Raw genomic sequence first — 58,441 nt, forward strand, 5'->3', positions numbered from 1 at the left:
AACAATAAATGTGTTCTGAGTTTGTCAAACCACAGAAAAATGTGTTATTAACCACCCAACCAAATTTGAATTATTAAAAAAAAAAAATCGCCAAATATAAAAAAATTTGGTTGTAAAATGGTGAAACAAAGGCGGTTCCCTCTTTAAGACGATGGGGGCGTATTTGCTGAAGACGCTGAAAACTGGTCCACTCTCATGAGAGGTGCAGCCTCTCAAGTGTCAAATACCACTAATCCAATGCATACATATACAAATCAAAAATCACAAACCAATAACGGGCTGTTTTTCATTGTTTTGATTTTGTCCTGAAGTTAAAAATAGAACATGAGAAAATAGGATATTTGTTGCGGGGGCAGCGTTGTGGCTCCCCCAGCTCTGTGCGCTCCCAGGGAGCGGGGCTTGTTCGGACACGGAAACTCCACACTACAGCGCATCAGAGCTTTTTGTGTGCAGGATCAGACTCTCCGTAGGGATGAATGGACTTCTGGTTTGTTCTTGTCGTTTGTCGTTTTAGGTATGAATCAGGTTTATAGTATTTATTGTGTTTTCCAATTTTTGGGATGAGCAATGTATCTCTCTATCTATCTTCCAGCCTCTATTGAGGGTAATGGTCATATCTTATGTTTCCCTTTCCCCTTCATCCTCCTCACACCTTCTCTGCTTTTACCTTACTCGTCGCTCTTCCTTGTCTCGGCCCCACACCTGGCGGATCCAGGGCACGCCTTCAATGTCACCCGCTTCACGAAGGAATCTCTAAACCTCCCCCTCTTTCTCCCTGTGCCTCACGCCACCCTCATTTTTACTCCCGTCCGCTCTGCCGACGAACCCTCCTCCCTGGGCCCCTTCAACCCCAGGCCCCCTCCCGGCCCCGTGCAGCTGATCCGGGAGGGCCAGATAGTCGACCGTGACGTGCGTTACCGGGGCCTTGTCTCTCTCGGGCGCAACGGCTCCATCAACAGGGTGGTTATCGCAAGGCTCACCGCAAAGCACAATGGGCAGTATGACGTCGTAGACGGAGACGGCAACCTGGTGTCCTCTACCACCTTGCATGTGATTGGTGAGTGTGTGTATTTATTCTAAACGGTCTTCCTACTGCGTCCAGGTTTACACCCTTCTCTCTCTCCCTCCCAGATAAAGTCAGTAAGTGGCGTTCCATTCTCAAGTCCGTTAGCGTCCCGTCTGGCATGTTTGTGTCGCTGGCCGGTTTCATCCTGTTCATGAAGCGCTACCCCAACTGCAGCCTCTCGCAGATCATCTCCGGCCTCAGAGCCAACAGCACCCCTCCAGCCAACCCCCCGAGGATCAATATCCAGGTGAGGGTGTATGTGGGACCCCCCGCCCCTTTCCCTGGACTTGGAAGAACACCAGTATGGGATGTTAAAAAGTATAATTATTATTATTATTATTATTTTATTTATTTATTTGACTTCACTTTTTATTGTACTTTTTTTTATTTTTTCATTATCCATTTTTCGGACTGTTAAGCTTTTGCAGACCTGCCTACCTACAAGCATTTTGTGTACCAACCAAGCAATTCTTGGTGAAAATACGCAGGTACGAAATGCCAGCTGAAACTACGCAAAATAAATATTGTGTGTGTGTGTGTGTGTGTGTGTGTGTGTGTGTGTGTGTGTGTGTGTGTGTGTGTGTGTGTGTGTGTGTGTGTGTGTGTGTGTGTGTGTGTGTGCGTGCGTGCGTGCGTGCGTGCGTGCGTGCGTGCGTGCGTGCGTGCGTGCGTGTGTGCGTATTTATTTATTTAAAAACTGTTTTTTTGTAATTTAATTACTAAAAACAATCAATACAAAATAATACTGTACATTTATTTGGTATTTAAACTACATCCCTCGGATTGGACCAGATGCTACGACCTGGGGTTCTGTAACCCCTCTACTCCTTCTCCTCTCAATCAACATCTGCTAATACGCAGCACACTGAGCGGTGCTTTATTATCCAGCGAGGTTGGCAGGTCTGCTTTTGTATGTATACGTAAACGTACCCCATGTAATAAAAAGATTGTGATATGACTGCATTTGTTATTAAACCCCTTTTTTTCAGTTTTTTCACCTCCTTTAAGTCTGCGTTTATGAATCTGCAGTATATACTCTATTTAACATAAATCAAGCCATTCACATCTCCTTAATTTTGCATGTGGAGATACATCTTGGCAACAAGTATGGCAAGTTTGGGAGCTTTCTGATCTGAATCTACATGAGTTTATGTGTAAGCAGTTCCACACAGCTTTGTTTTTCACCTTTTTGTGTTGACGGTGTGTACCCAAGTGTGAATCAGTTATATATGGATGGATTTTCTGGTGTTCTTCCCATTTTTTCCTCTCCGATTCTGACCTCTGATTTCCTGTCTCTTCATCTGTGTCGTCGACAGGACTACAGCCCGCCGAGCCCGCAGCCCTCCGGCGTGTACGCTCACTCCCAGCAGCCCAGAACGCCGAGCAAGCGGAGCCCGAGAGCCAGTCCTACTCACGCGGTAGGTACCGGTGACCCATCTTTCAGTCCGGGACCAGGGACTCTTTTTTTGTGGTTTTTTTTTTGGTTATGCGTGGTTCTGTTTGCCTTTTCAGGGTTATGCTCCCGTTGTGGTCGCCGGCGCCGCTCAGTCCCCGTTTAACGTGTGGACTGAGAACCAGGAGGGAAACGGATTGATGGGAATTGGGAACGCTGCTATTGCCGCTTCCATCGTGGAGGTAGTATGAGCCAATGAAAGTGTGCTTCTGTACTTGTCTGTCCTCACCACGTAACACACTGAGTGTTCAATGCTCTCACTGTGCTTCAAGGCAGTCCAATGGGGAAAAATTTTAAGCCTTTGAAATTTGTACTGCTCCATAGCATAAGAGACTAGAAACAGGAAGTTGTGTCTTTTCTTATTGGTAACCTACCGGAGCCACCGTTGTAGTTTTATATGAAATCTGATATTACTATCACTATAACTGTTACTGACTATCAGAAATCAGAATCGGTTTATTCCTCCAGGTACATTAACATATACTAGGAATTTGTTCTGGTGAGGTTTGGTGCATTTCATGCAGACTATTAATGTTAAAAAAGCTTAACAGTCGGAAAAATGGAGAATAATCATAAAATAGAATATGATAAATAGTGAAGTTAAAAAAAAAAAGTTTTTTTAAATATATACAAATAGACAAAGAAAATGCAAAACCGAAATAAATAGAATTATAAATATTATATATAGTATTAATATAGTATGCACAGGATACATTTTCCTATTATGTGAGTTTTATGTTTTTGAAAAGCGAGATTTGACTTTTTTTTAAGGGATATGTTTGCCCCATTGCACTGCAATGAAGCTGCATAAGAGTGGAAAATATCAGCCTGTCCTGTAAAAATGAGTGTTAAAATAAAGATTATTGGATTTTATTTATGTGCTTTCTTTTCTTTTTTCTTTCTTTTTTTTTACTACCAGGAATCCTCCACCGACAGCGGGAGGAAGATTTCCTTCTCCATCCCGGGGACGTCGGACTGCCTCCGCTCGTCCGAGGACTGCGTCCAGTTCCAGATCGGAAAAGAGCAGGACAAAGAAAGGTGGAGCAAAGCCAAAGACTACTTTTCCACCCTCCCCCTGGACACGGACGCCTCTGAACCCAGCACCGTCTACTCTTCGGACAAATTCAATTTCTTATAAAAGGAAACCAGCGGAGAGGGCCAGGGTTAAAACGAGGCAAATATATAGACTTTTAAGGCACGCATAAACTGTATATTTATTTATTTAATTTTTTCTTCCGATGTTGTGAAAACCGTTTGAGTTGAAATGCTACATGTGCCTTTCGTGTCCTCCAAAATGTCAACGTGTCACTTTTGTCCATTGCACTTCATATGATGAAGCTCCAGCTGTCTACCTCGAGATCCTCAGGACCAACACCAAACTGTATTCAACCTTTTTTTTTTTTTTTTTTTTTTTTTCCCCCGCCCACGCCGAGATTTTCAACACGCTGGTGCAGAAGCTTCACCAACATCTGACCTAGCTGTACCAACATTTCAAAGACAGAATCAAAGTAGAAAATTGTTCTGATGAGGATTTTTTCTTTTTCTTTTCTGCAACCTACTATTACCAATGTGACTCCCACTTCACGTAGAGAAGACTGTGAATTTATTTTGTTTTTGTTCACTTTAATTACATTCAAATGATGTGAAAAAGCACAGTATACAGTATATCTTGTGCAATATTAACATTTCCATTTAATATTGTAATAACTTATTTATTTGTGGTTATTGACTGTGTCTGTGAACTCTTGTGTATCTCCTTAGTAGTTTAGAGGGGTGGCCGAGTGTAACTCCATAACAATTTTGTAATTCCATTAAATCAACGTCACGTCACAGTTTAGAATAAAACAATGTATAAAACATTGTGTCTGTATGTATAATCTATATTTTTGCTTTCATAGATCTGACTATCTATCCACCTACCCATCTATCTATCCACCTACCCATCTCTCTATCCACCTACCCATCTCTCTATCCACCTATCTCTCTATCCACCTATCTCTCTATCCACCTATCTATCTATCCACCTATCTATCTATCTATCTATCTATCTATCTATCCACCTATCTATCTATCCACCTATCTATCTATCCACCTATCTATCCACCTTTATATCTATCCACCTATCTATTTCTATCCACCTATCTATCTATCCACCTTTCTATCTATCCACCTATCTATCTATCCACCTATCTATCTATCCACCTTTCTATCTATCCACCTTTCTATCTATCCACCTTTCTATCTATCCACCTATCTATCTATACACCTATCTATCCACCTTTATATCTATCCACCTATCTATTTCTATCCACCTATCTATTTCTATACACCTATCTATCTATCCACCTTTCTATCTATCCACCTATCTCTCTATCCACCTATCTATACACCAATCTATCTCTATCCACCTATCTATCTATCCACCTATCTCTCTATCCACCTATCTATCTATACACCTATCTATCCACCTTTCTATCTATCCACCTATCTCTCTATCCACCTATCTATTTCTATCCACCTATCTATTTCTATACACCTATCTATCTATCCACCTTTCTATCTATCCACCTATCTTTCTATCCACCTATCTATCTATCCACCTATCTATTCATCTATCCACCTATCTATCTATACACCTATCTATCCGCCTATCTATCTATCCGCCTATCTATCTATCTATCCATCCATCTATCCATCCATCTATCCATCCATCTATCTATCTATCTATCTATCTATCTATCTATCTATCTATCTATCTATCTATCTATCTATCTATCTATCTATCTATCTATCTATCCATCTATATCCATCCATCCACCCACCCGTCTGTCTGTCTGTCCTTTCTTGTCCGAGGCGCTAGAGGGCAGCAAAGTGCCGACGAGGTTTTGAACAACGTACAGGACGACGTGAAGGTATCCCAGCATGCAACGCGGTTTGTAGCGGCAATGAAAGGACAGCGTGCCACTTGTAACTTCTGCGAGACATAAATAAAGTAGTCCGTAACCGTAGCGCCCAGCGGTATATCAACACCCAGTGACTTCGGGAGCGACGCGTAGGATCACGGCTGCAAGATGTCTTTGGTTTGCGCAAGTAAGTCGAAAGCGGCGGCGTGATGAAGACCCTATGTAGGCTGAGCAACGCGCTGTGCGCTAGCTGCTAGCTCCTAAGCTAATTTGGCTAACGATGCCGCAGCCGGACTCGTTTCTCTGCACAATTCATATTGATTCGAACCGTTCTGGGTTTTTTTTTTCCCCCCCAGTTTCCAACGAAGTCCCGGAGCATCCGTGCGTCTCCCCGGTGTCAAACCAGGTGTTCGAGCGAAGGCTGATAGAGAAGTACATCGCTGAGAATGGGAGCGACCCGATGAATGGCCAGCCCCTCTCCGAGGAGCAGCTCATAGATATCAAAGGTACGATGTATACACAGTGTGCGCCTTATTAGGAACACCTGTACAATCCAATGTTATCCAATACACCAACTCTGCCATGGATCCTACTTTTATGAATTTATTAATGCTCAATTTTTGTTGACAGAAATGTGTAAATTTTATGATATTCAATTATGGTTTTTTTTTATATTACATGTGGTGCCGTACGGAACTACATTCTATGAAGAGGTGTTGCAAATGTTTTGTCCCCCCTATTGACATACAGGTGGGGGACAGAATATTAGAAGCAGCTCAGTACAACACCACCAACATCTATGACCTTGATGCTAAAACATATCATTGAGGGAACACCTCTTCTATTACAGCGTTAAAAAGACAAAAACATTATAGGCAACACAAAGCAAACTTTCCGACTGAGCTGGTCTATCCGATTACATTGGATTGTACATGGGTACCTAATCAAGTTCACACTGAGTGTACATATTACACCATATGATATTTGGTTCAACTTGAAAATGTCCCAAAAACCTTTGAATAATGCAATCCTCCATAATCTCCATTGTTATCCACACCCAAATTATTACATTTATATTTATTCATCCTGTACTGGAATATCTTATTCATATCCATGCCCACAACCAATGCTAGCCCCCAGTTAGCTAGACTATTCATTTATCTTGTGCATAGAACACATTTAGTATATGCTGTAGATTTCTAATTTATTTCTTAACTGTTTAGCATTTTTTCATGCCAATAGTCTGTAAAATAATTCAGACACTTACAGAGACAAATTCCTTGTATTCGAAAATGTACTTGGCCTAATAAACAGAGGAGGATCTCTTTCCCCTTTCGTCCGATTTACTTTCCTTAAAAAAATGCTTGAGTTATTCTAAGATGCTTTGAACAAATTGCTTTGGCATCTGCTGCATGATGTAATGTAAAATACGCAATGTAAACAGGATGCTGATTTTGACTTAATTCTATGCCTTCTTAAATCTTTATTTTTATACAATGCCTATTATGTAATTGGTGAAGCGCTCTTCTGTATGAAATGTGTGTTACAAGTAAACTTGCCCTTCATCTTTCATTGCTTTTCCTCATCCCAGTGTCTCACCCCATCCGACCAAAGGCACCCTCAGCGACAAGTATCCCTGCCATTCTCAAATCCCTTCAAGATGAGTGGGTAAGTAAAAAAAAAAAAAACCCAGCTTAAATCAAGTCTAGTCTCCTCATTTCTCATTCTCTTGAAACTGATTCACTCCTTTCTATGCCAGGATGCTGTGATGCTGCACAGTTTCACCCTGAGGCAGCAGCTCCAAACCACTAGGCAGGAGCTCTCCCACGCGCTGTACCAGCATGATGCCGCCTGCAGAGTCATCGCTCGACTCACAAAAGAGGTCACCGCCGCCAGAGAGGGTAGGCCCACATTAGATGTAGGACGCTGTTGTGCAAAGTTCCATTTTTTATTTGTTCGCTGTTTAGAAATGGTAAAAGGTGAAACATGCTTTTCTTATTGGACCCTTTTTTTCCGTTTTTAAAGCTCTGGCCACACTCAAACCACAAGCTGGGTTGGTGGCACCGCAGGCCATTCCTGCCTCTCAGCCTACTGCTGTGGTGAGTCACTGCCCCCCTTTGCCGCAGTTAAAAGGCCGATCAGGATGCACGTGTCATCATCTTTCCAGTCCTATGTTTCTATCATTATTTTACTTTATATTCCCTGGCCCTTCCTCTCGTTTCTCAGGGTGCTGGTGGAGAGCCTATGGAGATTAGTGAACAGGTCGGAATGACCCCGGAGATCATCCAGAAGGTGAGTGAATTTCGAGCAACACTTTGGTTGATTGTATGTAATGCTTGTTTGTTTTCCCCAAAAATGTGTCCTTTCATCATCTTGCTGTTTTACTGACTGCTTTTTCCTTTCTTATTTTTGGCAGCTCCAAGACAAAGCAAGTGTCCTCACTGCAGAGAGAAAGAAGGTAACATTGTTTGGCCCTTTAAGTTCGCTATGGTAATTCAGTTGGCAGGATTTGTGCGGTGTTGTAACATGCCAACTTGTACTGACTTCATCCTCAGAGAGGAAAGACTGTACCAGAGGAGCTGGTTAGAGCAGAGGATCTGAGCAAATACCGCCAGGTGGCGTCCCATGCTGTAAGTACAGTTTACCGTCCGTTCATCCAGAGTGCATTGTCTATATAATTTGGATGTTGAAGGTGCGTATCGATTGATTTAACAGTTTCTTCTTGTTACCATACTCAGGGCCTCCACAGTGCCAGCGTACCTGGCATCCTGGCTCTGGATCTGTGTCCCTCAGACACCAGCAAAGTGCTCACTGGTAAGCTGAACACTTCTGTCTATTTTTCTGTATGTGTTTTATCTAACATCAAGAAAATTGAGATTTCCTCTTATTATTGTTTTTTCTCTCTCCTAGGTGGAGCTGATAAGAATGTTGTGGTGTTTGACAAGAACGAGGAGCAGATTGTTGCCACCCTCAAGGGTCACACAAAAAAGGTCACCTCTGTCATTTACCATCCGTCCCAGGTATCCTCTCCGTCATATTTCAGTGTGGCACGGCTTAACCAATTCCAAGCAGTTTTAATAACAAAGCAGTAATGATTGTTACTTCTGCTGTGTGTTCCTTTCCCACCCGTTCACTCTCTCTTTGCTTTCCGCTCCTGTCCAGTCTGTGGTGTTCTCAGCTTCTCCGGACAGCACCATCCGCGTGTGGTCCGTCACCGGGGGCAACTGCATCCAGGTGGTGCGTGCCCACGAGGCTGGAGTGACTGGGCTCTCCCTCCACGCCACCGGGGACTACTTGCTTAGCTCCTCCGAGGATCAGGTATGTGCAACTAAAGGGGGGTTCTTTTTTATTTTTTCAGTTTATATATATTTGGCGGACATCTGTTCAGCTTCTCCACCAGCTACGTGTTTTTCTTTTGTTTTTTAATTCCCCCCCCTCTTTCTATTGTTGTGTATTGCTGTAGTACTGGGCCTTCTCTGATATTCAGACCGGTAGAGTCCTCACCAAAGTCACAGACGAGAGTGCTGGTTGCGGTAAGAGTGTCATCTGCGCGGTGCATTATTATTTACTTTTGGAGTGCGGCGCTTTTCCACATCTTAACACCCACTCTCCTGCCCCTCCCCTCAGCCCTGACCTGTGCCCAGTTCCACCCCGACGGTCTCATTTTTGGCACCGGGACAGCTGACTCTCAAATCAAGATCTGGGATCTGAAGGAGCGCACCAACGTGGCCAACTTCCCCGGACACTCGGGCCCCGTCACCTCCATCGCTTTCTCTGAGAACGGATACTACTTGGCCACCGGTGAGACCTTAACATCCTCTTTGCAAAATGTATATCTGTTCAGCTGGTGATGAGGACCTTCTACTTTAAATTTTTTTTTTTCAGACAATATATTTATTGACTTTTCAAGATTTTATGGAAGAAAAAAGAAAAAAGAAAAAAAACATTATGTATGCATACTTACAATTATCCATTATTACAAGACTGGATATTTGTTAGTATTATAATATAAACATACACGATACATAAATAGATCCATACATATTAATTAAAAAAACAATATTGAAGTGATTTAAAAATAAATAAATTGAATGAACTCCCATTACATAACTGGTGAAATAATCCATATACATATATAATGTCCCTTTGTCCTAATTTTTACCTGTTAAATAAGTCTGGATGAGGATTTAGTATTTTTTTTTTTTCTCTATTCCATTTTGATAATCTTGCATACATGATGTTGAATATTTCAATTTGACCACTGATGGAATAGATTTGAATATTTCTTCAATGAACTTGAAACTTTTATAACTTGACCATTTTGCAAATACACAGATTTTACTCATGTGGAGCTATGTGATGGAATGATAGCTCATTGCTGCGTATACCACTTATTAATATTATTAAATGTTTTAGCTCTGTAGCCCTATTTTCTAAAGGCTTTGCTTATGTGTTTTTTAAGGAAAGAAATCTGTATCTCAATTAACAGATGCATATTGTGAAATTTACAAATGGATATAATGAAATCTGCAAATCGGTATTTGATTTTTGAATACAAAAACATTCTTTTTTAACTCTCAATCAGCAAATAAACGCTACACTATTCATATGTGAATTGTCATACAGAATTCCTTCCATATGTTTCTCTCCCCCATTATATTTCATTGGTGTAGCTTATCATGACAAGTTTATGACTAGTTAACTGAAACGCTGATGTTGCAGTGGGTGGATTGGTGAGATTGTGTCCATTATCGGTTCCTTTTCATGAAATCACATAATGATGACGACGATGATGATATTAATCCCAAATACACCTGCAATGGTCAACAATGCAATGTTTCCACTGGAAAGAACTGGTTGTGTTTGTCTCGTGGATTTCCAATGCTTCAAACTTGTGTACTCCAGGTGCCCAGGACAGCTCTCTGAAACTTTGGGATCTGAGGAAGCTGAAGAACTTCAAGACCATCGCTCTTGACAACAACTATGAAGTGAGGATTTCATTTAAAATTTTTTTGTATTTTGGTCTCCAGATTGTGGCGTTGATGTCAAATTGTTGCTTAGCAGAAGAGAAATATGTGGGTGGAAGCGTCCTCGATTCATGTTCTGTGTGTGCGTTTTGTTCTGAGAAACAAGTGCTAAAAGAGAAGTTAAACAGGAAATGCTTGGCCTCAATACAGATGGTGGTTGGGTATAGATGCTGATTGTCAGTTTTGTTTTGTTTCCCGACCCTTTTGTTTTGTCATGTGTTTCAGGTCAAGTCCCTGGTGTTCGACCAGAGTGGTACCTATCTGGCCGTGGGGGGTACGGACATCCGTGTCTACATCTGCAAACAGTGGTCGGAGGTGCTTAACTTCTCGGGTGAGTGTCTGGTTCTGATCGTATGGTGTACTTGTTCTAAAGAACCGGCACATTCTAAACTTTAACCTTTCCCTTTTCAGACCCTTCCGGCCTGGTTACTGGTGTGGCCTTCGGAGAGAACGCCCAGTTCCTCAGCTCTGCGGGGATGGACAGAAGCCTGAAGTTCTACAGCTTGTAGAGTGGAGGGCAGGATCAGATCGGAGCGCGGATTAGTCGTCAGCCGTTTGCTCATAATTAGCTCGGTCTTATGATTTTTGGGATGACAACGTTTCTGTGTTTTTACTGTTTTAATTTGATGGTCCTGATATCCAGCGGTGGCTCAGTGACTACCCAATTCACATTTGTTTTGGAGCCAACAATATGGTTATGTATGATGTGGTTGTTTGCAGGTCAAAAATGCAAATATTACTCCTGCATTGATAAGACAACATACAGAGGCCACACCAAAATCTGTCTGATTTTCCCGCAATGATGATTTATCTGTCGAATAGCTTTTTGAGGTGTCCCAGGTTGCTCATCAAAAAGTTCACACGTGTTTATATGCTGTGCAGAAATATTTCATCAACTCTTTGTAACGTAGGGGGCCTGTAGGTGACCATGAGCCGTCTGTAGTGATGTATAGCCAGGTGTAATAGAATTCCAACATCCATGTAATTATGTTCTCATTAAATTACCTAGATTTGCAACACCTCTCTCATCCCCAAATATCTTCACGCTGAAGCCATGGCCAACCCTTTTTAACTTTTTTCCTTTTTCTCCCAGTTGTAAGTTTCCTTATTTTTCTGTTTTACCTCTTGCTTTTCTGCCCTTTTTACAACAAAATAAAAGATCTTTTGTAATACTATTCGGCCGTTTTTCTTACTTCTGAAAACAAATGTGGTTTGGGTGGAAGTAGGTCGAGCAGTTTGAAAGAGCCTTGACTTTGAGCCCAGTAAACATAATGCATAGAGAACAGGCATGCATTGTTAAAAGTCCCCCCCGGCGCAAAAGCTTCAACGTTTTGTGTTGACGGATGTTAAGGGCTCGGTGTCACTGTTGATTCACCGCCAGACCAACACTCACTTTCAAGGGAATTTGTATCTTTATAGTAATCATGGCAAAGAAAAGTTTAATTTTACAATGTAAACTGGTGCCCAACCACAAATTACAATTGCATTTCAGTGAAGGGTAGGAACACCACCACAACCTGGGGTGGGATAACAAAAGCCAAAAAACAATCAGTTGGTGTCTGCGGTCTGTTTTAATTTAATTTAATTTATTTTGAATTAGAAGCAGGGCATATACACAACAGATATCAGAAGAATGTTATATTTATTATTAAAACATTAATAGCATTTTGTTTTTGGAATTCATAAGTGTGTTTAAAAGTAGTACAATCCACGTAAGAAAAATGAAGATTCCTGTCTTATACATCTCATGTTGACATTTTTTCCATAATAAATGTACAATTAAATAATGTTGGTTTCCTTGGGATAGGTTAATCAAAAAACGAAAATTAAGTATTTCAAAAACAAAGCAAATGATAAAAGGACACGAATCTGAAAAAAATCTTCACATGTGGTCAATATTAGATTAGATGTAATTAATTCCTGGGTGGAATTCACAAAACAGATGACGTCATTTAGAAACTTTTGTTTTGTAGTTTGGTAAATGCATTTTATTACTGGGCAACAACCAAATATTCTTACAGGTTTTTTTTTTTTTTTTTTTTAAATCTCTAATAAACACTGTTTCCAGGCCAAGATCTGCTGGAAGAACGAGTCGAGACACTGCGCTGACGTCATCGTTCCTCTTTGCCGAGTGTCACGTGCGGTCCCAGTCACGTGACCGGGGTAAACGCGGAAGTAGCGCCGTGCCGCCGCCGCCGAGCTCCGGGTGTTCCGACTTCCAGCGACAACTTCTCAACAACACGCGTTGGTTTTGGGCTGTTCAAACTGTCTCCGGCCGGTGACTGGTTTGCCCATCGGCAGCAGCGGGTCGGAGAGACTGAACGGTTCGGGTAAATATCCACAATGACATTGAGTATATTCCTTTTCGTTCCATTGTATGCTCTTCTTTTTGTCAACAAGTCAAGTAAAATAGTCACGCTGAAGAACGGCACAGCCCAATACACACTAACGTAAAATAGTGTTGTTTTTTTTGATCATTTTAATTATTTTTCCTTTTGAATTATTTTTAATTAGAAAATATATATATATATTTGTATTTTTATATTGGTTGGGAAAATAGGACGTTAAAGAAATTCTTTGTTGTCATCCCCTCATGTTTTTATACTAACACCGCCCCCCCCGCACATTTGAAAGCTTTATTTGTATATTTATTTGTTTATTTTATTGAACTATTTGTGAATTGGTTCAGTGGCATAGTTGTTACAAATTCTTCTTTGTCATTAGTCATTGTTATTTATGCTTATTCGTTGTCTTTCGTCTCTAGTTGCTAGTGTATAGTACTTGTTCCACTTTCAAAGTCATGTCTGCACCAGAGTGGAAATTCCGCCTGGTGTTCGTCTTGGTCATAAGTGTGTGTGTCAGCAGGGGATTTCATGCTTCCCCTTTGGAACGTTTACAATAACAGGTTTCTCGCCAATTCCTTCTCCCTTGCATTAGTTAGGCCTCGTCCAGTTATGTGTGCCGCTTAAAAAATGTGTATATCAATAACCGTATTGGCCGACAATATCTTTTCTTTTATAGGCAGCAATGGGGTCTATGTTTCGCAGTGAGGAGGTCTGTCTTGTGCAGCTGTTCCTCCAGTCTGGATCGGCCTACAATTGTGTCAGTGAACTGGGAGAACTGGGACTGGTCGAATTCAGAGATGTGAGTCCCGCCAGCAACTGTGAAACGAGAGGGTATAACAAAAAAGAAAAGAACAGCCTGTTGGTCCATGAGATGATCAAAACAGTGAAGGTCCAGTCAATGTCTCATTTCAGACCACTACCTGCCTATTTGCCAATTTCTTTCTGGTATTATACTTAAAAGGTAACATCTAAATCAGGAGTTGAAACTCATATTTGCATATTAATACTTCTGTCTAATTTCTCATTAGATTTTTGGTGCAGTGGGAAAGGGGTATAAAATCCGTCAAAAAGGAATAGTTTACTGAGCAAACAGTGCTGTTCAGTTGAATGATTTCATCAGTTTTCTGATTGAAAGACAATAGCCTGTTGGCCCATGTTTACTGTGGTTTACCTATTGAAGCTGGAGTCACATTATGCGCATCCGGCAGTCAGAACCCCCCCCCGTGGCATCTATTGATCTGCGTTCTGGCTTAAACGTCACAAAATATGTTGGGGACATTGCAGAACAGGGAGTAGTTTGCTCAGCTGGACGTATATTATCTTCCATCGATGAGCGTTTAAAAAACCCTTTTATATAAGTCAAGATTTCATCTCATTGTTTATAACAAAATAAATAAAAAATTCTGTTAAGTACACTTGTTTTCCAAAAAGTTGCATTTGGATCCTAGTGTTGACATTGAACTGCCGTTTTGTTTCGTTTATTGAACATCTTTCACTTCTGTCATTCTTTCTGTTCCTGAATCAGCTGAATCCCAACATGAACGCCTTTCAGAGGAAGTTTGTGGGGGAAGTAAGACGGTGTGAGGAGCTGGAGAAGACTTTCAGTAAGTGTTGAGTGTCCAATAGCCCAATAATCTATCTGGAAATCTACAAATTATCACCTCCCAACAAATTTATAAATGCTTCAGAAGAAAAAAAAAAAAAAAAAAGTATATATACAGTGGGGCAAAAAAGTATTGTCAGCCACCAATTGTGCAAGTTCTCCCACTTAAAAAGATGAGAGAGGCCTGTTATTTTCATCATAGGTATACCTCAAAAATGAGAAAAAATAAAATAAAATCCAGAATATCACATTGTCTGATTTTTAAAGAATTTATTTGCAAATTATGGTGGAAAATAAGTATTTGGTCAATAACAAAAGTTCATCTCAATACTTTGTTATATACCCTTTGTTTGCAATGACAGAGGTCAAACGTTTTCTGTAAGTCTTCACAAGGTTTTCACACACTGTTGCTGGTATTTTGGCCCATTCCTCCATGCAGATCTCCTCTAGAGCAGTGATGTTTTGGGGCTGTCGCTGGGAAACACGGACTTTCAACTCCCTCCAAAGATTTTCTATGGGGTTGATATCTGGCTAGGCCACTCCAGGACCTTGAAATGCTTCTTACGAAGCCACTCCTTCGTTGCCCGGGCGGTGTGTTTGGGATCATTGTTATGCCCATTCATTCTTTCCTTTACACTGATCAGTCGTCCTGGTCCCTTTGCAGAAAAACAGCCCCAAAGCATGATGTTTCCACCCCCATGCTTCACAGTAGGTATGGTGTTCTTTGGATGCAATTCAGCTTTCTTTCTCCTCCAAACACGACAAGTTGAGTTCTTACCAAAAATTTATATTTTGGTTTCATCTGACATTCTCCCAATCCTCTTCTGGATCATCCAAATGCTCTCTAGCAAACTTCAGACGGGCCTGGACATGTACTGGCTTAAGCAGGGGGACACGTCTGGCACTGCAGGATTTGAGTCCCTGGCGGCGTAGTGTGTTACTGATGGAAGCCTTTGTTACTTTAGTCCCAGCTCTCTGCAGGTCATTCACTAGGTCCCCCCGTGTGGTTCTGGGATGTTTGCTCACCGTTCTTGTGATCATTTTGACCCCATGGGGTGAGATCTTGCGTGGAGCTCCAGATCGAGGGAGATTATCAGTGGTCTTGCATGTCTTCCATTTTCTAATAATTGCTCACACAGTTGATTTCTTCACAACAAACTGCTTACCTATTGCAGATTCAGTCTTCTCAGCCTGGTGCAGGTCTACAATTTTGTTTCTGGTGTCCTTTGACAGCTCTTTGGTCTTGGCCATAGTGGAGTTTGGAGTGTGACTGTTTGAGGTTGTGGACAGGTGTCTTTTATACTGATAACGAGTTCAAACAGGTGCCATTAATACGGGTAAGGAGTGGAGGACAGAGGAGCCTCTTAAAGAAAAAGTTACAGGTCTGTGAAAGCCAGAAATCTTGCTTGTTTGTAGGTGACCAAATACTTATTTTACTGAGGAATTTACCAATTAATTCATTAAAAATCCTACAATGTGATTTCCTGGATTCCTTCCCCCCATTCTGTCTCTCATAGTCGAAGTGTACCTATGATGGAAATTACAGGCCTCTCCTCTTTTTAAGTGGGAGAGATTGCACAATTGGTGGCTGACTAAATACTTTTTTGCCCCACTGTATATATATATATATATATATATATATATATATATATATATATATATATATTATTTTTTTTTTTTCTAACATGGAGTCTGTATGTGTGATTGGCCGGTCTGTGATAAAGTAACATCGGCAAGTACAAATCAAACCGCTCTCATTAAATTTTGTAATTCCAGAATGAACCCTGTGAGATCACTTTTGGCAGCCTTTCTTAACTGGTTGTCTACTTTTTCCAAAATAAATATTTTAATAACTTCATCCTGGTGTCCTCCGCAGGCTTCTTGGAGCAGGAGATCCACCGCTCCCTGTCCCCTCCCCTGCAAGGACCCCTCCCGCCCCCGTGTCCCACCCCCCTGGCCCCCCAGCCCCGGGAGCTGATCACCATCGAGGAGGACAGCGAGCGTCTGGCCAGGGAGCTCAGAGAGGTCAGCTTCGAACACCCTTTAAGGCCCTCGCTCATCTTTGTATGATCAAACAATATCTCTATCTCTCGCTCGCTCGTGTGTGTGCGTGTGCGTGTGTGTGCGCGCAGGTATCCAGGAACAGAGACAGCCTTCGGGCTCAGCTGACCCAGCTCTGTCAGTACCAGGGAGTCCTCACCCAAACCCATTGTCTCACAGCCTCACATGGAGTAAGCACTACATTTTCCAAAACCCAGAACCTTTTTATTTATTTTACAATTTTTTAAAATCTATTATGTACTTGTGCTTCTGGGGAAAAAAAATCATATTTCCTTTTTCCTTACAGGCTCCACCCCCTGCACTGGAGAACCAAAGCATGTTTGATAAACGCCAAGATGTCCATCTTAGGTAGAAGAATGGTTTATTCTTTTATTTTTTACTTTTAGACTGATAGGTACTTTATTGATCAATACCATAGGCAAGATAATAATGAAGCAATACAATAAACATATATGAAAAAGAAAAGGGCAAATTCAGAACATATACATGAAACGGTTAACAAAAAAAAGATATATGGTAATATATGGTAAACCTAATGTAAAAAAAGAGATGTAACTTAAAAATAACAGAAAAACAATGACAAATAAACATATACAAATGGAAAAAGACAATGTCCTAGTATTAGTATAGAGTAGTATTATTATTATTATTTTTTAAATCTTACTCTCACGGCCGTGTGTCTCTTTCAGTTTCGTTGCGGGAGTGGTGCATCCCTGGAAGGTTCCCTCATTCGAGCGCTTGCTTTGGCGAGCGTGTCGCGGTTACATCATAGTGGATTTCCGGGAGATGGAGGACCGACTGGCTCATCCCGAGACGGTGAGAGTCACAGCTGCTACAGCCATAGGAACTCTGACCCTTGTGACCAGATGCACTTAGACCCGATTATCCACGAGTTGTTGTTGTTGTTATTATTATTATTATGTGTACAGGGCGAGCTGGTCCAGTGGAAAGTCTTCCTCATCTCCTACTGGGGAGATCAGATCGGCCAAAAAGTCAAGAAAATCTGCGATTGGTGGGTGAATCCATTCAAATATTTAATTAAAACACTAATATTTTAGCGTTTGCTGTTGTTTCTTCACTGATTTCTTTTGTATACACATGCACAGCTTCCGCACACAGACGTTTGCTTACCCCGAGAGCACCGCAGAGAGAGAAGAGATTCTCCAGGGACTGGAAGTCCGAATCAAAGATATCAAAGCAGTAAGTTGCTGTCTTTACAGTAGTGCAGTTACAAGATTTCCTTGAATAATTGATTTTTCCGCTACTCATGAACAAACCATATGCTATCACGAGATGACTGAGTGTTCCCTGGAAAAGTACGAAGATGGTAGACTGTTCCATATGCTCTCAAGAAAACAAGAGTCTTAAGCTTGATTCGCACAGAATGCGTATCTGCATCCAACAGTCAAATCCTCCCCCTAGTGGCTGTCGGATGAAATGTGTCTGAGTTTGGCATTACAAAATAAGGTCAGGGAAAATGGAAGAGCTGTTTTTTTTCCAGAAAAACAGCAAGTAATTTTTTTATTATTAGGGTCCAACCCCAAAGTGGTGGGAATCCTATTGTTTTTGTACTACTACTACTCTCTCGTTTGTATGACTACTTTCCCCTGCATATGCACCCGTTCCTTACCATCTCTGATTTACACGCCTCCAGGTGCTGTCCCAGACCGAGGCCTTCCTGCAGCAGCTTCTGCGGCGCGCGGTGGCCGAGATGCCACAGTGGAAGGTGCGCGTCCAGAAGTGCAAGGCCGTGGAGATGGTGCTGAACCTCTGCAGCCCCTCCGTCACTGAGAAGTGCCTGATCGCCGAGGCCTGGTGTCCCGTCGCCAAGCTGCCTGAGCTGCAGGGCGCCCTGCGGGAGGGAGGGGTGAGACGGGAGGGAGGGAGGGAGGGAGGAAAATTTCGGCACTTTAAATATGTCTACCTTTTTGAGTTGAAGTTTGTTGCATGAATTACTTGATTTAGCCTCCTGCACATATTAAAGACTGGCTCCTCCTCTCTACCCCCAGCGGAAGAGCGGCAGCAGTGTGGACTCCTTCTACAACCGCCTGCCCTGCTCTACACCTCCACCCACCCTCTTCCCCGTCAACTCCTTCACGGCTGGCTTCCAGGGCATCGTGGATGCCTACGGAGTGGCAACCTACCGCGAGGTCAACCCCGGTACGCCGCACAACCACACAAGAAGACAGACGCGAGAAGAAGAAGACTGAAACCGCCGTGTTCCGCCTTACTGAAATGTTTACCTTGTGTCTCCGTACGCAGCGGTGTACACCATCATCACCTTCCCCTTCTTGTTCGCTGTCATGTTTGGGGACGTGGGGCATGGTCTGCTCATGACCCTGGCCGCCCTCTGGATGGTGCTGGAGGAGAAGGATCCCAAACTCAGGAACAACAACAACGAGGTGGGTTTTCATGACGTGCCCATGTAAACACACACACACTACCCAAAGTAATTTGATGGTGATGCTAGTTAGGACATAGTCATAATTAATGTTTATAATTTATACCCCTAACAATTATTTTTGCTGTGCATAGTATTGCATTTTTTATATTCTGTATATTTTTATATATGTAACTAGCAGGCTTGCTACCCAGATTCGGGCATGGATTCGGAGAGGCGCTGGTTGCAGGTGTAATGGTGCTGGCACGGCGGGCTTTATTCACAAATAGTTAAACAGAACGGCGCTCAAATGCACGAAAGGAAATTTACAACTTATAGATGAGACCAGACGTTGGTCTCTAATTGGGGTTCTCTCGGTACGGAGCGCTTTGGCTCCATAGCGCTCTCGCACGGTCCCTGCCGTGGACTCCTCACTACAAGATAAAAATATGAAATAGACCCCAAAAACAAACTAGAAAGATTAAGGAACATTTAAAGTTTGGCGATATACAATAAAACTAATGATTAACGATAGAATAAACCTAAAAAGGAAAAATAAGGAAGGTGCATTTATAAACCTAAAGCCTGTGTGAACTCAGAGTTGCAGATTTCTTGCGCGTATAGTTTCAGAGGACTCCCAAATTGTCCGGCGTTTATTAATTTAGTCTGGAAGTTATGTGTTTTTAAGAGTTTGGATTGGATCATCTGAAGATGTTGTTCTGTGGAAGCTAAGCTCAAAGCTCAAGCTAGGCTGAAAAAGCTCAGGCCATCCTTGAGTAAAAGGTTTGTTGGATGTAAAGTAGCTGGGGCTTTCATAGAAACTCCAGAATTAGGCCCTTTTTTTAATATCTAATTTTGAAAGCTAGTTTAAATGGCACCTTCCCACACAAAAAAGTCATTATTTAAATTAAAAAGGAAACAATGTATTTGTGTGTTTTTCCTCAGATCTGGAGGATGATGTTCGGGGGCCGCTATCTGATCCTGCTGATGGGGCTGTTCTCCATCTACACGGGCGCCATTTACAACGAGTGCTTCAGCCGCGGCCTCAGCCCCTTCAGCTCGGCGTGGCATGTGGAGCCCATGTTCACCACCAATAAATGGAAGTGGGTGCATTCAAATTCGTATTTGTAACGGCAACCTTTTACTGACCCACTTGTATTGAATTGTATCCGTACGCTTGTTGTGTTTGGCCCCCTTTCAGCTCCTCGGTGCTCGCAGAGCAACAGTACCTCGCCATGGATCCCGTTGTGCCTGGTGTTTTCGAAAGCCCCTACCCTTTTGGAATAGATCCGGTATGGCTCTTTTATTAGGGGTCCAGCCCGCAGGGAAAATTTATCAGAATTTCTCACCTAAAATTATTTTAAACAGAAGAACAGCAGAAGCTACAAACACGGTTGAGTTGTCAATTGAATGGGTATGTCACAAACAAAGTTTCGTTCAAATCAATCCACATACAGAGCAGAAATTCACAAAAAACCTAGCATCTTTGACCCCAAATATTCAGCTGCTCCTGCTCGTCTGACACACCAGTAAGACGCTTTATGCTGCATCATATTATTTAAAATAAATGTGCATGTTCTGATCCAGAATGTCCATTCGGACAGTGTCCAGTGTGTGGTGTAGACTCCCATCGCTCTGTAGTGGTTCAACATTACAAACTATACGTTTACGTATATATTTATGTACCTTCTTATCTTGTAATGTCTGTAGATCTGTTTGATTTATATTTTATCTCTTTGGTCCCCATTACTTTGCCGGATTGGTGAACAATACAAAAAAACAGTAATCCACAAAAAAATCGCAGAAAGTATTAAGTATTGACACGTTCTTCCATAATAATTCTAATGACAATTGAATGTTAAAGTTCCATAAATGTTGTCTGCATTACAATATAGAAAAGTTTACAGTTTAAGGCTCATTTAATGCCATGTTTATTGTACATCATCATTTCTGTCTTATGTCCATCTTCTTCACTGTTTATTTCATAAGTTATTGTACAGGACTGTGTATTTTATTTTTGGACATGAGCTTTTTACTTTTTAGGTCTTTTTCATTTGTATTTTTCATTATTTTTAGGTTATATTTGTTTATATCACAAGGTTAAGTGTGTATTGTCATATCTTATTGTGTACAGTTAACTGTTAGGTTCATTGTATCATTTCCAATTATTCCATATATTGCCATTTTATTTTTCAATATTTTTATTGTATTGCTTTATTATTATTTCACCTACTGTTTTGATGTGAGCTGCTGAGACCATTGCAATTTCCCTTTGGGGATGAATAAAGTATTTGTCTATCAATCTTATATCCACTCAAAATAACAAAACAAGGCAGGGGGAAAAAAAGATGCATCTGAAGAGATGTGTTTTATTTTCCTCCATGTCATTGGATTTATACAAATAGTTCCTGTTCTTTCCCGTCCAGGTTTGGGGTATGGCCAACAATAAACTAACCTTCCTCAACTCCTATAAGATGAAGATGTCCGTCATCATCGGCATCATTCACATGACCTTCGGTGTCTCTCTGTCCTTTTTCAACTACACGTCAGTAACACGTATCTTTTACTATTTAGCATTACTAATCTTTTACATTGTCTTTATATGATTGACTCATCTACTCTTTTGACTTCTTACACCTTTTTGATGTATTTATTTATTTATTTATTTTTCCCTCCCAGGAATTATGGGAAGACGAGCAGCATATTCCTGGTGCTGATCCCGGAACTGTTCTTCATGCTGTGCCTGTTCGGCTACTTGGTCTTCATGGTGGTCTTCAAGTGGGTCGTCTTCACACCCGCCCAGTCCAAGAAGGCCCCCAGCATCCTCATCCACTTCATAGACATGTTCCTCTTCACGGAGAACTCGGGCAACCTGCCACTCTACAGTGGACAGGTGTGTGTGTGTGTGTGTGTGTGTGTGTGTGTGTGTGTGTGTGTGTGTGTGTGTGTGTGTGTGTGTGTGTGTGTGTGTGTGTGTGTGTGTGTGTGTGTGTGTGTGTGTGTGTGTGTGTGTGTGTGTAACCTGGTCACTGTGTGTGTGTGTGTGTGTGTGTGTAGGCAGTGGTTCAGAAGGTCCTGGTGATTCTGGCGGTGTGTTCGGTGCCGGTTCTGCTGCTGGGGAAGCCCACCTACGAATACATCACACACCGCAGGAGATACCGCAATGTGAGTGTTTGTGTTTTCACAGAAGTCCAAGCTTGATTCACACCACGTGCGTATCCAACAGTCGGACATGCAACATCCAACGTTAAGGTTAATAACGTAATTATTTTGAAATATGTGACATATTTACTTAGTTTTAAGCCCCATCCCAATTTATTAAAAAAAAAAAAAAAAAAAAAAGTTGACTTCCGGTTGTACTGTCCGAAACTTGTTGCATGACTTTGGAAAATTTTAATGCATCCCGGAGCCTCGTTCGGACACGGACATTCCGCACCGCTTTTTGTTTGCGGCATCCGGTTTGTTCTTGTCGTTTGTCGTATTAAGTGCGAAGCGGGCTTAAGAGATATACAGCTTCATTGTTTTGAAATACTTTTTACTCTACGTTAGGATGAAGAAAGACGTCCTCTGGTGGGCGACAGCGGCTCCATCAACACCCGTCAGGGTGAGGTGGAGGGAGCATCCAATGAAGAGGAAGAAGAGGTATTGTAGGGGGGAATTTCCAGTGGCTTCATGCGTATGAGTCAATGCTGTATCCTGCTCCTTGGAATAGATTCAGAACAGATTCAGAATCTGTTTATTTGGCCAAGTACATTTTCACATACAAGGAATTTGTCTTAGTAAAGATTTGTGTATTACCGTCCGGACAATTAGTCTAAGAAATGCATAACGGTCTAAAATAAATAAAATAGAGAATTTACACAGGATAAATTTAGTTCAAAGGGTGGGGCTAAGTGGGTTTCAATGGGTCAATGACACAGTTTTGTGTCTGAATTTGAAACCACCTTTTTGGGAGTTTTTCAGTAAATGTCAAATAATGTCAGGCGGTTGCCACCGTGTTTTCGACTGTGATAAGGCAGATGAGGCTTATTTATGGTCGTACTGCCACCGACATTTTTAACAAATTAACAAATGATGTCAAAAATCCAACAAACTAAGTCTATCAACTTAATAGACATATCTGAATAAACAGAATACATATTTGTTTTATTAAATAGAAAAACTAAATGCGTGTATCTCAATATAAATGTATTTACTCCCCATTTTCAAAACCTTAGTTGTTATTTACCCAATATAGATTGATATATTCTATACAGGTTGAATAACTGTGTATACAATATATAAATTCTTACTAAGTGATTAGTGTCTGGAGTCTTAAGTTATGACAACGCAGTTTTTCATTAACCCCCCCCAAATAATTTCCTATTCCTCTCCGCAGGTGTTCGATGCAGCTGACGTGTACATGCACCAGGCAATCCACACGATAGAGTACTGCTTGGGCTGCATCTCCAACACCGCCTCCTACCTGCGACTCTGGGCTCTGAGCCTGGCGCATGCACGTGAGCAGAGCACATCCCCCATTACATTGCATGCGTGACTCAGACACGAGCGCTCCCACATCTGAACTTCCTCAGTAACACCAGAAATACTCTTCCATGTCCTCTTTTCAACCGATGAGTCATACTTGTATGCAGCCTAGAGAGTTCTGCATGATACACTTACTAACAGGGCCAAATAAAAAATAAAATAAGAAATAAAAAGTCTAACTCACACATTGTCTCCCTACAGAGCTGTCAGAGGTGCTGTGGGTGATGGTGATGCGCATCGCCCTGAAGTGGCAGGGCTACGTAGGCTCAGCGGTCCTCGTTGTGGTGTTTTTCTTATTCGCCCTGCTGACCGTCTCCATCCTGCTGGTGATGGAGGGCCTGTCGGCGTTCCTGCATGCACTCCGTCTGCACTGGTGAGAGGGCAGAGCTACACACACACACACACACACACACACACACACACACACACACACACACACACACACACACACACACACACACACACACACACACACACACACACACACACACACACACAAAATAATTCTGTCTGTCCATCCTGATTGAACGCGACTGTGTTAGTAGAGTAAAAAGTACATATTTGCTTTGAAATCTCGTGGAGTAAAAGTCTCCTGAACAGAATATCCTTAAGTAAGTACCGATACTTGAAAAATGTATAGTACTATAAGGCCCGTGGTGCTTGTTGACATTCGGGTGCTCTCTCATTGCAGGGTGGAGTTCCAGAATAAGTTCTACAGTGGGATGGGCTACAAGCTGAGCCCCTTCTCCTTCTCATCCCTGATCAATGCATCAAATGCTATGTAATACGATCAAATCATAAATATAAATGCCAAAATGAATGAAGATCTCTGCGCATTTCAGACTGTTTTCATGTTTTCCTCGTCCCTCTATACTTTTGGTTTGTAATCTTTATTTGATGTAAAGGAACGGTTTGAAACACTTGCACTAAGACTGTGGCATAGACTGTTATTTGTGGATATGAATACATCAGAACAATGCAAGTATCACTTGTCATTTTAGGTTTATCTGTGTCATTTTCTGTTTGTATTTTCTGCTTTAGTTACTCAGGAAACGGTTACTAAACATTTTGTGGACATCAACTGTGGAAAGGGAAGGACATCCATTGACGAATCTGTTCAACAGTTTAAGGGAATCAAATACTAAATTAGTGCATCACGGATAAAATACTGGTTCTGTCCTGTGGATTTCTCAAGTTCACTGCATAGGGAATATCTGAATGACTCCCATAAGCCAAAGGTTTTAAGTTGATTGTCTCAAATTTCTTGTCTTCCCATCAAAAAATTCAATATCAGTCAATGCAATCAGATTTTGTGGTGCCTTGTTAGAGATGTTTAGTCAGTGCCTGTTAAGCCATTGAGTCAAATATGACATGTGTTATGATTCACCACCTCTAATTTTGAGCAACTATGCTTCTACAATACTTTTGACATTTGCCTCATCACACGGACTGTACGCGCTATCAAGGCGATTAAGTATGGAATGAAATAAAAGTGTTCTTGCTACTAATTTGGCCAACTTGTGATGCATATTCTTTTTAAAACGCAAGCAAATAATCACTATTTCACCACTTGTTTATTGTATGAATATACCAGATTATTTTACGTGTATTTAGTTAAATGGTGGGATAAATAAATAAATAAAATTGCCATATATTTTTTTTTTCCTGGTTTATGAGCGGAACCATTCATCGCTGATCTGTGTTGGCAGAGTTGCACCGTCTTAACCGGATGTTGTCCGAATGTCAAAGATGGCGCTACACACGTAGCAGTGAGCGTCGGTTTCGAACTAGATCGGTGTGTTTTTTTACTGAGATTGTGTTTATTTAGACACCATCATCTGAAGCTGTTTTTCATATGTCCGTATACACCCATAAGAAGACATAGCAGGTCAACAATGGCGCTGAGGGGAGACATAAGTCGAAATATACGACGGCTGTTGGGTCAAGTACAACGATGCCGACAAATCGCTTCTGCGACCCTATCGGGTAATGTTACTTATCTAGAAAAACATTCAATGTTTTTCTTTAATTACTATTTAATTTTTTTAATTCAGTTTCTGTATCTTTCTGCGTTTTCAAAGTATCAATGTTGTTTTTTTTATCGTAGTGTTAGGTCTTCTGTGTATTCGGTAAAACTGTCATCCGCTCTCTTGTCCAAGCCTCTCTCGTACAGGAGGTTCTGAATCAATGAAGTTTGAAGAAAATAATTAAAATACATTTTTAGATTCATTTCTACCCGGCGAGACCACTACTTGTTAAATTTGTCATAATATAACATTTATTGCTAGGGCTGGGATGTGCAAAGCATTCCTATATGACAATCTATTTAATGTTGATTTGCCCCCAGCTCGCTATTTCAGCCAGGCAGCGACACAACCCAAGCCCAGTGTCAACGACAATGAAGCTGTCAGCCCGACTTTTGTCAACCGCAACCCACGCAACCTTGAACAAATGGCTCTGGCAGTTAAGGAGAGAGGGTGGACGACAACGTGGCCCCACAGAGAATTTTACCACAGGTGTGTTGTGTACACCATTGCTATTCATTCTCACCCACGGCTGTATTCAGGGTGGAAGAAGTACAAATGCCCTGACACAAAATGACTCTAGTAAGAGTTAAAGTACCACATTGACATTTCTGCTGAAGTAAAAGTATAGAAGTACTTGCTCCTAAGTGTATGGCAAGTAGAAAAAGTACTTGTCATATCCAGTACCCTGGCTATTTTCTTTTCTGCAGATAATTGCTCATACTTACCACAATTAAATTATACAAGAAAAACAGTATGTGTGGAGCCATAGTCACTTACAAATATTAATCCAGATATCTTTGTTTACATTTGAATTTGTGTGTTTGTACTTCTGTCATTTATTTTTATTTTATTGTACATTATTTTATTTTTCATGTTCGCTCCGGTTTTTGTAACGGTATGTTTAAAAAAGTACTTTATCAATGAAGATCTACTTACATTATTTCTGAAAGAAACAGGGCTTTTTCAAAATGTAGTCATGTAAAGTAAATATTTATAAATATTTGCTTTGAAATGTGATGAAGTGAAAATAGAAAGTCTCAAACGGATAATACTTTACCTAAATAGTGTACCTGAGTACATTTAAGAAATTATTTTTACTTAGTTACTTTCCACTGCTGCCCGTACGTCCCCTGTTGAAATCAACCTTCCTCCTGTGTCCATCGTTTTGTCAGGTTGGTGTTCACGCGCACCCAGCACCATGTGACTGCAGAGGTATTCTCCTGCCACTCTCCCGTACCGGTGCTGTCCTGTTCCACCCAGGAGTGGGCTGTGAAACGCGAGCTGGCATCTCTGAGCTGCGTGGCGGCGTGTCAGGCTGTGGGCGAAGTAATGGCGCAGCGGTGTGGCCAGGCGGGCATCACCAGGATGGTGTACCAGTCCATTCCCTGGAAGTATCGCTCAGACGCGGTGAGAGCTACGAGAGTGGAAGTGTTATCACCTGTAGTGTGGCTTCTGTTACACAGGTTTCTTACCAGGTTCTTGAGGTGCTTGGATTTTGTACTCAGAAATATAAGTGCTGGAATACCTTGAAAATAGCCAATTTTTTGCTTGAACAATCCTTGAAAAAAACACAACACATTGGAAACTTTTAAGTATTGGAATACCTTCAAAAGATCATTGAAAACCTGTGATATTCCACCTAGTTTTGTTATTCAAATCGTGACATAATACAATTTCCATAATTTTACGAAATAGATGCCAGGGAAATGGAAATCAAATCCAGCATTGTTGGAAATACACTTAAAGTAGTAGATGACAATGGAATTAGTAATAAACTAATATAATAGACAATGAGACTAAGAATATATTATATTTTAATGAATAAAGATCACATTAAAATTTGTTTTATATTTGTTTTGCTTGATAGTCCTTGAAAAATGGAAAAAGATATAGTGCTTAAAGTACTTGAAAGTCCTTTTCATTTTGTAATGCCAGAATGAACCTGTCTACCTCCTGTTTCCTGTAGGTCCAGTCTTTTAGAACGGCAATGAAAGAGGGCGGGATCACCCTCAGCGAACCCAGGAGGAAATACATCGGAACCTGAGTCATGGCTCCACCCTGCGTCCTGTGAATATCAATTGATTGTCTCAATAAAGATTTGTCTGTTACCCTACTGGTTTTTATTGAGTAAGGAAACCAAAGTTGCATTCGGTTTAATCATTTATTTGTTTACTTAACATCAATAGTTATAAACTAGTGTGGGTGGAAATTGTAAAATATTTGACCTGTGATGGAAACTCATACACAGTCACATGAATTTGGTATGAATGCAAGATTACAAAGTATTGTGGCTCAGGCAGCGGAAATGGTGTTTGTGGTGTGAAATTCTAAAGTGCATGGTGATAATGTTGTATGATTAGCATGCCAAGAATGGAAAATACAAACTTTAGCTTTCACAAACTGGATGAATAGGAATGATAGAACTAACAATACTAGGCAAACATGATAGACCATGATGCCTTATAACTTCAATAAGACACATGCCAGGACACATTCTGAATATTCCATAGGCATTGTGTGTGTACAGGTACTCCTTACTTAACCATCGATTTCCGTTCCTACGACCAGGTCGTTAAGTGAGGACTTGCTTTATTTCACGGTAAGGGGGCGTGGCGATTGCAAACGCTAGTGTAGGGAATACTGACAAACTGAGGGAATGAGACTGAGAAAGGGTGATGCAAGATGAGATGCTTGACACTGAGGCGCCACGCTGCGTACATTAAGGCGCAAAATTGTACGCAGCGCACAATACCGACTGGTCAGAGACGGTTGTTAAACAGGTAGGTTGTTAAGTGAGGAGGACCTGTGTGTTCGCGCACACACGCGCACGCACACACACACGCACGCACACACACGCACACACACCGGAAAGTTGAGTACATACTAACAATCCCACCAAGTAAGAAATAGTACAACATACATACCAGAGCTGTATGAAAAGTCACCATCTTATAGTAAACACACATCTGAACAACCTATTGGTCAGAGCAGTATCACAATTCAAAATGACCGTTTAAGGCACTTACACAGCATACCCTATAAAGAATAACTTGTGACATTAAAATAAAGTACATAACAATGTCAACATCACACTGATTAATAAAACAAAATACTAACCACTTTGTTGGCTTGGATTTTAAAATAGTTGGTATAATAGTTGGTTTGGCCCAGTTTGGTCATCTTAAATAAAAGTTGCGCATCTTACACCTTCAAATTTAAACTTTTGCAAAAAAAGAAAAAAAAGAAATACACAGTATATGCATAGACTTGAATTCCCAGGTCGTGTTGTAGAGTATGGAGAAAGTTATCGAGAAGACGGACACAAATGCACAAAAAACAATGGTAACCAGACAGAACTATAATGGTGGTGATACTGACTTGTTATCCCAATACTGCATGGACTAATTCTGAAGTGGGGTAAAAATAATAGTTCTGCATTCTAAGGAAAGACCTGAAAAAAATACTTGGAAAAAAAAAAAACCTGACATTCCAAAATAATTTAGGATATAAAGGCAAGTTACACATTATATAAATATCTTGGCATTTTTTGACCCATAACACGAAACAAAAAAAAACCAAACATCTCCCTAAAAATAGTTCCACTTGGGAGTGTCTTATCTCCCCCCCTCCTTTACTGAGTCCTCTCGCTCTCTGCCAGTCCCTCTGTTTTCTTCCCTCCATCGTCCACATCCTGCTTCCTGTTCTCTGCTTGGCCGCGGGGTTCGGGGGAAACGTCCACACAGGCTCTCTGCGGGACCAGGCACCGACGGCCCTGGCTCCGCCTGCGTTGCGCCGGGGACCGCTTCGGGCTGCGGGGGAACTAGGAAGGCAAGAGGATTTTCAAAAAGGAGAGATTTCACAAATAATTGTGTAACCAAATTATACAAAAATAAACAAAAATAATATAGTAAACGCCCCCCCCAACAGAATTCAACAACCACAGGAAATGGTTTAATAGAGTTTATTATTTAGTATGCAAATTAAGATACCATATAAGGAAATGGGAATGGATTTAAAATAAATTAAGTACATTTACAAAAGGGAATGAATGTTGCTTTAGTATTTTATCAAATAGCTTTTTTTATATAGTAATTCATCCTGACAAAATCCAATGTCGCTGAAAATCATTTAAAATGAAAGCAAATAATCTTAATGTAAACAGTCCACAATGCAATAAATTCAAACAAATAAGTTCAAACACTACGTTTTGTGGAACGAGTAAAAAAAAGGTACATTGCTTTCGTTTTTATTTATTTTTTATTTCGTAAGATAACAAACTGTATAAGGAGAGAAAGGACGAGAAAAGAGGGCGCAAGAACCCACAGCCTCAAGAATCACCCTATTTGAAATACACTCCATGATGCAATAATTGAGAAGTTCAGACGCTACGTTCTGTGGAAATGCGCGGTGGGACAAGGAGGTGAAAATTAAAAAGGGGGCTTCGTCAACTGCACGTCCCGCCCTCGCTTCCTGCCGTTCCACCCTTGGCGTACCTGGCTGTTTCCTTTGTCGTCGTCGTCCAGCTCGCTGATGGACTGCATGAGGGAGAAGAGGTTCATCCTGCGGCTGCGGTTCAGGCTCATCTGGGAGACAGAGAGAGAGAGGAAGAGATAGAGAGAGAGATGTGGAGAAGTCGGGAAGGAGAGATTTGGTAGACGTGCTTACAAGAAAAGAAAAGGGAATTATTAAGGGATATAACTCATTAAAAATTGAGTGGAAGAAAATAATGATGACCATATCTGGTCACTTAATCATGGGGTTCGTTAGCTTGATCAACTGATCAAAAATATACAGAAGTGTCTGGTCTTTACTTCCTTTTTGCTCAGGGTCAACCAGACTGTGTCTGGGCAGAACTGGCTACTCCTGTCTGAGTATAAAAGATTGAACCCAAAAGAACAGGGAAGCACTGACGTTCTTGCTTCTTTCCATGTGAAAGACTAAAGCAAGCTCGTCCTGATGACAGATCTTTGACTTTCCTCCACAGATTTGCAAAAATAAATAAATAAATAATAAAATTGGAGGTCACAAGGGCTTTCATGAGAGTGGTATTTCAAACCAAATGAAATGAATGTCAGTGCTTTGGCCGGGTCGACTGTCACAGTCATTTTCGCTGAGCATCCTGTTTCGTACACAGCTCAGCTCTGGCAGAATATGACAGAAAGAGGTCATAAATAGTGGCCGTCTCACTTTGTCCAACTCCTGCACAGTGATGATGGGATTGGGAGCCGCCGCATCCTCTGCTGGAGCTTCCTGGCCGGTCCCAGACTCTCGGCCGGGGGCTTCAAATACCTGAAAAAAATGACGGAAGAAGAAAACAGTGAGAAACTTGGTGAAAACTGAAAAAAAAATAAAAAATAAAAAATAAAAAATAATTTGCCCACAGATAAGAAATCTATTTTTTACTTCGAGAGCAACCTCTTCGTCTGTTTCCTCTACACTGTCCACTTCGTCTCCTTCCTCCAGCCCCTCATCCTCATCTTCATCCTCCTGCTGCTCCTCGCTTTCTCCTTCGTCCTCCGCCTTGTGTATCGACGCCTGTCGCTGCTCTCTCGACTTGCGCCGCCAGAGGGCGCTGTGGCGCTGCTGACTGCAATGAGGAGTGGACAGAGTTCAGACGCTAGTCTCCTTGAGAACATAGAAAGGGGAAACCGCTGTCATTTCTACAGGGAAAGGTGGTGAATGTGAGTGTCAAAAAGATATATTTTAAAAGCCTCGGTTTTAAATCATATACACACACACACACACACACACACACACACACACACACACACACACACACACACACACACACACACACACACACACACACACACACACACACACACACACACACATTTTCTTCCTGATTTCTTATTTTTTGGCATGTTTGTCACTCTTAAACGTTTCAGATCATCAAACACATTTACATATTATACAAAGATAACACAAGTAAACACAAAATGCAGTTTTTAAATTGAAGGTGTTTATTATTGAGGGGGGGAATCCAAACCTACATGGCCCTGTGTGAAAAAGTGATTGTCCCCCTGTTAAAACATAAGTTAACTGTGGTTTATCACATCTTTGGAAAGCTGAGTTCAATTTCTCCAGCCACACCCAGGCCTGATTACTGCCACGCCTGTTCTCAATCAAGAAAACACTTAACTAGGACCTGCCTGACAACGTGAAGTATTCCAAAAGATCCTCAAAAGCTAGACATCATGCAGTTAACAAAGTCATTGAGATCTATCAGGCTGTAAAAGGTTATAAAGCCATTTCTAAAGCTTTGGGACTCCAGCATAAGAAAGAGACTGGGCAAAAATGGCCTGCATGGCAGAGTTCCAAGACGAAAACCACTGCTGAGCAAAAAGAACATAGAGGCTCGTCTCAGTTTTGCCAGAAAACATCCTGATGATCCAAGACTTTTGGGAAAATACACCTGTGGACTGACGAGACAAAAGTTGAACTTTTTGGAAGGTGTGTGTCCCATTACATCTGGCCTAAAAGTAACGCAGCATTTCAGAAAAGGAACATCATACAAACAGTAAAATATAGTGGTGGTAGTGTGATGGTCTGGGGCTGTTTTGCTGCTTCAGGACCTGGAAGACTTGCTGTGGTAAATGGAACCATGAATTCTACTGTCTACCAAAAAATCCTGAAGGAGAATGTCCGGCCATCTGTTCGTGACCTCAAGCTCAAGCGCACTTTGGTTCTGCAGCAGGACAATGATCCAAAACACACCAGCAAGTCCACCTCTAAATGGCCTAAGAAAAACTAGATGAAGACTTTGGAGTGGCCTAGTCAAAGTCCTGACCTGAATCCGATTGAGATGCTGTGGCATGACCTTAAAAAGGCGGTTCTTGCTCGAAAACCCTCCAATATGGCTGAATTACAACAATTCTGCAAAGATGAGTGGGCCAAAATTCCTCCACAGTGCTGTAAAAGACTCATTGCCAATTATCGCAAATGCTTGATTGCAGTTGTTGCTGCTAAGGGTGGCCCAACCAGTTATTAGGGTTAGGGGGGGAATCACTTTTTCCACACAGGGCCATGTAGGTTTGGATTTTTTTCCCCCCACAACAATAAACACCTTCATTTAAAAACTGCATTTTGTGTTGTCTTTGTCTAATATTTAAATTAGTTTTGATCTGAAACACTTAAGTGTGACAAACATGCAAAAAAAATCTGGAAGGAGGCTAACACATTTTCGTATATACAGACTTAAATTTCTACGAATCACTAGCCCAAGGTCAATAGTTAATGAGAAAATATTGTAGGAAATTCCACTTTGAAGTGCTGTCCCACCTGGCGTTGAGGATGCCGTTGTAGGTGTGCAGCTGCTTCATGAAGCCCTGGTTGGGTTTGGCGATGGCCCTGCGGTCGCGGACGTAGGCCAGCGCCATGTCCAGTGGCCAGCGCTGCTGCTTCATGGCGTAGGCCATCACCGTGGACGCCGAGCGCGACACGCCCATCTTGCAGTGCACCAGCACTGCCTGGCCGCTCTTCCTGCGGCGGAAACATGGAGACGGATGTAGTTTGAAATACGGGGCATGATGAGACAGGCGAAAAGGCAAAAGGTAGAACCAGCTCGATTACCAGGACAGAAAATGTCAGTCGCAGTAATTATTGCAAATACCACCAATCTCTGCGATATTTGCGACAGCTTGCAATTTCACAAGGCTGTCAAGATATTCCATGTTCAATGGCCAAATCCACAGACCTTTATTTGGAATTTAAGGTTTATTTTATAAACGTATTACTGGAACCCAAGTAAAAGTGTAGAGTATTTTCATTTTTTGTAAGTTTGAGCCCGTGGTTCTTTAACTTAAAAAAATAAATAAAGGGGATTTCTAAAAGATTTGAAGAGTTGTTTTTGTGATATGCAGAATGTGTATAATCATAGGACTTTATTAAATTGTAGCAGTTAAAAAAAAGAAAAGTGACTTCCACTTTTTGCAATTTCAGTGCAAAAAAGAAGAAGGAAAAAAACAAACAGGTTTTGGTTGCAGCCAATCGGAAAAAGGAACTTAAAAGCCCCGTGCCCTAAGCTTCCGGGAAGAAGGATGCCCGGGTTCACCTGGCGGTGTTGATGAAGTTGTATGTGTCGGTCCAGTGCTGCAGCAGGTCGGTGGCCTCCACGTCGTACACTCTGATATTCATGTAGCTGAACGACTCAGGGAAGAAGTTGTCGATCTCTCTCGTCACGTTCAGGATGTATCCCACACTGGAAAAAATAAACAACAACCAAATAAGTAAAATAAATACTCGGGGGCCCCCATTAAGAAGCAAAATAATTAAGACACGCTGGGTGCACAAAATCATGCCCGGAATCCTTTGATAAAAAAATGACCGACTTGTTTTTCTGCAGCTCCTCAAAGTTCGCAGCGTTCCACTCTGAGCCCTGGAAACCAGATAAGACAGAAACAGAGAGACTTGAGGAGGAGAGGAATGGCTTCCACCATATCACAGTGACCGTGCAATGCTCACAAAGGGGAAGTGAGAGTCACGTGACCGCGGCTCATCCCCAGCACATTTCCTACGGTTTCCTCCGGCCAAGGCTTGAGCAACAACTGCCAGCACAACAACAGAGAAAGTACTTTGTAGCCGTGGCAGTAGGGAGGGTGTGAGACGATCCAAAACATTCTTCACCACAATCAGAATTTGAAACAGATATTGGTGCATATCACAATATTTGCTTTTATGTTCAAACCCCTATGGGAAAGGGTGCAGCTTCCAAAGTCATTCACAAGAAATAATTTACTCTTCATTGTATGCTTATTGTTCATTTTGAGGTTTGTTGCCATTTCATTTAAGGTTTATTCTTCTATAGTTTTTTTTTTTTTTTTTTAATACTTTTTAAGTTTTATAAATATTTTAGATCAAAATAATGACAATGTATCACTGAAAGACAAACAATACACAACCAATATCACCCAGGCCTTGTCGGCTTCCAAGTCCACACCCCTGAATATGAAAGGGTGTCCGGACTGGCATACTAACATACTATTTAGGATTTAGTATGCCCCAATCAAGGGTATGTCCAGTGAATGGTATGTCGGAGAAGTCCATCGATCTTTTCCCTCTATTCTAAAGCATGCTGCCGTGGCGCCGCCCACTCACCAGGTACAGGTAGTCAAATATCTTGGAGGGTTTGTCCATCTGAGCGAAGGTGACCATCATCTCATTGTCGATATACTCCTTGTAGGGCCTCATGTCCGCGCCCAGCCTGGACTCCAGCGAGGAACGGACCTAACCAGGAAGCGGGAGGAAAACCATGTCAGAACCATTCCAATCCAGATCCAGACCAAGCCATTCTATTGTTTTTCTCTGCCTTACACTTTTAGACGTCAGGCTGTCCAGGTCCTCGGTCCTCATAATGTCCCTCAGGTGCTCCTTGATTTGCGCCTCCTTTGAGGTTCTCTCCAGCGTGCTGCTCACACAATGTTGCGGAGACGGGAAAGCGTGAAAGCGGAGAGAAATTAGTTAGAAAAAATAAAAATAAATATACACATTTTAGTACTGGTATCAAAGTGAGGTGTAAATACATCTGGTTAGTGAGGCCCATGTTCCTGGTGCACTTCTATTTGGAGACCGGTCTTCACAAGTATCGTCAAACCCACACACATACTTGTACCGGTATCAACGTGAGATCTGAGTAAATACACCTGGTTAGTGAGGACCCAACCAAAAAAATAGTCACACACACACACACACACACACACACACACACACACACACACACACACACACACACACACACACACACACACACACACACACACACACACACACACACACACACACACACACACACACACCTCTGGCCGTCGCTGTCCTTGCGCACGGACTCCAGGTCGTTCATGGCCTCCCACTCGTTGAGGCAGATGCGGTCCGACTCCATGCAGCACTGGTAGTGCTGGGCCCAGTCCAGGCCGCACCCTGGGATCACCGCCCCCTGGACCGCGCGCTCACAGCAGCCATGCAGCGACTGCAGCACCGACCTGGGCGAGCGAGAGGGAGAGTGAGAGGTCAGAGTGCAACACAGTACAGTACAGGCTGTTGAAATGGAAAAGGTTGCAGAGATTATGAAGAGCGGGTGGAACTGATTTAAAAATAAATGTGGTTATGTCCCTGTATGTTCAGATTGCAGGTTTTTTTTTTTTTCAAGTTAACTTCCAATTTATTGCCCAGATCAGATTTTGTTGTGTCAAAACTTGCGCTCAATATTTATATATTTTTGTAAAGTATAGATATCAGATGGAGCACAAACGGTTTTAGTGTGTCTTCCTGGGTGTCAGGGGCAGAGGACTTTTAAAGACTTTTTAAAAGACAGATTTTAACAAAATGTATCATGTCTCATCGCTTATGATATAAAAAATAATCTCTTATTCAATAAGGTATTGTACATGATATATAAAGAAAAAGTATATGGATATATTTTAAAAAGTATATGACTATGGATATATGGATGTTAAAGCAACACAATGTAATGTTTTTTTGAACCTTAAAGCAGCACTATGTAACTTTTGGTATTTGGGATTTGGCACCCAAATACTACAGTTTGAGTGCAATTGCACTTTTACACCATCATCGTAAAACTTGGTCCGGTATCTGAAAATAATTTATTTTATTGGACAAATTTGAACCCTTATTGGTCACGTTTCAGTAACAGTCTATGTTACAAACCGCTTCAGCGAGCACTCAGTCCATGGCTACCCCGGAGCCTCTTTCCCCACGTCTGGGGGAGCCATGGGTAGAGGGCAGGGATCGACCCCCTCCTACTGGTGTAGGTACTAGATATGCTGATGACAGAAACTGTACTAGTGACTGACTGAAGTAGCCAATTCTGCAACCACCGACCGTCAACGACAGTCAAGTATGAAACTGGTAGCTGAGATTGGATGGCCTGACCTACCACGTAAGTGCAGGAAGAAGTATGCTGTTGTGATCGGATATTTGAATTCCCGTCACACAATGTGGGGCTATGTTTCTACCAACTGCAATAGTGAACTAGTCGAAAGCTGGATGGAAAACACATGCATGCAGCTGGAGTTCATTCACAATGCTAAACTCCCTAAGTCCTTCAACAGCTGCCGCTGGAGAAGAAGCTACAATCCTGACCTGTGTTTCGTGAGCCGGAGACCAGCGCACTTATGTGAGATAGCATTGTTGAACCCGCTCCCCAAGTCACAATATCAAACACGCTCAGTTACGATCAAGCCTGCCATAACAAAGTTGGAAGTCCCTTTTTGATGCCACCTCAACCTCAAGAAGGCCAAATGGGCTGAGTAAAATGAAGGGATGGAAAAAGCACTATTAGACATTGAACCCATACCTGACATCTATACCATGTTTGTACAGGCTGTAAAGTAGACTGCTCATGCTCACATCCCTCATGGATGTCGATGACAGTACATTGCTGGCCTGCCAGAGGAATCATTGCAGCTGCTGGAGTGCAATGAAAGAGTTCGGAAATTACCCGTTTTGAGACACCACTAGCGAGCTTGGTGATGGACTCATGGAATCCCTGGGGAAGGAGAGGCGGAAAGCCTGACAGGATCTTTCAGAGAACATCAACCTGACCCAGAACAGTTAAAAAGCCTGGTCCACCATTTGGAAACTGTGATAAGACCACACCACCTACTATATCCGACAACACCAAATCAGGTCGGGGGCCAACTGTTGGCCAACGGGAGACATGCAGAAAGGCACAGGGCTCAAGGAAAACATCATTCCACAATCATTCCGGGCAATCAGCTGAACATGTCCATACTAACCAAGCCCTTCACCTTGGAGGAGTTTGAAGCAGGACTTGGCACCATGAAGCTGGGAAAAGCTGTGGGTCCTGATAACATACTGACTGAAATGAATACTCACCTAGGCCCAGTCGCTAAACAATGGCTTATGAACATGCACAACACATGCCTCCAGACCCAGCGCATTCCAACTATCTGGAGGAAAACTATTATCATTGCTCTAGTAAAAACCTGGAAAAGATCCCAACCTCTCCAAAAGCTACCAGCCCATCTCCCTACTATGTATCACCTATAAGCTATTCCAGGGACTACTCCTTAGCTGACTATCCCCTCAGATAGACGCTAAGCTAATCAAAGATCAAGCTGGATTCAGATCTGGAAAATCATGCACAGGCCAACTGCTAAACCTCACCCAATACATCAAAGACGGCTATCAGAAGAAGCTTATAACTGGCATTGTCTTTGTTGATTTGTCAATAGCTTATGATACCGTCCAACACAGGCTGCTGATCAAAAAACTCTTTGACATGAGAGCTGACGCCAAACCATGTAACGTTATTAGATGTCTTCTGAACAACCGGATGTTCTACATCACATTTAACAATAGGAAAAGCAGATGGTTCCACCAGACCAACGGGCTGCCACAGGGCAGTGTCTTGGCCCCTCTCCTCTTCAATGTCTACACCAATGACCAGCCCCTACCGGAAGGATGCAACAGGTTTATCTACGCAGATGACCTAACCATGGCAACGCAGCAGCATAACTTCCCAGAAATTGAGTCAACCTTAGAACGAGGCCTCTCAGATATGTCAGCATACTATCTGGAAAAACACCTATGGCCAAATCCTGGGAAAACCCAAATCTGCAGCTTCCACCTCATAAACAGAGAGAGCAAACGTGAGCTTGATGTAACCTGGGACGGTAAAAAGGTCGAAAACCACCAGCACCCAGTCTATCTGGGAGTAACTTTAAATCGTACCCTCAGTTACAAGGCACACCCAAAGACGAGAACCAAGGTCTCCTCCAGGAACAGCCTTCTATGACAACTAACAAACTCAAAGTGGGTGGCTCACCCAAGTACACTGCGTATATCGGCACTAGCCTTGTGCTTTTCCACCACTGAATATGCCTGCCCAGCATGGAGCAGATCGTGCCATGCACATAAACTAGACCCTATCCTCACGAGACCTGCAGGATAGTTACTGGGTGCATCAAAACAACCCCCGTACACTGCCTTAATGCCCTCTCTGGCATTGCTCCCCTGACATCCGTAGAGCAATCATCACAAAAGCTGAGCGCAGAAAGCAGACCAATGACAGCTGGCATTCACTACATGAGCACTCTGCTGCCCCAGAACAGCTCAGCTCCCAGAGCAGTTTCCTAGACTCCAGTGAAGTACTGGACACTGATGCCAGGATTACTGAATGGCAGAACCAGTGGAACAGCCTTGGCAGCCAGACAACCCAATGGATGGAGAGAGGCATCACTCCAGACGAATGCCCCGCTACCGGCCAAGATCAACCTTGCCCTGTCTCGAAAACACTGAGCTGCCTGCAGGTCAGCAAAGGACGCTGCAAGGTGCCCATGAAGAAATGGAAAATAACAACTTCTGATGCAAGTGTGTGTGGCGAATCCCAAACCATGAACACATCATGAGATGTAGCCAAACTCCACAATGTACCGGAGATGACCTGGCCGAACGAAATGCCGCTGCGCTCGCCTGTGCCAACCGCTGGAAAGACGTGATAAATAGCGGTAAAAATAAATTATTTGCGGACACCAGACCGAGTTCTACGATAGTGGTGTAAAAATGCAATTGCACTCAGAAACTGTAGGGGCGCCAAACCCCAAAAGTTACATAGTGCTACTTTAAATATATGTATATATATTGATAGTGGTATGGTAATGTTATCACATAATTTCTGGTGTCAATTCTCACGTGCGTTTTCCTGACAAACCGCAGACCTGCCAACCTTGGGAAAATATTTTGAGTACCACAATGTTGTACCAGGGAGTCTCTGTGGTGTTTGAGTTACTGCAGCTAAATGACTCCATCAGTTATTCACACTGTAGCCGTCTGGTAATGAGGCTCATCACATCGTATGCAAGATACTATGGCTAACTACATACAAATGAATCTCATTAGGACATACCCTACTATATCCCTTGGAATAGATCATCTTGTAAAGTTACCGAACATGTTTACCAACTACAGATGCGCCGATTGGAATTTTCTTAGCTGAGTCCTATTTCTGATTTTTTTTTAGGTCTTAGCTGCTGATTCCGATTTCTGATCTGCCGTACGTTGATGACAAATACAATGCGTGATCTGATCACGCTCATGTGATTGGACAGCCGCACATACGGACTACACTGCAATTTTCAGTTACCACAATAGCGAGATTGCTGATTTTGACACTGTTTATTATTGTTCATTATACAGTATAGAACAAAAATGAAACTGTCACTGAGTTCCAATAAAATAGAATATGGGATTGTCACCAAGTTTCAGTATAATTCAACCTTTAACTCTCACTGAGTTTTAGGTCACAACATATAACTAACATGGAAATGTCCAGTTCAAACTTCAAATGAAAGACTCTTTCACTTTAAGTGCAAATATACATTTATACTATATTTATATGGTACTTTGCAAAAAAATTGCAATCATTACAAAAATAATAAACAAAAATAAAGAAATAAAATAAATGGCTGACTCCTCCTTCCTTCACCGTGCCACTGCAGAAGGAAGTCTGGACCCTTTCTTTCTCCATCTCTCTGCCTTGATGACTTGTGAATATGTAACACATTTTTTTAATTTATCAATTTCATCAGGTATAATTCCCAAAGTGTGGAAAGTTGCTCAAAGTTGACTCACATGTTCAGTCTAGGACATATTGTGTGTAATCACCGGGTGCGTTGCATTGACATTTCACTGCATATATGTATGAAAGTATGTATATGTATGTGACGAATAAACCTCTTGAATCTTGAACGTTACTCCACCACATAAAGGAGGAGATAATAGTGATCTTCCCATCTCTAAATTGTCCTGTCTGTCTAAAATACTTGAATCAATAGAAAACCATCAAGTCAAGACTTTTCTGGCCAGGTATTGCGTGTTGAGCTCTAACCAATCTGGTTTCAGGGCTAACTACAGCACCATCTCTGCAACATCTTTCTTTTGAAATGATATTGTGACAGCGGTGGCTAAAAAGAAACATTGTCCTGCTCTGTTCATCGACCTATCAAAAGCCTTTCATACAGTTTATCATTCCCTGCTCGTACACAGACAGCTAAGTACTGGCTGTGACCCTGATGCTTATAGATGGTTCCAAAACGACCTCTCTGATAAACCGTAGTGCGTGAAAACGGGTAGAGTTCAATCTGCATTTTTATCCATAACAAAAGGTGCCTCTCACAGGTTGGATCTTAGGACCGGTCCTTTTCACAATTGATATCATCAATGATATTGTCCGGTCTCTGAATACCTGTAGTGTCCATCCGTACATAGATGACACTATCTTATATTGTTGGGCTGACTTTGTACAGTTGGTTGTTGACAATCTGCAACTTTCTTTCAACGTTCTTCAAGAGGCACTTATCAATCTCAAACTTGTGTTAAATGCTGAAAAAACTAAAAATATGCTATGGAAATCGATTATAGCAAACTTCAGATTAGCCCCTCACTCGATACAGCTATTGGAAGCGTCCCACACTATGAATATCTAGGCATCTGTATGGGATCTCGGCATCATTGAAAATGAGGGGTCACCCCTACATGTATCCCCGAGAACTAAATAATAAATATGGTAAATAATAATAAGTATTATTGTGGTTTAATGTATAATAGTTTAGTATAGTATAATAGTATAGTGCATAGTAGTAATAATAGCTATGCCTCAGAACTGGGGTCAGAACGATCAGGTTTTAAATGGTTATTCATCCATACTTCTCTTCAATAAATACAGAAGTGAATAAATAAATAGTGGCGTGGGGGAAAGGAAGAGACCGTTAGACCTGGTGTGTTGTGTGGAAGTGGCCGGTCACATGACTCACCACATGGTCTGTATAGAAACTGGCTTGAAGATCCGGGTCTCCTCCGATGAGGTCACGCTAAAACCGCTGAGGGGCAGGAAAAAAGGTAAAGAAAAGACGAAAGAAAGAATATATCAAATTATTTCATTGAGTTTAATCACAGGGGAGGTGACAGGAAGAAGGAATGAGGGAATCCTGTTTTGGCCTCAGTCATAGGATTTAAGTCATAGGATTACCTAATGCACAGTACAAAGAAGGAGTTTCTGGGTGGATAGAAAAGACACATAGGTCACATCTTTGGTATATTGAGTTAAGATTTGTGAGAGTGATTAATCAATTTTTTTTTCACTCATTTGTATATATTTTTGACTGCAACATTTACATTTGTTTAAATTTAACATTTTATTTCATTTGTTGTTTGTTTTCCATTTCCTTTGCAAAGCATTTTGAATTGTTTCGAATAGTAAATATAGACGCTCACACAGCGATATACTATTTATATATATACCCGTTCCCTGTGTGTGTGACATGTGATATGGCTGCTGATCAAAGCCCCTCTTATCAAGCCAGGCCTTGCTGTGTGAGCTCCATTCCTCTACACTAACATCACACACACACACACACACACACACACACACACACACACACACACACACACACACACACACACACACACACACACACACACACACACACACACACACACACACACACACACACACACTTCAGTTCCCCCTTTGAAACTACGCCCCCTCCACGTTTTGCATCTAGAGCTGAGCAGTTACCAGATTTAGCCCTTATTCCCTTAAGGCCAGCGCTGCCAATACATACATAAATATTTGATTTGGACATTCCATCCCCATCCCCAGCGAGCCCAAATAAACACATTGTCTAATCGCTCCAGGATGAAGGAGTCAAAGTGTCAATCCAGGTTTCCAAGGCAACGCAACACTGGCCTTACCTCAACCAGGCTCCAGGCTCCCCGCCACATCCAGGGATTGAGACTTGGTCCAATCAGTTATGCAACCATTATAAAGTAATTAAAGCCATAAACCGCCATGCACGCCCACACAGACACGCACACACACACTCTCGCTCTCTCTCTCTTACCCATCTCCATCCAGGTAGACCTGAGTGTCGCTCCATATCGGGATGATCAGGCCGATGGTGCACTGATCGCTATGAAGTGCAGAGATAGACAGATACTCAGACAGACAAAAAATAAATGTAAGGTTCCCAGGATGATTCACATACACACTTGTACTGGTCTCAGTGAGGCCTTAACACACACACACACACACACACACACACACACACACACACACACACACACACACACACACACACCTCTACCTGTCTGAGTTGGGGAAGTCCACTCCAAGCAGGATGCTCTCGTGTTTGCTGCTCAGGGTGGAAACCACGATCAGGTACCTGACTCGGACCGGACTGGAGGACTCCAACTGCACAGCCTGCGTGACAGAGCACAATAAGAAGGAGATTTCTGACAGAATTGGCAGGTGGAGGAACAGGTCTCACAACATATCAGTTTACATTAGAGCTGCCACAATTATTACATAATCGCCGATCAAATGTATGTGAGCCGACTGATGTTAGAAATGTTGCAATAAACAAGAATGTTAATAAAGTCACATTTCCATCATTTGGGTTGAGGCAAATTAGCTGTCTCATTAATGTGAATTTTTATGATCCAATGCTCAATGTCTGTAGTTCAATTTCTCTTCTTCATAAGGTGGATTGGTGTTATTACACTGTCGTAGGCTTACACTACAATAACAAAAGAAAATGCAATTAAATTGTTAATTACCAAATACTGTTAATTAATTGTTATGACAATTAATCGGCTACCAAAAATGTCATGACCTTGACAGCCGTAATTTCCATAAATGGGTAGGGTACTAGATATGACTGATGTCTCACAGGGCTAAGTATCTAGCTGTTGAGCAATGTAATACATATGTGTTATTTAATAAGCCCCTACCAGTTTCAAGGTGTCCTCTGGCCGGAGCAGTGACACCATGGCATGCAGGTGCCGGTGGCGTGCATCCGGAGTGGCACCCTCGTGCTTCGGAAGTGCGTCGTGGTCGGGCGATGTCTCCGTAGGAGACCCCTCCCTCTCACCCTCCTCCACCAAAAGAACGGCGCCCTTGACCAAAGCGAAACTTTCCCTGTACAGAAAAGTAACTTGTAATTTCTTATTTGCCAAACATGCTATTGGTATTTTTTATCAAAAGCGCAGGAAACACGTATACCTTTTCTGGAGTCTACCCCTCCATTGGAGCCTTTCATCCTTCAAGGAAGGCAAAAATACAAGATAAATATGAGAAAAGATATCGCCTGTGATTTCGGAAATCTCAATTTGGCATATTGTTTAAAGGGGTTTTTAAGGCTGCAATACAGGAAAGTAATGCAATTTCCTGAACTTTATAGACCGTTCAAGCTGTTCTGATTGAACCAAAAAAGCATCAATCACAATAAACACAGTAATGTCAAATGCACAACCAATTGAGGGGAATGTGATTGAAAAATAAAAAAATCTGTGTTTGCATCTAGGCACATATTTATGTGGCATGAAAAGCCAATCGATTCTTTTATTCATTGCATACATTTCAACGCACTCTGACATTTGTCAGTTGTCCAGCATATTAGCACGACTGGAAAACAAACCAATAAGCAAGGTTTGGTTATTTCGGGTGGTGGTTAAGAATGGTTTTAATTACAGGGGGGATTTCCACAGTTCCACAGCAGATCAGAGCGATGTTTTTTTATTATTTTTTTTACATACAAAGCAAATAAAGAGTGTTTTTATTGTAGATGTATTTATTTTCCTCTATTTTCTAATTGAATGAAACAAAAAAGCCCCGTGCATAACTATGCTTAACAGGGACAGTTTCTCAGCCACTGTCACCTTGATTGTCATTGTATAATTTGCACTCTGGTAAGGAGGTGTGTGAGGCAAGGGTGTGACAGAAAATGAGATACAGGAAATGTATGAAAAAAAAACAAAAAAAAACTACTTTGAATGACTCTCCAATAAGCGACAGAAGTAAAACAAAAAATGGAAAGAATGCACAGCAGAAAGCGGATGAGGAGAATAAGTGCAGTATTGAGGTTTGAACTGGAAAGAAACGTGCCACAATAGCATTACCTGTTATGCAACTGACATGTCCAGACAGTCAAGAGAGAGGGGGGAGAAAAAAAAAAAAAAAAAAGGAGGAAAAGAAGATGAGAAGCGGACAGAAGAGGAACACTGGAGGGTGGGTGGAAGGGTAATAGGAGAGAAAATGTGTTAATAAGGTAGAAGTGTAGAGTGTGAGGTTTTTCAGTCACAAAACTTGTCGGGGAAGAGACGCGAGGCCGATGCAGAGGCATTCAGGCCTGTAACACGACAGCGTTAAAATCATCATTACAGCACGTTGTTATCAAAGAGGGAACGAGTGACGGAAGGAACAAGACAGAAGACAAAGGTCGATAAGATTGTGTTTGTGTTTGTGTATGTGTGTGTGTGTGTGTGTGTGTGTGTGTGTGTGTGCGCACAAACAGCTATTTCAGAATCAGAATCAGAATCAGAAATACTTTAATAATCCCAGGGGGAGTTACTATTTGTTGACCAGGAAAGAAAATGTATGCAGGGGTTTGGCCAGGCTGCCTTCGATGAAATAATTTGGATAGCCATTTGATAGGGCTTCTCCTTCGGATGCATATTTTCCCCTCCAGCTCGACATTCTTTGTAGCAAAGCAGCTTCATTATCAAAAGAACAAGAATGAGGTGACAACACCCACTAATTTAAATGTTGGGTGTGCCCCCCTAGTGGGCCACGGAAGAATAGTAAAGGGGAGTGAGAAAATGAAAGCTTAAATAAATAAATATAAAGGAGGCTCCTCGGACACTTAATATATATTTTAAGTACTTTTAAATTGTACTTATTTTTATTGCTTTTTTTTTTGCCTATAGGCAATAAAAGCCACGACCACATGAGTTTGCATATGAAGCATTTTTTATTTCTACTTTTTGGACGAAGTGGGGGGCTCTGCCAAAAAGGTTTTAATAGACTGCACTAAAGGATCACCACAGTTCACAGTTACATCGCCTCAGGGAAAGATAGTTCTTTAGACGGGCTGATGGGGTTTTGCATGAATGGACTCTTACAGGCGTATCAAATCCATTTCTATACAGCAGCACAGTGACATTTGAAGTAAACATGTACGATGGTAAACAACAACACATGAAATATGATGTAGGCTGACCAGTGTGTTTTCAGGACCGTAAAGCAGTACATACCGTACATACATATACTCACTGTGGAGGTGGACGGTTTTCTGTGCAGGGTTAACAGAGCCATGGTTCTGCTCCTTGGAGGATATTCTTCCCCAAACCTGCAGCTATTTCTCAGGTAGGGCTGTGTTCAGGGGATAAGGACAGGCCAAAGGCGTGGATTCCTCAGCCAAAAGCGCGGCTCTACCCCCTGTAATGACATTTGATGGTGTAGCAGTCGAGGTGGCGAGGTATAGTTTACTCAAGTAGGTCTGGTCAAATATATCGCTATGATATCGATATCGCAATATGAGACTAGAAATCATCTGGGATTTGGGTTATCATAATATTGATATACGTTGGCTTTTAGGGTGCATTAAAGTAATTGTAGGCCTAGTGCCAAGTCCCAGAGAATAGCTGGTATCAAATAACGACGTTGATCGCCTAGGGTGTCGGGTATCGGGCAACTATATCGCGATATAGTTCAACGTCTTAAAGGCTGCATTACAATAAAAAAAAAAAAAGTAGCGCTTTTTTTTTTTTTACTTCATCGTGTTAATTGTGTGTAAATATAAAATAATCGTTAATATATATATTTATAACACGATATTCGATTTTGGCAATAAACCCAACCATCCCAACGTTGTAGTCGCAATAGTCTTCCAGTAGGGAAGAAAAACACGGCAAGTTTGCGTTATCCAGATGAAAACATGACTAGTATGTGCAATCACTCCACGATCGGTGCAGGAATGTGGGAGGTCTGGATCGAAACGGAGAGGAAAATAAACCAATTCTTTCTTACCTTTGGTGGCGTGCGACTGCGCTTGTTTGCCGCGGTGGCGTTTTCTATCCAATTTGTTTCGAACGCCGCGTACGAACGCTGCCCTTCGGGTGCCGATGTCACCACATAGCAGAGCGGTTTGGAGACGGTAAGACCACGACGCAGCGCTGGCTTGGAAATAAATACACGGCACCGCGAGGAGCGCCCGACGCATCTTCAGCCCAACCGCAACCAGGAAGAGAAATTGACCGAGGGGGGAAAAAAAAGGTAAACATGACCCTACAAGGAAATTTTGGTTTTCTTAAAGAAAGACCCTTTGGCTCCCATTGGGAGTTGCACATACAGTCATGCTGCTGCCACCTGTACAATGTATTTATTTGTATCCGCTTTGCTCGTTGTTAATTGTGTTATTATATTGTGGATATTTTTTAATTCAAAAACAAATACATACAATATATGTTTTTAATAAAAATACATTTGACATTTATATATAATAATATATATATATATTTTTTTATGGTTATTATTTTAGTTTGCGTTCCATTCCAAAATCACCCCATCCCTACAAGTGACAACTCATACACGCAATGCATTGTGGGTCGTATACACAACTGAACATTACTTTATTTTGGGAATATTTATTTATTTATTTATTTATCTATTTTTTTTAAATGTTTTTTTATTGTAACCTGTGCCAAGTGGACCAAATGTATTGGATCAATAATTAAAAAAAAAAAAAATGTAATACAAAAACGTTCTACTTGTTACTAGTATTTCCTACTTTGACTACGACTCACAATAAGGCCATGAAACGGATGTAGGTGACTAACATATTAATAACACGTGTTGCGTCGTGTGTTATGCTTCTAATAAAAGAAAATACATTAAAAAATATATATATATATATAAATAAAACACATGCGAAACGACGACTCGTCTCCGGCGCAAGGCATTATGGGACTTCCTGCCACCCTCCGTTGTGTGCGAGTCGTCGTCGTCGTCGTGAAAACAGGGCACGGGGAGCCGAGGACCCTCCTCCCGCCGAGCTGCCGTCTCCTCCGTCCTGTCAAACGAGCGTGCGCGCTCTCCAAACACTCATGAAGGTCTTTATCACACGACGGATCCCAGAAGAGGGGATGAAGGTCCTGTCGCAAGCTGATGTGTACGCAGCTTTCTTTTTTCGTGCTAATTCCGTCTCATCCGACGGTGGCCGTCACGTGGCATTGCTGTTATAGCACGCGTCGTGCACGTGGTGGCGTCTAGTGGTTTGTTGTCAGTTTGGTTTTTTTTGGGGTTTTTTTTTTTTTTTGAACAAAATGAGAATAAACATAGTAAATGAATTGTCATCTGCACGTATTGTTAAGTTGTCACAAGTTCATGAAGAACTTACTATTCTGCATTCTGCAGCTATTCATATTAATATCATTTTAATTCATCTAACGTCGACTTTCTAGCGCTGTTTTGCCCACACTTTTGGCGTTTCCGGTCAACAGGTGTAAAGTGGCTCTTTGGGACTCTGACGAGCCGGTGCCCAGGGCGGAGCTCCTGAAGGGCGTGGAGGGGGCGCACGGACTCCTGTGTTTACTCTCAGACAAGATCGACGCGGAGGTTCTGGACGCTGCAGGTAGTGTCCTCTGAGCGCCACCTGTGTTCCAGAAGACACCCCCAGGCTAACTTGTTGTCTCCTCCTTGAACGCGCCAGGGCCGAACCTGAAGGTCATCAGTACCCTGTCGGTGGGATTCGACCATCTGGCAGTCGACGAGATCAAAAAACGGTACGCTTCAACAACCACGGCGACACCGACCTTTCGTCGAGATGGCAGCTGTCACTAACGTTGCTGTTATTTGCGTGTTTTTTTGGGGGGGGGTTTTTGTCCCACTTCAACAGCGGCATACGTGTGGGGTACACGCCCAATGTCCTGACCGATGCAACGGCGGAACTGACCGTGGCCCTGCTGCTGGCCACTGCACGAAGACTACCAGAGGGGGTGGAAGAGGTCAAAAAGTCAGTGCAATCACCCAGCAAGCACCCATAAGCCTCTGGATCAGTGGCTACATTATTATTATTATTATTATTATTATTATTATTATTATTATTTTATTTGTTTATTTTTTGACCTGTGCTCTCAGCATGCTGGTCATACAACACAGTATCAGTATTGCACCAGTGCATCTTGGGACAGAGATAATCTGCAACTGGAGTTCAACTTCTCAACCTGCAACTTTTTATTCATTTTTTAATCATCAGGAGCTGCTGCAACAACTCTGTCCTGTGGACGACCTGTAGGATGACATGCACAGAATTTTGTTAGAGAACCGCCGCCAGTTCCCCTTTTCGTCGAGCGATCTGTTGGTCTTTAAACAACTTATCACTACTCCAAGAGGGGGATAATCACCACGAGTGAGACAAATAATCATAGAACCAAACAACAACATGTACATGGAAAAACATAAACGCCTATGCTCTGGTTTGATTTATATTGGTGCAAGTAAATATGAATCAGAATCAGTCTGTTTTATTCGCCAGGACATTTACATATAAAGTACTAGGAATTTGTTGTGGTGAGGTTTGGTGTGTTTCTCTACAAACAATTGGCATTTAAAAAAAAAAAGCTTGACAATCTCGGGTAAAAAGTGGGGAATAAAATAATAAAAATAAAATAAAAAGTGAAGTAAAATATAAAAATGTCAAAAACAAATAACCCAAAGAATACAAAATATACCAATATGGATTGGATGGATGGTATACATTTGGAGTAAGCCAATCAGTGGATAATCAGTGGATAATCAGTTACAGACTGTTTTTCTTTCTTTTTTTTTGATCTACCTCTTAACCAGTGGTGGCTGGAGTACGTGGAAGCCTCTGTGGCTGTGTGGTTCTGGTCTTTCTGGCAGCACCGTTGGAGTCGTTGGACTGGGGCGCATCGGTATTGTTTCATCAGCTTTATTTATAGGAATGATTGACTACAGAGCACCGCTTACTGCAGCAGTCATTCCAAGAATGACTCTATTGTTGTTTTTTTCCTTCAGGTATGGCGATTGCCAGGAGGCTCAAGCCCTTCGGAGTGAAGCGGCTGCTGTATTCTGGGAGAACCGCCAAAGCCTACGCTGCTGAGGTGGAAGGAGAGTTCGGTAAGGGGAGAGATAGACATGTTTACGGCATCATATTTTAGCTGCTTTCCCCTCACGGACCTTCATGTGGTCTCATGAATCTTATTTTAAATTCTTGAAAAAAAAACAAAACATTATTTTTCAACTGGGGGATGGGGTAGTTCCACTGGACACGCTGCTGCCTGAGAGCGACTTTGTGGTCGTGTCCTGCTCGCTTACGCCGGAGACCCAGGGGCTGTGCGACAAATCCTTCTTCAGCAAGATGAAGAACACCGCCGTCTTCATCAACACCAGCAGGTAAACCTTATTAACCATGGACAATAAATAATAATGTTTGGAAGAAGTTTAAGGCGGGGAGTGTATGATAGTAACTATAGACAATGAAAATACCCAAAAGGACTGAAGGAGACCTATCACATAAGTCGGTGCCTGTTGTGGAGCATAATGTGTGTGTTTGCAGGGGATCTGTCGTCATCCAGGACGACCTCTACCAGGCTTTGACCGGTGGTCAGATCGCTGCAGCCGGTCTGGACGTCACAACACCTGAGCCGCTCCCGACCGACCATCCCCTCCTGACGCTTAAAAACTGCGGTGAGTAAACAAGATGTTGCATTTATTTTGATTTTTTTTTTTTTTTTTAATAACAAAGAAATAACTTTGACATTTTGTCTTTTCCTTCCAATCTCGCACAGTGGTCCTGCCACACATCGGCAGCGCCACCTACTCCACGAGAGGCGTCATGGCCGACCTGTCAGCCCGAAACCTGCTAGGGGGCTTACAGGGAGCCGCCATGCCCAGCGAAGTCACCTTCTAGAGCTCGGTGTGGGCTGCCTTATCTGGTGCCTTCCGTGAAGCACACGTCCCGCAAAAACTAGTAGCACAGCACTGGATGGGTTTGCATATTAACATCAAGATTATGTATCTGTGAAAACTACTAATGCATTGAAGACATTGTCAGAATGTCATAAGACACTTGATATAGTCCTTGGGTTTTATGGTCCAAAAAGCCCAATGCCAGGTTTACTAATTGGAATATATTAAATGTTGAGCTAACTTGATAAGACACTGTAAGCAAACTCTTGTGAGCACTCCAGACTTTTAGTTCCTTGCATAAGCACTTTTTTACATGCTCACAGTTGAGCATTTTGAAACAAAATATTCTCTTTTATCAGCATTTGGCCAGAATGGTAGTTACAATATATTGCTCCTTGTCTGCCATCTTAAACAGCCCACAGTCCAGCTGACGTTCTGATTTTGATTGCTGTGTGAAGCTCTGGAAATAACAAGTGAAAATCAAAAGCATCTAGAAATTATCCAGTGCATCATTTATTATCACTTATCAAAGTTTAAATAATTTCAATAAAGTTATTCTCTCAGAGAATTCATATTCATTTCATATTTTCAGTTCATTTTTGGTGGCTATGTGTTCTTTTTTTTTTTTTTTTTTTGACATGCTGAAATGCATGGAGGAATCATCTGGTAAAAGTCACTGTATGAGAAAGATTAAACCTCATATTCCTATTGTCCATTTACGCATATTTGTTTCTCATAGCTCGTAGAAGATCTTTTTTGGGCCTAATGCCCATGTCATTAAAATGAGTCCCTTTTGGATAGGCCTCATTAGGACTCACAGCAGAGAGTCGAGAAAGGGTTGCTGGTCGCCTTTCCAGTGCAGGCAGGTGTTTTTCGAGTGTTTATAAAGGTGGGAAGACTGGCTGAAGCGCTTGCCACACTTGGGGCAGGGGTAGGGCTTCTCCCCCGTGTGGACACGGATGTGCTTTTTGCAGTCTGTCAGGTTCATAAATGTCTTGCAGCAGATCCTGCAGGCATACTTCTTCTCCCCTTCCACCAGCAGCACGTGGTCCTCGGCTGCCGCTTTCTTACACTTGGACAGAACCTCCTCGGACGCTCTGGTGAGCGCTGGCCGCTGGGCAGCTTCTCCCGATGAACCGGAGGACGAGGAGGGATCGGAGTCTGTACCGGCCTCTGACCCGGGCGCTGTTTTGGGGGCGATGCGCCGGAAAGCCGATGACCCCAAGGTGGCACATCCTCTGTTTCTCCCAGTGCTGGAGGCTGACAGGAGGGCGGCTTGAAGACTGACACCTGGTTTGATGCCGCTTAGTAAACCCAGAGCGCTCTGGGCGGGCCGTAGGATAAGTGTGTCGCTGAAACTTTGGCTCTGTGTGGTGGAGAGAAGCTGCTGGAAAGGTACCGCAGAGACTGGGAACACAATGGAAGAGGAACAGTCAGAGGAAGTAGTGGAAGAGGCGTTGACATCCTGACACTGTTCACCAGCATCCCCAGTTGTTGCAAGAGCCTCCATGGTGGTGGTGGCAGCAGCGGTGGTGGCAGCAGCGGCGAGGCTGGCAAGGCTGTCCTCCACCTCCAGAGCACCCAGTACACTCTCACTGCTGGGATTGAGGAAACAAGAAAATGCCAGCTCTGACAGACTCTCTAGGCCTCCGCTGCCCATTGGATCCTCCCCCACATCACCACTTTCTGTGTCAGGGTCGGCGCACAGCTGGGGCCCCAAAGCGCCGCAGATGCTTTCTGCTGGGCCAGCCGTGGCGAGTTTCTCCTCATCTGCCGTTTCTCCGAGACGATCGCTGCTGTCCCTCGCCGGAGTCGGTGAGATGTCGGGCACGCCGTCCAGCTCCGTAGACCACGAAGAGGAGCTCAGGTTTTCCTTTTTGACCTCAACGAATACCATCTTCTCCTCCTCACTTTCCTCTTCTTTCTCCTCTCCCACTTTTACTTTTACCACACTTTCCGAGTGTGCCTCCCTCCCCCCTTCCCCCACTCCGCCTGGGTTGCCGTCTGATTGACTGGGCAATTCGATCTCCTCCGACTCCCTCTTTGTCGCCTCGTACTTCTCCTCTACCTCTTCGCTGCCCACCATCTGTATGAGGGACCCTTCAGGGGCCTCAGGGGAGTCTGAGGAGGAGAGCTCCTCTGCCCGCTCCTCTCCATTAGCGGTACTTCTTGTGACCGTTGGGGATCGTTCCCTGTAGTAGCTCCTCTTGGTCCCACTGAGCCTCTCCTCGTGGAAGGTAGACCTGCGTCTCTTCCCCGCAGGCAGCGTTGTGTTCTGTTCCCTACTAACACCGTCCGTCTCCGCCCCGTCTTCGCCAACCCCACCGGACTGACTCACCTCCGCTCCAGTCTCGTCCCCGCAGAGTTCCTCTGCTGTGAAAGGGATGTCCAGGCGGAGCTCCAGGTGATAGGGCGAAACTGACATCAGCTGCTTACAGCCTGCTTCTGCCGTGGCCACGGCCTGTGATGACATTGATGCTTCATTCTGCTGCTGCTGCACCGACCTCCACCCTTTAGGCGGCGAGGTTGGGAAGTTACACTTGGACAGGTGGAGTTTGCAGGCCTTGACCACAGTGTTCAGGTGCAGGTGTGAGGCTGCCAGCAGCACGTCCATCACGTTGGAGGACCCCAAGGTGAGGGTGGAGGTGTAGATCATGTTCAGCAAGGTGGAGAAGGCCTCCGGGGTCACCACCCCCTGGTCCAGCGCCATCACACCAGGGCCTCCACCGCAGCCCACTCCGGCCCCGCCACCCTGACTCTCGTCACCCTCCGCGGAGCTCAGAAGGGCCCTGAAGTGGGAGCTGCAGGCCGCCAAGATGGAGCGGTGCGCGGGGAAGCTCTGGCCACCCACCAGCACCACACAGTCGCATAGCTGACGGTGGAGACGCTGCTGGTTCAGCTGCTGGAAGATGCGCTGGAAGTGTCCGGGGAAGTCCATGGACCGAAGAGGGAAGATAAGGCTGATCACAAACAAAGCGGCCGACTGTGATGCATGTGACCCTTTACCGCAGGGCTACTGGCAGCAAGTACAACCCCGCTGAGGTCGGGAGATCCATCCACCCTTTCAGGTTTTGTTTATTTTATCTCTTGTTTGGAGGGTAAAGTAAATCCTCGTGGGGTGATGGGGACGCGCTTCGCCGTGGGCGGGCGGAGGGCGGAGAACGCGGCGGAGCGCGCAACGCTCTGTTTTGTTAAACGCGCCTGCCGTCGCGAATCAATAACGGTTTGCCAAACGCTTTTCTCTCCGCGTACATGTTCATCTCAACACGCAACTCGCGGGCGTTTCGGTGCCGAACACCCGCCGTACCCACGCACACGCCGCCCCGTTGTCGCCACAGGGAGCTCTCGGCCTGCGACGCAAGCCTCGCGAACGATCCGTTCGCGGCGAACGATTATTTCAAATGACTCGGGAGTCGGAAGTCACTCCGGGAAAGGGGTCGTTTGTCTCCGTCGCGCCCGGGAGACGGTCGCCATACAGACATCCGCTCTCCGCATCTGGATTCGCGAACGACAAGAGCGACGTTGCCAAACGAGCGAAGTTAATTTCGATGCGGATTGATTGTGGTAAAAGGACATTTGGGAACGTGGCTTTCTTTCGGCCAAAATGATCTTTCCGATGATTGGGCTTAAATGTTCGGGATCCATACTTCTTCTGCCGTTGTTCTGCGTGAATCAATCATTTCCCCTCACTCACACGTGAATTACACCGACTGAATCAAATGAGGTTAAGGGCTATTCTCACCAAGTGACAGGTCAAGAACCCAATCCGAAAAGGGGTCGAACCTTTCATCGCCGCTCACACTCCTGGCGAAAGCTGAAAACTGCAGCGCCCTCTTTCCGTGCTTTTATGGAAGTGTGACTCGTTGAAATGGATCATGGAAAATACATAATAAAAGGAAAATAAGGGATTGCTTAGGGGAGCGTTAGGGATCCTTTTTTTTCTCTCCCCCTTTTAACCTTTGCTGTCAGGATGCTGGGCATACAAACACATTACTTATTTTATTTTTAATTTATTTTATTGAGTATTTGTATGTCCTTGCATCTAGGATGAGTTAGTCTGGAAGTGGAATTCAACTTCTCAACCTGCAATACCACTTTTTAATCATTCTTTAATCGTCAAGAACTGCTGCATTAACTCTGTCCAGTGGACGACCCATGGGATGACAAGAGACGATTTTTGTTACACAGCACCACCACCAAATCCACCTCTTTAAAGAACTATCTTACCATATTTTGGTCTTTAAACAACAAATCACTACTCCAAGAGGGGGAGAACTCCCTGACTGGACAGACGTGGCGGCAGCCGGGCCTTTGCGTAAGGGGACTGTGGTTCCAGTGGCAGAGCTTGGCCCTCCGTGGTGGAGTACTCTGGAGACGCTGGAAGGTGCCAGCCACGGGGGAGGAGAGGTGGCAAGCGGCAGTGCCTAAAAGTCGGCAGGCTGAGGCGCTAGACTTTAATCGCGGCCAGCCTGGTGTGGGACACTTTGGGGTAACAAGACCCTCAAAAGGGTTCGCCAGTCCTTCTACTGGGGAACCTGTCGGCGTAACGTAGAGACCTCCTGTCAAAGATGCGACCCCTGCAGCGCTCGGAAGGGTCAGGTGGGCCAGAGTAGGGCCTCCCTCCAGCAGTACCAGGTCGGCGCTCCTATGGACCAGGTCACCGTTGACATTCTGGGGCCCCTTCCCCGCACAACCCCGGGAAAATCGTTATGTGGTCGTGGCAATGGACTTCTTTACGAAGTGGCCCGAAGCCTATGCTGTGCCTGATCAGGAGGCGGCCACTGCTTGCGAGGTTCTGACCAGGGGAATGTTCAGCAGGTTTGGGATCCCGCCGGAGTTGCATTTGGACCAAGGGAGGAACTTTGAAGCTCAGTTCATTGCGGAGATGTGTAATGAGCTTTCCATTCACCAGACCCGCATCACACCACTACATTCACAGAATGACGGGCTTGTGGAGGGATTCAATCGCACCTTGGGGGCTCAGCTTGCCCTGGTCGTTGTGAAGGATCAGAAAGACCAGGACCTTCAGCTGCCACTGGTCCTGCTTGCCGGTCGCTTTGCTACCCAGGAGCCCAGGGAGCTCCCAGCTCCAGATGCCCTTACATGATATACACTATATACACTATATACACTATATATACGATATAAACTGTATACATCTCATCTCGTCACCGTTCTGTCTCGTTCCCGCAGTTTGTCAGTATTCACTATGCCAGTGTTCGCAATGGCTACGCCCCCCTTACCGTGAAATAACACTATATATACTATATATACTATATACACCATATCCACCATATATACTATATTAACTGTATACATCTCATCTCATCACCGTTCTCAGTCTGTCTCGTTCCTGCAGTTTGTCAGTATGTGTGGTGTGTCGCGTGACAAATAAAGATTCTTGTTCTTCACTACACTAGCGTTCACAATGGCCACGCCCCCTTACCGTGAAATAATCAGGGTCCTCACTTATCGACCAGTTCGCTTAACGACCTGGTCCAAGGAACGGAGGTGAGGAGTACCTGTATATAGGTACTGTACACACGAACACACACACAAGTTGTGTGTTTTTGTAAATTATGTGTGTTTTTTCACGTATGTCAGTGTTGCAGAAACACTGGAATCACCTTTTAGGCATTAATAAACTATTTTTTGTTTTTGTCGTATCTTCATCTTTACACAGCATGTCGTCCAGTTTTTAAATAAAAACGCGCAAGCACACACGCAGTCGTTCTCTTCTCATTTGCATACGGAGAGCTACGTCACCCGGAAGCGCGGGCAATATAAAGTAATAAAGTATTTATTCCTGCAAACAAGAATATAATAGAAACATTCAGCTCCAACAGGAAGATTGTTTATACGTTACGCCAGTTTAACGAGTAAGAGTTGATTTAGCACCGGAATTGCGTTTTTTTACAGCATTTAGTGTCAAATGTCCCAGGAGCGGTATGACAACTTCCGGTTCTGCAAAGAGACTCTCAAATATACATTTGTAAGCACATTTCGGCTTGATATTCGGGTTTTGTGACACGCTCCTCGTCGCCACGTTAGAGGGCTTAGTTTGTCCTGTGCTTACTCGGTGTGGCTCGACATTTTCGAAATGTTCAGTGTGAAACCGCCACCCTGAGTGACATGGCGGGGAATGCCGTCCTCCCCCCGAGAAGGTTGACGTTATCGCTTCTCGGCCTTTTGGCTAAGATCAAGTGTAGTATCTGTTCTTATCAGTTTAATATCTGATACGTCCCCTACCCGGGGACCATATATTAAATTGATTTTTGGAGCAGGGAGATGGAACAGGGGCTTGCTCCGTCCACTCCACGCATCGACCTGGTATTGCAGTACCTCCAGGACCGGTGCACCCCTCAACTTGTCAAATAAACAAACACAAGTACAGCAACTGAGTTGTAAGACTCATTTCTTCAACATTACCCGGATGATATGTATATATATTGCTGTGACGTTTGAAACCATATTTTCTTCATATTCATTCTGCTCATAATCGTGTACATTAGTGATCAGCTGGGTACAGTCTGGAGCGTTATGACGACGCCGATGCTTTATTGGAATGAAAACATTTCAACCAAAACTAAAAGTCAGTGGAGTGTGACAAAAGTCAAACAAACCCACCTTTCACATGTGAGCATATATGTCAACATTATTGTACAGTCATTGAATTATTTTTCACACATTAAACTGATAAGAACAGATACTTAACCCCGTCGTGGCCAAAAGGCAGATGAGTGTTGAGGGAGGCTGGTACTGACAATGAACTTTGAAATATGTGCACTTTTGTTGAGCGTCCACAAGATGAGGCCACCTCTGCCTTTGTAACGCACGCTACGACTGCTCCTTCCGGAGGCGTTCATCACCAGAAATGAGGTTAAATAAACATCAAGATTCAAGAGCTTTATTTGTCACATACATATACATACTTTTATACATATATGCAGTGAAATGTCTTTACAATGTACCCAGAGATTATGCACAATAGTTACAAAACCGAAGAGAAAACCTAATTTCTACCTAACTGAAACTGAATCCTAAAACGTAATGCAGTAAGTGAATAGAACTAAGTGAATAGAACTAATCGCATATAAATAAAATAAGACTTGAAAAAATACAAAGTGGGGGTACAAAATAGAAGGGAATAGAGTCACATATATGGGATAGGCTATTTGTATGTGCAGCAAAGTGCATGTGAATAGAGTATGGAGATATACAGTATACAACAGTACAACAGCAACTCAGTGCAGTGACACAGTATGCAGTACAGTATGCTACAGCACTCACTTAAAAAAAAAATAACTAGGCAAATTCAAAATATACAAACAATAGGTTTCAAAGTTACACAACGCCATAACAAACAGGAACAGATGCAACGCCCCCCCACAAAAAAGGGGATAGGGCTTACAGTACAAATCATAATCATTGATTATTCTTAAAAATTGTGATGCTAATTTAGTTTTCCGGAATATAAGGGCTTTCATATGCAAAATAAATTATTTGTGAAAGACACTGAAGAAGTTTCACTACATAATTAATTCTAGGTTTATGTACATACAGTTTTGTAAGAATAAGTATATTGTTCACCAGAAAGACGTCTTTTCTACTGTCCAAAATCAATCCAAAAGTAATGTCATTCTCAGAACAATTAAAATACAAAAAAAGATGTAACAGTTTGGGGTCAAGCTAGAGGGCCTAAAATATTACATGCATTGGAAGATACCGTATAATACAACACTTTTAAATGGAGTTTTTCTGATTTTGGAATTATAGGTAGTTTCAAGTACTTGGTACAAAAATATATTTTTAAAGTGTTTTGCGAGTCTTCATTGTTAATGGGGCACAGGGGGTGAGGAAAGGAGGGAGTTGGTGGCCGTCTGGGTCCCCACGTGGCCACCAACCGAGGTGATCATTGGGGAGGACTTTTGTCGATCTGGGGAGGGGGACTGACAGTAGCGGGGAGTTTAAGGGGTTCATGGGTGGGTACAGGTTGATGGACAGTGGGAGGGCTGTCACCCCACAGCTGGATGGTCCCACGTGGCATTACTCCGCGGGGGTCGCGAGGAGGCTGGACGATGTTTGGACGGGTCCGGTCCGGTGCGCTGCTCTTTGACCCGGGATACTGGAGGTTCAACTCCAGTATCCTTGAGGAGGATGAGTTCAGTGGAAGCTTCACTGCTTTCTTCCGGGGGCTCGAGGGGCTCTGTGCCAGAGTGGTGGAATGGTGGGGGGTGGCTCAGGAGAGGATTAGGGCTCAGCCCATTAAGTATTGTAAGAGCAGGGCGATGCGGGCAGAGA

At 42.9% G+C, this 58,441-nt stretch overlaps 6 protein-coding genes across 10 annotated transcripts; 4 read left to right on the plus strand and 2 right to left on the minus strand.

Moving 5' to 3' along the window:
* Positions 1 to 5,465: 5,465 nt before the first annotated feature.
* prpf19 (pre-mRNA processing factor 19) lies at positions 5,466 to 11,624 on the plus strand. The gene is made up of 16 exons (XM_080007763.1): positions 5,466 to 5,609; positions 5,779 to 5,928; positions 7,014 to 7,090; positions 7,182 to 7,323; positions 7,448 to 7,521; positions 7,649 to 7,714; positions 7,839 to 7,880; positions 7,978 to 8,052; positions 8,161 to 8,236; positions 8,333 to 8,442; positions 8,585 to 8,740; positions 8,886 to 8,955; positions 9,050 to 9,223; positions 10,328 to 10,410; positions 10,675 to 10,780; positions 10,861 to 11,624. Exons 1-16 carry the CDS (start codon positions 5,591 to 5,593, stop codon positions 10,956 to 10,958), a joined length of 1,518 nt encoding a protein of 505 aa, XP_079863889.1. The 5' UTR covers positions 5,466 to 5,590; the 3' UTR covers positions 10,959 to 11,624.
* A 1,027-nt stretch (positions 11,625 to 12,651) lies between these two features.
* Positions 12,652 to 24,864, plus strand: tcirg1b (T cell immune regulator 1, ATPase H+ transporting V0 subunit a3b). Its single transcript, XM_080007762.1, has 21 exons — positions 12,652 to 12,779; positions 13,471 to 13,593; positions 14,320 to 14,398; positions 16,274 to 16,422; positions 16,530 to 16,628; positions 16,745 to 16,806; positions 17,148 to 17,274; positions 17,388 to 17,470; positions 17,565 to 17,658; positions 18,113 to 18,325; positions 18,468 to 18,618; positions 18,721 to 18,860; positions 19,784 to 19,941; positions 20,040 to 20,130; positions 21,265 to 21,383; positions 21,518 to 21,731; positions 21,896 to 22,003; positions 22,388 to 22,480; positions 23,217 to 23,337; positions 23,567 to 23,738; positions 24,057 to 24,864. Exons 2-21 carry the CDS (start codon positions 13,477 to 13,479, stop codon positions 24,148 to 24,150), a joined length of 2,484 nt encoding a protein of 827 aa, XP_079863888.1. The 5' UTR covers positions 12,652 to 12,779; positions 13,471 to 13,476; the 3' UTR covers positions 24,151 to 24,864.
* A 251-nt stretch (positions 24,865 to 25,115) lies between these two features.
* Positions 25,116 to 27,571, plus strand: mrpl18 (mitochondrial ribosomal protein L18). Its single transcript, XM_080007839.1, has 4 exons — positions 25,116 to 25,351; positions 25,713 to 25,881; positions 26,565 to 26,799; positions 27,359 to 27,571. The coding sequence occupies exons 1-4, from the start codon at positions 25,261 to 25,263 to the stop codon at positions 27,434 to 27,436; spliced, it is 573 nt and encodes a 190-aa protein (XP_079863965.1). The 5' UTR covers positions 25,116 to 25,260; the 3' UTR covers positions 27,437 to 27,571.
* A 1,441-nt stretch (positions 27,572 to 29,012) lies between these two features.
* On the minus strand, positions 29,013 to 46,436 carry LOC307235676 (protein phosphatase Slingshot homolog 3). Of its 5 annotated transcripts, none has more exons than XM_080007836.1 (17): positions 46,238 to 46,436; positions 45,482 to 45,580; positions 43,433 to 43,470; positions 43,162 to 43,348; positions 42,516 to 42,631; positions 42,273 to 42,341; positions 41,184 to 41,249; positions 35,187 to 35,369; positions 34,705 to 34,798; positions 34,489 to 34,617; positions 33,723 to 33,769; positions 33,446 to 33,592; positions 32,674 to 32,874; positions 30,796 to 30,979; positions 30,580 to 30,681; positions 29,886 to 29,975; positions 29,013 to 29,212 (listed from the first exon to the last, which is right to left on the minus strand). In XM_080007836.1, exons 2-17 carry the CDS (start codon positions 45,521 to 45,523, stop codon positions 29,024 to 29,026), a joined length of 1,884 nt encoding a protein of 627 aa, XP_079863962.1. In that variant the 5' UTR covers positions 45,524 to 45,580; positions 46,238 to 46,436; the 3' UTR covers positions 29,013 to 29,023. The 5 variants fall into 5 exon arrangements, 4 of the variants coding, with proteins under 4 accessions (XP_079863962.1, XP_079863963.1, XP_079863961.1 ...); XM_080007837.1 differs by having other exon boundaries at positions 30,808 to 30,979; positions 45,482 to 45,646; XM_080007835.1 differs by having other exon boundaries at positions 45,482 to 45,646.
* A 729-nt stretch (positions 46,437 to 47,165) lies between these two features.
* On the plus strand, positions 47,166 to 50,723 carry grhpra (glyoxylate reductase/hydroxypyruvate reductase a). Its single transcript, XM_080008338.1, has 9 exons — positions 47,166 to 47,378; positions 47,710 to 47,840; positions 47,919 to 47,991; positions 48,105 to 48,221; positions 49,055 to 49,143; positions 49,247 to 49,348; positions 49,489 to 49,624; positions 49,788 to 49,918; positions 50,020 to 50,723. Exons 1-9 carry the CDS (start codon positions 47,314 to 47,316, stop codon positions 50,139 to 50,141), a joined length of 966 nt encoding a protein of 321 aa, XP_079864464.1. The 5' UTR covers positions 47,166 to 47,313; the 3' UTR covers positions 50,142 to 50,723.
* An 87-nt stretch (positions 50,724 to 50,810) lies between these two features.
* LOC307236056 (zinc finger and BTB domain-containing protein 5-like) lies at positions 50,811 to 53,078 on the minus strand (the record flags this gene model as incomplete). The annotated part of the gene is made up of 1 exon (XM_080008337.1): positions 50,811 to 53,078. One exon carries the CDS (start codon positions 53,076 to 53,078, stop codon positions 50,955 to 50,957), a length of 2,124 nt encoding a protein of 707 aa, XP_079864463.1. The 3' UTR covers positions 50,811 to 50,954.
* Between the last annotated feature and the right edge of the window lie 5,363 nt (positions 53,079 to 58,441).

Source organism: Zeus faber (genome assembly GCF_960531495.2).
Source record: "Zeus faber genome assembly, chromosome: 10".
In the NCBI taxonomy this organism is placed as follows: Eukaryota; Metazoa; Chordata; class Actinopteri; order Zeiformes; family Zeidae; genus Zeus; species Zeus faber.

What these genes read in the sequence shown, in the direction of transcription:
- grhpra (XM_080008338.1), top strand. Translation starts at nt 47,314, where the DNA reads ATGAAGGTCTTTATCACACGACGGATCCCAGAAGAGGGGATGAAGGTC. An exon ending in GTCCTGTCGCAAGCTGATGT is followed by an intron (nt 47,379 to 47,709) that starts GTACGCAGCTTT and finishes TCCGGTCAACAG; the next exon opens with GTGTAAAGTGGCTCTTTGGG. An exon ending in GGAGGTTCTGGACGCTGCAG is followed by an intron (nt 47,841 to 47,918) that starts GTAGTGTCCTCT and finishes TGAACGCGCCAG; the next exon opens with GGCCGAACCTGAAGGTCATC.
- tcirg1b (XM_080007762.1), top strand. Translation starts at nt 13,477, where the DNA reads ATGGGGTCTATGTTTCGCAGTGAGGAGGTCTGTCTTGTGCAGCTGTTC. An exon ending in GACTGGTCGAATTCAGAGAT is followed by an intron (nt 13,594 to 14,319) that starts GTGAGTCCCGCC and finishes TTCCTGAATCAG; the next exon opens with CTGAATCCCAACATGAACGC. An exon ending in TCAGGAACAACAACAACGAG is followed by an intron (nt 18,861 to 19,783) that starts GTGGGTTTTCAT and finishes GTTTTTCCTCAG; the next exon opens with ATCTGGAGGATGATGTTCGG.
- mrpl18 (XM_080007839.1), top strand. Translation starts at nt 25,261, where the DNA reads ATGGCGCTGAGGGGAGACATAAGTCGAAATATACGACGGCTGTTGGGT. An exon ending in CGCTTCTGCGACCCTATCGG is followed by an intron (nt 25,352 to 25,712) that starts GTAATGTTACTT and finishes ATTTGCCCCCAG; the next exon opens with CTCGCTATTTCAGCCAGGCA. An exon ending in CACAGAGAATTTTACCACAG is followed by an intron (nt 25,882 to 26,564) that starts GTGTGTTGTGTA and finishes TCGTTTTGTCAG; the next exon opens with GTTGGTGTTCACGCGCACCC.
- prpf19 (XM_080007763.1), top strand. An exon ending in TCATTTACCATCCGTCCCAG is followed by an intron (nt 8,443 to 8,584) that starts GTATCCTCTCCG and finishes GCTCCTGTCCAG; the next exon opens with TCTGTGGTGTTCTCAGCTTC. An exon ending in CGGATACTACTTGGCCACCG is followed by an intron (nt 9,224 to 10,327) that starts GTGAGACCTTAA and finishes TGTGTACTCCAG; the next exon opens with GTGCCCAGGACAGCTCTCTG.
- LOC307235676 (XM_080007836.1), bottom strand. Translation starts at nt 45,523, where the DNA reads ATGGCTCTGTTAACCCTGCACAGAAAACCGTCCACCTCCACA. An exon ending in GACTTCCCCAACTCAGACAG is followed by an intron (nt 42,342 to 42,515) that starts GTAGAGGTGTGT and finishes TGCACTTCATAG; the next exon opens with CGATCAGTGCACCATCGGCC. An exon ending in CTGTGCAGGAGTTGGACAAA is followed by an intron (nt 29,976 to 30,579) that starts GTGAGACGGCCA and finishes TCTGTCTCCCAG; the next exon opens with ATGAGCCTGAACCGCAGCCG.